At 36.5% G+C, this 72,089-nt stretch overlaps 1 protein-coding gene across 1 annotated transcript; it reads left to right on the plus strand.

Annotated features, from left to right (window-relative positions):
* The first annotated feature begins 23,575 nt into the window (after positions 1 to 23,575).
* LOC128200685 (uncharacterized) lies at positions 23,576 to 38,287 on the plus strand. The gene is made up of 6 exons (XM_052894901.1): positions 23,576 to 23,694; positions 34,544 to 34,563; positions 34,890 to 35,272; positions 35,402 to 35,699; positions 35,805 to 36,034; positions 36,344 to 38,287. The coding sequence occupies exons 1-6, from the start codon at positions 23,576 to 23,578 to the stop codon at positions 38,285 to 38,287; spliced, it is 2,994 nt and encodes a 997-aa protein (XP_052750861.1).
* The last annotated feature ends 33,802 nt before the right edge of the window (positions 38,288 to 72,089 follow it).

Consider the following 72,089-nt stretch of genomic DNA (forward strand, 5'->3'; position numbering starts at 1 on the left):
GGGCAGAAACGTACCTCTTAAAACATATCTAAAGCCTAACTGCGATTGCCAATCTGCCTGCCAAGCGTGACAACTACTGGCAAAACCCCCCAAGATGGAAGCTTATGTTCAGCAGTGGACAGTTAAAGGCTGATATGATGATGATGATGATTTACATTTTATAAACTGTAATTATTTCAGATGTATCGCTTCAAAGATTTTAGAGTTAATGGTTTTTGTTGTTCATATTTTTGATCGTAGCTAAAAAAGTACATAGCATAAAAATAAAAAAAAAAACAGTATAAAAATTACAAATGAATTCATCCCACTTGGATTGTTATCCCACTTGGATTATTAGTTCTATTTTGAAATGTTAAGAATCCACCTTGGATCTCTTAGTAAAAAATAAAATGTTTTTTCAATAGTTCGATTGCAATATGTATGGGTCAACAATATATGTCCAAATTTTAAATCGACAGCATTAGTAGTTTCTAAGATATAGCGCTATAACGGACGGACAGATAGATAGACAAATATGCACCATAAGGATTCCTTTGTAACTTTTTGGTATGGAACCATAAAAATCAAACGAGAACCTTCTTTTGAAAGTCACTTAAAACTTATTGAATTAAATCAAGCTATACTCAGACATCAGATTAACATAAGGAATCGGCAAGAAATAATATTTCCTGCTCAAAAATTTATCATTCTGTCAATCTGAAGCAAGTTTAATATTTTATGACTAAGTGAAACGGTCGAGCAAGTGTTGAGTGCAGTAGGACAAATGTATTTTTAATGCGTCCCGACTGGCGAGCTCAGAATGACGTCCACACTGGCCTTAATTGATTGAGAATAATTATAAAAGTATACTAATTGTTATTAAATTGACTTAATTTAATAAATATTGCATTTGTAATTTGTCTTATAAAAGAAAATAATGCCCCCGATATCATTTGTTACTTGAAGATTTGTTCACAAAGAATATTTATATTGTATTTCAATATTAAACTCGTCTTTTGTGCATAAGATACACGTAAGATCTCGCAGATGGGCAGTCGCAAGGTTTTATTCCGAATTCAAATGTTATAAGTCTTGCTAAAGTTATATTGTTCGCTTTATGACTTTAGCGAGACGTGTGTACTCATAAGCATAGTTAAAACATAATTGTGTTTTATATTTTATGCAAATAAAGATTTATTATTATTTTTAAATTTTACCAAAATTCTCATCTCCCCTCTTAAGGAGAGGAGATGGCAACTAACCCCCGGCAGAAGCACAGTCGGCCGGGGTTCAGGGCCCCAGGGAGAGAAACCGGCGTACAATGCGGGCAGAATCTAAGAACCGCTTTCTGCATCTTTCCCGGGAGTGAGCCGCCTCGGAATCCCAACCGTCTGAGATGTTGTTCCAGACTGGTTGGGATAAGACCGTTCACCGACATAACGATTGGGATGATTTCGGTAGATGTCACCCCCCACATTTCGGTCACCTCGTGAGCCAGGTCGAGATATTTTCTCTTCTTCTCGGTTTCGGCTTTTCATGCGGTATGGTGACATAACCCTCGAAAGTGCCGGTGTTATCAGGTTTGTTCGCAAGAACAGTCCTGTCCGTGATGATGGATCGGTTACTTATAGTACGGCAACCTCTCATTCGCGAGGCCGTACTTCAGAGCTAGCTCTTGATGGAGTATTTTGGCTACCTGGTTGTGCCTGTGCAAGTACTCTGTGTTGGCAAGAATAGAATAGAATAGAATAGAATAGAATAGAATAGAATAGAATAGAAATCATTTATTCAAATAAACTTACATTGAAGCACTTTTGAAAAGTCATTAAATTTTTTTTAATTTACCGCTGAACAACCCGAAAGCACATGTCTGAGTGACTCTCCGGGATGGCGTCATGCTCGACAGATGTCCTCAGTGCCATCCTTCAGAATGTGCTTTCGGTAATTGTTCGTCTTAACCACCTGATCCTGTATTGCACAGACAAAACCCTCGGTCTCTCCGAAGAGATCACCGAACTGTAGCCAGTGCACGGAGGTCTTCGTGTTTACGTACGGCCCGTGAAGGGCTTTGAAGAACCTTCCGTGCAACTCCTTCTCTTTCCATACGGCCTCCCGCTGAGAGGTACCCAAAACTTCGGGTTTTCGCCAGTTCTCTTTAGCCAGAGAAAGAGGGGTGAATCCTTTGTCACATTCTATGACCTCTCTATGCAAACCCTCGTCTCTTTTCTCCAGAAAATATGTCCTGAGGCTGTCAATCTCGCGGTTGTGCATGGTCTTAACGCTTAACAAGCCTCGACCACCAGCTTTCCGCGGGATATACAGCCTCATGACTGACGATTTCGGGTGATGCATTCTATGGAGGGTCATAGTTGTGCGGACTTTCCGATCCAGGGCTTCGAGTTCGGTTTGAGACCATCTGAGCACGCCAAAAGTGTAAAGGAGTACGGGTATGACCCAGCCGTTATAAGCTCGGATTTTATTGGCGCCCGACAAAGAACTTTTCAGTACTCTTGTAAGGCGCGCAAAAAATTCCTCGCGGACTGACTGTTTCATATCCGTCTCCTTCACACCGATGTTTTGTGACATGCCCAGATACCGGTATGTTTCAGCCTCGGAGAGGGTTTTAATATTATAGGGATCTGTGGCGATCCCTTCAGTTTGAGTGACCCGTCCCCTCTGCACATGGAGGACCGCGCACTTGTCTATTCCGAGCGCCATCCTAATAGAGCTGCTATCTAGCTAGCAGTTTCAAGTCATCCATGTACAGAAGGTGAGACACTCGTGTACCTCCTCTCCGATACTGAAATCCAGTCCCCGAATTCTCCAGTAAAGTACTGAGTGGATTCAGGGACAGGCAAAACCAAAGTGGACTCAAACAATCGCCCTGGAATATTCCCCTCTTTATCTCTATCCGGTCAGCGGTATCCGTCAATCGCTCGCCCTGGATAGTCAGGATCGTCGTCCACTGCCCCATGCATGCCTCCAAGAACACTCGAACTGTATCGTCGATCTTGTACAGCTCGAGTATCCTCCGGAGCCATGAATGGGGCACGGAATCGAACGCCTTTTTATAATCTATCCAGGCGGCGGAGAAATTCCGACGGTTCCGCTTGACCACGTGGCCAGCGACAGCATCAATGAGGAGCAATTATTTTGTTGAGCGCTAGATAGGATCTTATTCTCGTATACATGACGAGAGATCTTAGCGCTCAGAACGGATGTTAACGTCTTATATATTGTCGTAAGACAAGTGATGGGGCGATATTTAGATGGATCCGCAGTATCGTCCGTCTTAGGAGCTAAATGAGTGATCCCGGTTGTAAGGAAGTTCGGGAGCGTCCTGTTTTCGAGGGCACTCTGGAATTGCACGGCTAAGGTCGCATGGCTGGCCGAGAACGCCTTTAACCAGTAGTGCTGCAATCCGTCGATCCCCGGACTTTTCCAGTTCGGAGCCCGACGGATCGCGGCAACCACGTCTTCCTCCGTAAGGGCAATGGCGTTCATCGGCGTTATTCGAGCACATGCTTCCTCAACATCGTGCATCCATGCGCCCTCCTCATGTTCCACAGGTTCAGACCACAGCTGTCTCCAGAAGGCGACGAAATTGGCTGTTTCGGGTCTTTGTCCTGTGGGCTGTAGTTTTGGGCGCTCCAAGTTCCTATAAAACTTCCGTTGATCACTCATAAAGAGGCGATTCTGTTGATACCTCTCAACCCTCTCAGAGTACCGTCGGAGTCGCTTCCCCCATGCAGCGATCTTCTGCTTCAGTTCATCTATGCGCTCCTTAAGTTTGTGCCCGAAGTCCGGCTGGAACAGACGTACACCTGTCCCAGCAAAGGCCTCTTTTACGGAGCGCATAATTCTCGGGCGTGTGTTGCCCTCCCTGAAGCAGAGCAGTCTACCAATGAGGACTCTGGCCTGGGCGATCCGTCGTTCAATCCTTCTTTTCCAGGCTGGTTTCATATTATCCCTTTGGATATTACGTCCAGCCCGGGGCATTTTTGCGCCGGTATATCGGCATACTGCCAACGCAGCGCCAAACAGGATTGAACTCGTCTCTTCCAGGTCACCGCTGCCCTCAAGGTACTGAGGCAGCAGTCCATTTGTGGCCTCAATGGCATCCCGCGTCGCCACATTTGGATATATCCGGGGAAGCTTCGGTCTCTCTTCGAGGGAGTTCTTCGGATCTCTAGAATCGCCTCCTCTAGTATGCTCCTCATATGCTCTATATCCTGGGAAGTTGTTCCGTCCGCATCCGCTTCTGAAAGCGTTTCGGCAACCACCTCTACGCTAGGTAGCACGTCTGAGATGGGTTGCTCTACGGTCGCGGAGTTTGCTTCTGGAACAACTTCACTTCGCAATCGTTCGAGTTCGGTCGCGCTAAACATACCAGAGCGCTGTATGTACCGAACTCTGTCGGCTAGGTTCTGTTCCGAGACGGTTAGATCCGGTAAAAGACGCAGAAACTCGCGGTGCATTACTGCCCGGTATCCTGTTCTGCCTGTTTCTGTCCCTGTAGCCCTGAAGAACGCACGCATGAGGTCCTCATTCATGCCTCTTGTCCACCTCATGCGACGTGTACCACCAGTGGCGGGCACCGATTGCTGGGCCTGTGACGAAAGCTGATGTCGATGGCGAGGGGTCGGACCGGCCAGGTGGTGGGGCCGGTCGGCTGGCTCGCATTCTGCCGCGCCTACCGCCAGTTGTAGACGCGCCCCGGCGACCCCCGGGCAGCGACCCTATACTCTCTCCGTTATTATTATTCGCCATCTTTATTTTTGCCATTGCCCCTTTAGCCGCGTAGGTTTTATTTATACGCGTGACCGCCTTCCACGTGAGCTAGATGGTGAGCTCGGACGCGGGGTTGGACTTTGGAAGGCTTATTATTATTATTATTATTATCCAATTTTTACACAAATTCTCTTGTCTCCTCTTAGGGAGAGGAGATGGCAACTAACCCCCGGCAGAAGTACAGTCGGCCGGGGTTCAGGACTCCAGGGAGAGAAACCGGCGTATAATGCGGACAGAATCTAAGAGCACCGCCTTCTGCATCTTTCTCGGGAGTGAGCCGCCTCGGAATCCCAACTATCTGAGATGTTGTTCCAGATTGGTTGGGATAAGACCGTTCACCGACAAAACGATTGGAATGATTTCGGTGGACGTCACCCCCCACATTTCGGTCACGACGTGAGCCAGGTCGAGATTTTTTCTCTTTTTCTCGGTTTCGGCTATTATTATTATTAATAAATATTTTACTAAACTAGGTGTTATCTTGTGGAAGTCCATCTTACTGGTCATTCGATTAGAATTATTTTGTTCAATTCCGCTACCATTAGTATATGTGTGATTAATTGTGGAAAATAATGTCTAATACGGAAGGTTGCAGAACTTTTAGTTAGATATAATTATAGAAGCTTGCAACCATTTTTTTTATACAACTTAGAATGGCAAACAAGCTGACGGCCCGCCTGATGGAAAGTGGTAAGCGTCGCCTATAGACATGAGCAGTACCATGCACATAACAGAGTATACAGTTTTGCCTATTATACCCCCTCCTCATGCGTTGCCATTCCTGTGGAGTCAGGTGTTATTCCTCTGTACCCAGTAAATTCACGTCATATCCCACCCTTCAAACCGAAACACAGCCATGCAGACACAGCTTGTTCACGTTTGAAACACGAATGGGACAGAGGTACCCAAGCAATCGACTTTTGTACAAAGTCTCCCTCTGGTAAGGCTGGCGGTTCACCACCGCAGCAACAGTTAAGGTATACTTTATATAAAAGGATATACTTTTTTATTAGTCCGATAAAATGTTATCAAAATCGATTCAACAGTTTAGTTTGGTAAATAAAAAGAACTAGTTTTGCCACAATTGAAGTGTTTTTTGTGGAGCAAATTCGTAAATTATTATAACAATATTAATATTACAAATTAACATTAGATACAAGGTAAATCTTAAAATAATAAATGTTATAATTAAAATAACAATATAAGTAGCCTGAGAAAGTAATGGACTAACTACATATTAAGACATGAAAGCGTTAGTGAATCACGTACGACAGTGTGGAGCAGTTACCGCAGTACTATACCTTTATAGAATCATGCAATGTATAAAGCAATTAACTTCCAGCTAATACCTACAAGCGCCTTCAATTACATTTAACCAGAATAATATACGATTCAATTTGGCTTCTCCAATATGACGTTAAACTTGTTTACACGAGTCGTCTCGTTACGTCTACTTATTCCATGCCTATTCACAAAATTATTCAAATGTTTTTTCTCATTTTTAAGGAATTTCCAAAAAGAATATTTAGATTGTTTATCTGCAACAATTTTTAATTTTCTCATCGCATAATTACATTTCTGTTTCGCCAAAGGTTGACTGTGAGAGAATGCTATATAGTATTAAGTCCGCTTTTTATACCAAACATTTTTTTTAAATGTGCTCAATAAATAATAAATAAAACATGCTTTGTGTGTACGTAAAATATCTTTTCTTATGAACCAAGGTGGGCTGTCAGCTTGTTTGCCATTCTAAGTTGTATAAAAAAAAACCTACTATTTAGTTTGCCTACATTTCACCGAACACATTTGAATCCAACTACTCCATGCCTACCTCGCTTTCGAATTATAATTTTCATGTATATAATTAAAGTCTGTTATTGGCTGTATTTATAAGAGACTTAGCATGTAAGATATGTTTTCAAGAGCTGTGATTTTTGTGATAAATAAATAAATCAATAAATTCCACAGGAAGCAAGCCCAACGCCATGTTTGTCATTAGTAATTACTGTCACAAGAGAGTTAATTAGAAAGTTATTAGTGTCGGAGAAATTAAAATTTGAGCTCATAAACTGAGATTTTAAGACAGTTATTATTGCGTTACAAAGTTCCTACAGATTTTTTCCGCGACACCATTCGTTTTCACCCGTTATTTTCCGTCTCCGTAAGAATTTAAAAATTCCCTAGTATTATGCTTTTTTATGCAACTTAGAATGGCAAACAAGCTGACGCCCCACCTGATGAAAATCGCGTTACCGACTCACCTAGCTATCTACATACATTTAGCTACCTACAGACATGAACACTACAATGGCAATAAAATACATATATAATACAATATCGCCCATGATAGTCTTCATGCGTTGCCATTCCTAAGGTATTATTTCTCTGTACACTGTAAATTCACTGTCATATCGCACCCTTCAAACCGAAACACAACTGCTGTAATGTAAACACAACTGCTTCCCGATAGAAATATAAACGGGGCGGAGGTACCCAACCAAACGACTTTGTACAACACCTTCGCAAAACAGAAGGATCTGGAGTTTACACAATTATGTAAGAGACTCCTACAAAAGAATTGAAATTTTCAGATTTGCAGTTTTTATTGGTCATATAGTCATACCGCTCCTGGACATAGGCCTCCCCCATAGTCTGATATAAGGAACGGTCTTGAGCCACCTGCATCCACTGACTCCCTGCAATGTATTTGAGATCATCACTTCGTTTAAGTGGAGTCATCCTACATTGCGTTTGCCCGTACGGGGTCGCCACTCAAGAACCTTTCATCCCCATCAGTTGTCGGTTCTTCGAGCTATGTGACCAGTCCATTGCCACTTCAGCTTGCTTTTCCTTCGGGCTATATCGGTTATTTTGGTTCTTTTGCGGATATTCTCAAGGAGATTCCGAGCATAGTCTGCTGAGTAATTTGATGCTTTTGTATATTTTTGCTTCTACTTTTGCTTTTTGGATGAAAAGATGGCCGAGATGGATTCATCGGTAGACCCTCGGTCGAAGTTGGACTTCCCTATTCGGACAACTTGTACCAGATATACATACTCGTCGAGAACTTCGAGCGTAGTGTTCTCAATCGGAATCAGTATAGGTGTGACATGGACGTTAGACATGATTTAAGTCTTGTCCATGTACATCTTAAGATCTATCTGTTGACAAATACCATTGAAGTCATTAAGCATAGTATTCAGATCCTCCAGGGATTCCGTCATGATTACCATGTCATCGGCAAATCGAAGGTGAGTGATGTATTCGCCATTGATGATTATACCATATCTTTTCCAGTCCAAAAATTTGAAAACATTATCCAATGCAGCTGTCAAGAGTTTCGGAAATATGACGTCACCCTGTCCTACACCTTTCTACACTGGGAAGGGTTTCGTACTCTGGTTCTGTTCTCGGATAGACATCGTAGCCTTACTGTACATACACTTTACCACTTCGATAGACCTATAATCAATCTGGCATCTCTGGAGGGATCGTAGTACCGTCTATGTCTCGAAACGAATCAAAGGCTTTCTCATATCTTGTTTCATAAGTATAGTTTCTTTAATATGGAAACGTATAACTAAACATGTTGTGATTTTACAGTAAACAGCTTCATGGTTTGCGTGCGTGTATGTTCATTGTGGAAACGAACAAGGGGCGTGCCCCATACATCATACTGCCCAATCTCGCCGATAGCTTCTGACACTTTAATACGCATCGACAAACAAACCCCACCCCGGTTGTATTTCCGACATCACTCTGATGACACCGAGTGCATACTTGTACAAAAATAACCACCTAGTATAAAAACGATAACGACGAATGGCAGTCCTCCACCGTGCGTTTTTCAATGCACTTTCTTCCACGCACAACCACTCTTTAGAATCAATTTCCAGCAGCAGTATTTCCGAACCGATATGACAACGTAACCTTCAAGAAGAGAGCATATTCCTTTTTAAAAAGCCGGCAACACACCTGCAATGCCGCTGGTGTTGTGCGTGATCATGGGCGGCGGTAGCCACTTATCATCAGGTGAGCCGCATGCTCGTTTGCCCCTGTGTTGTAAAAAAAAACAATAAGTAGAGTAAAAATGAAATACTTTGTTTAATATTTTGGAGCTGCAGTGCTCTTATTATGTAAACGAATGATTACTTTCCATTTGCAGTAAATAAGCAGTATGAACAATACCATATTTCTGTAACGTATGTATATATTTGTAAATATATGTACATTAAAACATGATAATACAATATACGAGTGTAATATATTGATATAATTAAACAATGGAAAATTAATTTATTTATTGATTAATTTAAATAGTTTAAAATAATAGAATAAAAAAATAATAGATTACAATAAGGTAAGTTCGAGTGAATTGGGCGTATTTTTTTTTTCAAACAAGGCTACAATTAATTTTTAGCCAAATTAATAAAATTTACGCTTGTTATCCAATCTTTTATTAACCATCTTTGGTTCTACAGATAGTGGTAATGTATACTAATATTATTAAACGGGAAAGATTTGATTCTTTCTTTGTTTGTCACTCACAAACTCAAAAACTACCCAATCGATTATTAATATTATTTCACCAAAACTATATTATCAGTGGGTAATATGAGTCGTCATAATATTTTTGATTCTATCTATTCATGCAAAATCGAGTCGGAACGCTATTAATAATACACTAGAATTTTAGTAATGAACGTAATAAAAAGAAAGTAAGTTTTAATTAGGCATAAATTGAATACGATAAATTGTGTACTTACTTTTCAACCGAATTCCAAAAACGGAGGTTCGCATTTCGATTGTATTTTTTATATTTGCTATCGCATGGATAAGAGTCTACAGCATGGGGTTCTTCATAAGGGGGGTAAAGAGGTTTCTTCAGGGTTGGCAACGCGCGCGTAATACCCCTGGTAATGCAGGCGTTCATAGGCTACGGTAACCGCTTACAATCAGGTGGGCCGCATGCTTGTATGCCACCTCAGTGGTAAAAAAAAACCGCCAGTTATAAATCGATTTGGATTTTTTATACTGAAAGGATATACTTACAGATTGGTTTCATAGAATATCGGCAATATATCAATATCGGCTCAGTAATTTAGTTTGTAAATCAAAATAATTGTTTTTTTTTTATGGAACAATCTTATTGTTTTTTTTCTTTTTGTTTTATACAACTTAGAATGGCAAACAAGCTGACGGCCCACCTAATGGAAAGTGGTAACCGTCGCCTATAGACATGAGCAGTACCATGGACATAACAGAGTATACTGTTTCGCCCATGATAACCCCCATGCGTTGCCATTCCTGAGGACTCAGGTGTTATTCCTCTGTACCCTATAAATTCACGCCATATCCCACCCATCAAACCAAAACAAACACAACTGCTTTACGGTTGAAACACGAATGGGACAGAGGTACCCAAGCAAACGACTTTTGTACAAAGTCTCCCTCTTTTTTCCTACACAATTAACAACATTGGATCGATTATTTGGAAACGACGTCATTATCCTAGTGTAAGATTTCGAATTATTTCGACTATCCGTTTTAGATGACTGGCCATTATATCTTGAATGGCCTAATTTTATCGCTTCCATATTTCATACGAAAAGATAAAATAGAAATAATTCAGTTATTAACAAAACAAAATTTTGCAATATCGACATTAGTATATTGCATCTTCCACAACCGTATAGCAACAGCTGCAGAACTCGATTTAGCAACAAGATTTCGACTACGGCGAGCACATCGGGTCTGTTTTCAATAGCGATACCAAAATAACAATAGAATTAATAAAATGGAGAGCTTCATTGTTCTATTTTACATTTAAATTGGAATTGGTGCAATGAGAAAGAGAAACGATCCCTTAAACATTTTGTGGATGAAATTTGAGTGTTCCCGGAAGAAAGGCTTTTGTTGCAATAATCTGCTCAAAAAAGGAGAATACACTTTTTTTATGCTACTTAGAATAGCTAACGGCCTACCTGATGAATAGTGGTAACCGTCGCCTATAGACATGAACAGTATCATAGGTCTAACAGAGTACACTGTTTCACCCATGATACCCCCATGCATTACCATTCCTGAGGACTCGAGTGTTATTCCTCTGTACCCTCTAAATTCACTGCCATATCCCACTCTTTAAACCGAAATAGAGCCATGCAAACACAACTGCTTCACGGTAGAAACACGGATGGGACAGAGGTGCTCAAGCAAACGATTTTTGTATAAAGTCTCCCTCTGGTAAATATGATAAAGTCTATAATTTCGCCTGCATGGACTACAGACTTGTTACGCAGAGATATCACGGTCGTGTAATCTGCTCGAATGACACATAGTCACGTCACGAACGACATTCATCAGGATTTCCTTATTTGCGGAAACGTTCTATAAAAAGTGGAACGCGCCGCGAAAGGGAATAAAAACAATTTTGTATTACAATAAAATTGTATTTATAGATTTTTTCGGCGTTTATTTTCTGCTTATCTTTGAAAATTCTATTTCCTCTCCTCAGTAGATATGATAGAGCTTGTTTGGCAGTCGGTGCGCCGCGTTTTATAGGTACGTATAACTCGTAGTAGTCGAGTTTTATTGACATTGAACGCATCAGTTTGTAAATTACTAATTAAAAATTAGAAATGTAATTAGAAATTACTTTACTCATTATTTTAGATATGTTTTCAGCAGTTACAATGTGATATTGTAACATTTTCACTTATTGAAATCAAGCCCCATGCCAATGGATTTTCAAATTCGCGTTTGAATTATTTAAAAATGATTTTCTTTTGTTCAGTGCTTTGGAATACACTTACAGCCGCAGTTCCACCATCATAATGAAGGTCTTCGTGTATAAAACAGGCGCCTTGGAAACTGTTGCCATTAGAGGGCGACATCTTCACACGTGTAATAATAGTAGTGGTTTTTTTTTTATTTTATTTTTATACAACTTAGAATGGCAAACAAGCTGACGGCCCACCTGATGGAAAGTGGTAATTGTCGCCTATAGAGATGAGCTGTACCATGGTCAAAATAGAGTATACTGTTTTGCCCATGATACCCCCCATGCGTTGCCATTCCTGAGGACTCAGGTGTTATTCCTCTGTACCCAGTAAATTCACGCCATATCCCTTCAAACCGAAACACAGCCATGCAAACACAACTGCTTCACGGTTGAAACACGAATGGTACAGAGGTACCCAAGCAATCGACTAATGTATAAAGTCTCCCTAATGTCATTTGTTCACGATAATTATTATCCCTTTGTTGGCTATCCTCTTGTTACATTGATAGAGAGGTCTGTCTATTGAAAATTTTGCTTGATTAATTTATAAAACAGGTATTCATCAGTGAGTCTTAGTCCCGTTTGATATATGTGATAAGTTGCTTTATAAGGTGGCATTCATATCCTCGCGGAACTAATTGCTTAAAGGACGATAGAGTAGCTATGATGTTTTATAATAGTTAGTGAATTATTTATCTAATATAGAAGTAACTGGGGAGGAAGGGATTGTTAGCAATGGAGTTTGACAGCCGCATTGCTAGCAATATGCCCTATCAGGCCAACCTCCACGTGGTGGGGGGAAAGGGTTTGTTAGTAATGGCGACTGAGAATCCCATTGCTAGCAATATACCCAACTAGGTCGACCTCCTCGCGGATCGCCCTGGAAACTATCACGGTTAATTCCTGATGAATTTATCATGATGGGCTAACTGACCTGTTTTCATTCTCATTTATCACTCTTGATTGATGCTCCGCCAGCGTATCCCGTTAGCGCAGGCGGGGTTACCATACCATTTTTACCCATAAAAAAAAACCTCCACGTGGTTCCCTCTGGAAACCATCGTGAACAATTTTCGTTGAATTCGTCACTATGGGCTAACTAACCTGTTTCATCCTCATCTATCATCCTTCACTGGTGCCCCGCCAGTGTATACCGATGGCACGGGTGGGGTTACTATTTCATTACCACCTATAAAAAAAATATATAGAAGTAACTTGTTTCATATAGAACACAAATGTTTATACGGCAACATTATTATACTTTTTAAATTTAGTCTCGTTTGCTGCGTTCACTTGACTCTGTGTTGTTATATTTTAATTTTCGTATGATTATATTGTATGTCTATGGATTAAGATATGTATGTGTCGATAAATAGTCCATCATCGTCATCATACCAGCCTTTAACTGTCCACTACTGGAGATAAGCCTCCCCTTGGGGAGTTTTGTCAGTAGTTGCCACGCTTGGGAGGCGGATTGGCAACCGCAGTTAGGCTTTTAGAGTTGTTTTAAGAGGGACGCTGCTGTCCATCTCTCGTTTTCCCTTAGTCGCCTCTTAGGACACCTACGGGAATGGAAGGAGTGGCCCATTCTATGCCAGGACCGACACGGCGATAAATAGTTAAATAGAGTAAAATATTTACTCTTATCGTTTTAGTAATTCGTCCAGTTCCCCGCGAAACCTGTATTGGCGATTGGCCGATGCAAATTCTTTAAATTTTATTATATACTTTTTGTATACATTTTTATTTTTAGAATATTCTTATTTATAATTTAATTTTTATATTTTTTAACAAAGTCTGGTCTTTGCTTGCTTGGTTACTGTTAATACATTTTTTGTGTTAAAATCCGTGTCTACACCATTCCCCATCTCGTCCACCGCTTCGTAATAACCTGAAAAATGACCATTATATGAGTTTAATTACTTATTACAATTTTTAAATTACATATTAAGTATAAATATAATTTGTTAAGTCTGCATACATTTTTATAATTGGTAATGAACAAAAGATTCGTTCTAGAAGAGAATTCTCTTAGAAATATTTTGTATTAATTATGATTTACCCGGAAATACAGCGTGTTTGTACACATTATATTTTATTTATGTGAATTATATTAAACACAGCTACAGAATCGTCGACACAGCATATCATAATACACACGAACTCCTATATATCTTTAAGAGGCATATATGTATATATTTTACTGATGTAATTACAAACGCCTCCGCTTCAATTTGCTGGTGGGTGCTCGGAATCGTTTGATGTTGTATAGTGCGTTATAATTTGTACATGTAACCTCAAATCTGTATGTAGGTAATAAATAGGTTCTGCCTACATAGCCTATTCGTGCTTAAAGTGCTTCAGTATTGAAGCTTATTCATACTGACAGTTTAATAACTTCCTGGCTCGATATAATACATGAAGACTTTGTATAAAATTCGTTTGCTCAGGTACTTCATCCCATTTGAGTGTCTGCTGTGAAGCAATTATATTTGCATGGCTGTGTTTCGGTGTAAATGCATTACACCTTAGTCCCCAGGAATGGTCACCACTTCCCATCAGGCAGAATGTCAACAAGTTTTCCATTCTAATTTGTTTAGAAAAAAAAAAGAAAATGACTGCCGTATCGTATCGTCGATATAATTCGTATTCTTATTCCCGAATGGTGTAAATTCAAATTATATTGAAACAAAAATACTAGCACCGTTACATAATTTGTTATAAAATTGTTTTCAAAAACACAACAAAACAGTCAAAAACAATTTTATAACATAAAATTGTTTTCCACAATAACGTCGATTTCAGTTGTATTAAAACCTGTTATTTTGATTTAAAAACTGAACTGAATTTGATAAAAAAATTATGGGAGAAATCTTTTTTTCTTTTTTTTTTTTATACTACTTAGAATGGCAAACAAGTTGACGACCCACCTGATGGAAAGTGGTAACTGTCGCCTATAGACATGAGTAGTACCATGGACATAACAGAGTATACTGTTTCGCCCATGATACCTCCCATGCGTTGCCATTCCTAAGGACTCAGGTGTTATTTCTCTGTACCCAGTAAATTCACGCCAATCTGTAAGTATGTTTATCTTTTTATATATAAATATATATATATATATATATATATATATATATATATATATATATATTTTATATATAAAGATATATATATATATATATATATATATATATATATATATATATATATATATATATATATATATATATATATATATATATATATATATATATCCAAATCGGTTTAGAACTGACTTAGTTGTGAAGTAACGAACTTAAAAAAGACAACGGATTTATCAGAACCTACTTTTTTAAGTTGATTGAAAACCGATTTCACCTTTTCAAGATATTTTCAAATATTTCTTCGTCGTTCAATTTAAATAATAAAAAGGGTGAAATTGAAATTATTAGCATACTTTTAAGGGAGTGTTTTACCAGTTAATTTGAATATAATTCCTAAAGCAACAGGAGTTGTCAAGATTAAATTTGTCTTTTTTAGCCCCTGCTTGTTTCCTGAATTTTATCAGTTTTACTGACAGAATATTCCCTTAAATAAAAGTTAATATTTTCTGTTTCACACTCCTTTGAATGGTAAATAAAAGCTGACGGCTCGTCTGATGTAGAGTGGTAAACGTCACCACCTGCAAACAGGAACATCGTCGTGGATATTATAGAATACACTGTGATGCCCATGGGACCCTTCATGAACCTACATATCTGAAGCATAGTCCTCATGCTATACCTTCGTACTCTGCAATCTTACTATCATATCTTGCCATTTAAACCGAAACATAACTATAGAAGCACAGCGGCTTTACCGCAGAAACATGAATGGAACAGAGGTAACCAACATATCGATTTTTATCCAGTCTCCTACTGGTAAACTGTATTTTTTTTTAATGGATGATAATGGAATGGTAACTCCGTCTGCGGTGACGGTATATACTGACGGGGCACCAGTAAGGGATTATAGGCGAGAAGGAAAAGGCAGGTCAGTTAGCCCGTTGTGATGAATACAACTGGGATTCAGCACGACGGTTTCCAGGGGGGACCACGTGGAAGTCGACCTGACAGGGTATATTGCTAGCAACGGGATTAGTAGAACGTATTACTAAAAATTCCTTCTCCCCTCCCACGGTAAACTGTACATCATGATGGGTTAACTATCACGTCGTTTGATTTCTTCATTAATTAAACTAAATGTAAACATTGCATAGGAGGGGGGAAAGGGATTGTTAGTACTGGACACGGAGAATCCCATTGCTAGCAATATACCCGCCCAGGTCGACCTCCTCGCTGTTCTCCCTGGAAACTATCATGGTTAATTCCTGATGAATTCATCATGATGGGCTAACTGGCCTGTTTTCATCCTCATCTATCACCGCAGGCGGGGTTACCATACCATTTTCACCCATAAAAAAAAACATTGCATAGGAAAACATTTCCCTGTTTTTGGCAATCACATAATTTATTCAATTTTACGGTAATTGTATGCAACTTAGTATTTTGCATCGAATACAATTTGTTTTGTTTATTTATTTTACATTTTATTAGACTATTTATAAAATACAATCTGTTGTGATACCCGGATTTGTCTACAAATATGAATGTGTAGGCGAGATTATGCTCACACTAGTGGATATTTTTCATATTCATTTATTTTGATTTGTGTTGGGAATGAATCACGGCGGCTTAGGGCCACTGGACTGGCGGGCTGCCACTTTTTCGACCGCGATAGTACATCCGAGCGGCACTCACGTGTCGTGCCTGTGAAATTTTACACATTGCTGTTTTTGTTACATTAATTTGCCTGTAGTAATTTTTTTTTTTTATACAACTTAGAATGGCAAACAAACTGACGGCCCACCTGATATTTAGTTTAGTTTTACTGTTGTATTTTATAATACGAACATTTTAATGCAAGGACACCCGGATTGACTTACGCATATTTGTTAAGTATATTATTGGATTCTAATATGCCCGACAAAATATTGTTATGTGATTATCCTATTAGACATTATACTAGTAAGTATATTTATTTATTCGTCGTGTAGGTTCCGACATAGAATGGACCACCTCTTCCTTTCCCGAACTTAATGGTCGAAGGATGGACAGCAGCGTCCCTCCTCAAACATCACCAAAGGTTTGTCTATATAGTAATACCTTTGGTATTGCAGGCGTTCATAGGCTACGGTAACCACTTACCATCAGGTGGGCTGTATGCTTGTTTGCCACTTTAGCGGTATAAAAAAAGACGGGAAAGACATCTCATGATCGTTTCATCTGCATCATGAAGTGCATGATAATACGATCGCTTCAATGGCTGCATCATTAAGGACACGCCACGGATCGATAGTCATTTTTAATGATCCTAAAGAGACTTGTGTATACGAAATATATAATATTTTTAAAATAGGCAAAACATTGTGGACATAAGGAGATTGACAATTCGTCTGATATTTTATGACTATGTTATAACAATTAACCAGCTATTTCCGAACTGATTTTCATAATTCCTTTTTTAATCGGCATAGTGTACTGCTTTTTTTATTCTATATTAAATCTGTAACGATTGTTGTTTCTCTTTGCGAAGTAAAATACTGCTTGTTCCGAAGCACAATCTGAGATACGATTTCGAATTCTAAATTGAAATAGAATTTAGAATTAGAATTCTCAATGTCGTAATCTTTGGTGGTAATGTGTCTTATAAACATTTCATTAATGTAATATTTACGACTGGAGTCATTTCTTTTGTAAATGGACTTGTAATAGTTTTATTCTTGACAAATATGAATAACATGAATGTAATGGAAGATATAAACAAACGAAAAATTTTATTAATTATAAGACTATTTAATAATAAAAAATCAATTAGTTGAGAGAAATTTAACAAATTTGGTTCCATTTTCATTAAGTTGTATTGCAATAGACTATATCTAGTCATAAAGTTCATTATTCAATAAAACTTGTGCACCTTGCAGCCAGTTGTCGAGTGTGAGTCGTTATATCCCGACCGGTGTCATAAATCACGACTCGTCTTTACTAAGAATTCTAATGTATATTAAATCTGGATTCTTATACAGTTCTTTCCACAAGGAAAATTTTTAATGGATAAATAAAACAATATTTTATTGTTAAAATAATTTACAAAATATTTGTACAAAAAAAAAAAAGAAAGAAAGAACGATTGTTTTTATTGATTTGGGTATTACTTAAAAACAAGTACTGTTTTTGTATCTAAGTGTACCACTTAGACTGTCTACAATATTAAATTATTCCAGTTTATAATGTAAGCACTCAAAAATCGTATAAAACAAAGAAGAAAAGTAATACAGCACTTTGCTTATTGTTTATTAAGTTCAAGGTCCTACCAATTTAGTATATAAACTTTATTTCATGTATCCGTATTTATTATGGGTTCAAGCACAATATAAGATTATGAGCAATATATATTTTTTTATGCAATTTAGAATGGCAAACAAGCTGAGTACTCAGGTGTTATTCCTCTGTACCTTATAAATTCACTGCCATATCCCACCCTTCAAACCGAAACACAGCCATGCAAACACAACTGCTTCACGGCAGAAAAACGTATGGAAAAGAGGTGCCCAAGCGAATGACTTTTGTACAAAGTCTCCCTCTGGTGATAGGTATGATAAATCTGATAAAAGTCTGATATAATGGTTTAACATTTATAATAAGTGAGAACTAAGCAGCTAACTACAATAGTTTTAACATTTTTATTATGTAAATAAGAGTAAATTTAAACATAAAAATTGACGTAAACTCTTTTATAAATGTTAACGACAGATTTTAGAAAGATATTACATTACACGTGTACGCTAAACGCTAACGATAAATAATCGTCTGCCATCGACAGTTTGCAAGAAAAAATTAAATATAAAACAATATTGAAATTAATTTAATAATAAATATATATCGTAGATAGTACGTTATAATTAAATATTCAATATTAAAATGTTTCGTAGGTGGAAGAAGCTCTGATCCCAGTTATGATGCAAAGAGTCAGTGGATGCAATATTGCAAGTGGCTCAGATCGTATTTTATGATAGTCTACAGAGAGGTTTATGTTCAGTAGTCGAAAAAATAGCAAGAACGAAGAGAAACAACACCATGTTTACCAGAGGGAGACTGTACAAAAGTCGTTTGCTTGAGCACCTCCGTCCTATTCGTGTTTCAACCGTGACGCAGTTGTGTTTGCATGGCTGTGTTTCGGTTTGAAGGGTGGGATATGACAATGAATATACAGGGTACGACTATGTGTCATTCGAGCAGATTACACGACCGTGATATCTCTGCGTAACAAGTCTGTAATCCATGCAGGCGAAATCATAAACTTTATCATATTTACCAGAGGGAGACTCTGTACAAAAGTCGTTTGCTTGGGCAGCTCTATCCCATACGTGTTTCTATCGTGAAGCAGTTGTGCTTTCATGGCTGTGTTTCGGTTTAAAGAGTGGGACATGGCAGTGAATTTACAGGGTATAGAGGAATAACGCCTGAGTCCTCAGGAATGGCAATGCAGAGGGAGTATTATGGGCGAAACAGTATACTCTGTTATGTCCTTGGTACTGCTTATGTCTATAGGCGACGGTTACCACTTTCCATCAGGTGGGCCGTCAGCTGTTTGTCTTTCTAAGTTGTATAAAAAAAAGTTAATAGTTACTGGAGCTACTGAAGACGGGATTTATAAATGGATGAATCATGCTACATATATTGTATTATTACTGTATTAAAATTGCAGGCACATATTAAAGTAAACTGAGGTTTAGCCCTAACAGTAAGTAGAGCTTGTAATACATTTACTTAGGTAAATAAATACTTATAGAAAACATCCAAAACAATACAAACAGATATATATCTTAATACAAATGTTTCAAATAATGCACATTGAAATCTTTTGAAGACATTTTGTAAAGTCAAGACGAGTAGTGAATTACGTCCAACTAAAGAAACTTGTTCAGTGCAGTGTTCATTGTACCAGCAGGTTTAAATTTAGATTAACGAGATAAGAAGATTTAAACAAATAGTTGATTAGGTAAGTAATAAGCTTACCGTGGACCGACGAGGCCAATACCTTAATCTCACGACTGCTATGTATCTCGAGTGTGGGCTTTATAAAAATTTAATCAACGCTGGCTTTACACAGCGTGAAGAAGACGAAAAGTTGGTATAAAGTGTGGTAATATTAAGAGGTCGACACCATGTGTGTTGGGACATCTGTCACACCGAAGCGTAAGAATATATTTTATATAATAAATGTCAACATACATATATAACGGAAAATTAACTGACTGTATGGTTTCGGTATAGGATAGGCCACCACTTCCTTTCCAGTGGGTGTCGTAAGAGGCGACTAAGAGAGGGCAAGGGATAGGCAGAAAATGTCCCTCTTAAAATATCTCCAAAGCCCAACTGCGGTTGCCAAGCGTGGCAACTACTGGTAAAACTCTCCTATGGGGAAGGCTTATGTCCAGTAATGGACAGTTAAAGGTTGACATGACAATAGTATGATAACGAAGTCACCGTATTGTCATTTCCGACAATTGTTTCGGCTTCATCTGGAAGTCTTCTTCAAGGCACAGACGGCGTTTTGCGTCACAGCCTCTTGCCTCGAACTGCGGGCCGCAGCCGAGTTCACGGTGAGTTCGTAAATTTTCCTTCTTATATATATTTACCGCCACCAAGACCGCCACTCGTCCAGTTGGTTGGGATAAAATTTTGGTTTATGGCGGGTTGTACGATGGTGAAAATCAGCAGCAGGTATCAATTCGAACAATTCCTCAGAGCACTCCCCATAATAAATTCGGTAGAAGATGCACAGAGATGTAACATCTCTACGTAGTTTCAGTGGGTCGAGTCGGACAGTAAGGCGCTGACTATCAATAATCCGAGCCGTGGCCTGACTTGAGCTTCTTACAATTTTATATATAATATACACATTGTAAAAAAATTAACATAAGTTAAAAATAATAAATAAGCAAGAATACCTTGTGTTATCAGGAACCGACAATGGATATCTTGGGGCACAACCCAGGATACCAAGACCAGAGCTAAATCAGAAAAATCTTTTAATATATTGGTCCGGCCATGAATCGAATCCAGGACTTCATTTACGCAAAGCAACGTTACCACCATCGGGCTACGAAGGCCGTCAACACTTAGTTCGCTTGCTTTACACCGAACTGAGCAGACATGATTTTACTTATAGACATTGTAAATTGACATTATGAAAGCCTTTTAGCGCCGGCGATGTAAAATAATGTTCGATAACAAAATTTGCTTTTTTGTTCTCGTTTTAAGTGCCTTCCATAAAGAGGAGGCTCTGAATTGATCTGAATTTTTTTTATGTAAATATTATGTGATTATGTTGCCAATTTTTACTTTCAGACTGGCCGTATGTTTGTTTACCATCATAGTAGTATAAACAGAGTTTTGTTTTACTACATAGTTTGTAAAAATTAAAAGATATACTGTTTGCAAGTCTAGGTTTATAGTTAGATTATTCTAGTGGATATTGAAGTGTAAACTACGTTGCGGGCGCAGCGTGAAGTGGAACTAGCAACTCTTGCCAGAAGTGATACTTAGTTTCCGGACAATCGCTGCCAGTTTGTATTAAAATGTCTTCCCAACTCGTGCGGTAGGCAAAGCGTTTTGTAGTGTTCTTGGTTTAAAATATTAAAACTCTTGACGCGTGAAACAAGTTGGGTTAACGCAGATTCTTAATAAATTTATGGCTGAATAAAAATACATTGATATTACTCAAATAAATAAATAATTATGCTTCCGCCTGCAATCGTTATTTAATAAGTATTCGTTGACATTTTAGACTAACGTTAAAAGAAGATATTTTATTACAATTCAGTTTTAATACTTTTCATGTACATATATTACGTTATATTTTTACCACTTTTGAATTGAATTTGCTAATTATTTTCAGTTTACTTCCGTATTCGATTCATATTAATTATATTACGTTTGAAGATGTTTGTGGTGAAGGAAAATTTTCGTATTGACGTACCGTTTTGCTTTTAATTTAAGTTATAAAAAAATGACTATTAAAAAATGCTTAATATTAAGTTAACTTAAATAAAAATTATTTACTAAAATTATTTATTTAAATTTCTAGAAAATTCACATCTAGGGGAGATGTGAATTTTCTAATCTCTTAAGAAGAGGAGATTAGAAAATTCACATCTCCCATCTTCCCGATCACAGAATTTCTTAAGAAGAGGAGATGGCAAACTAACCCCCGGCAGAAGCACAGTCGGCCGGGGTTCAGGGCCCCAGGGAGAGAAACCGGCGTACAATGCTGGCAGTATCTAAGAGCACCGCTTTCTGCATCTTTCCCGGGAGTGAGCCGCCTCGGAATCCCAACCGTCTGAGATGTTGTTCCTTTTATTATTATTATTGAAATAGTTTGTCACCAAGTGTCTAGAGTTACTGAGGTCATACATATTATTCCACCTACCACATTAGATGTTACGTGCATTTACAAAAATTATAATTGCCTACAGTGTGTTGGAGTTTAAGCAATTGTAAAATGCAGGTAAACATAAATAAATAAATATAGGTGCAATTCGTTTTAAGAAGGACGCTGCTGCCCATCCCTCGAGCTCCCTTAGCCTTAGCCTATTCTACGCCGGGACCACACGGCAATATCTTAGTTCGTTTAATAAATTTAATGATTTATTTATAATATTTGTTGTTGTTTTTTTTATGAGAATTTATTTGTTAGTAGTTTATCCACGACTTTGTTAGCGAGATGGGGTTTTTCATTCAAATTCTTCCTTTTTTTTATATTTTCCATACACAAATTGTTTGGTTTCTCATAATAAATTATTTGTGTCACTTACTTATTTTGTTTAATATATAAATATAGTTTATTATTACATTATTACATGTGATAAGATAAGATAAAGATATATTTATTTAACAAAGTATGTTTGTATTGGCACAGAATTTATCATTGCTTCCTACACTAGGCTGAGCCTAATGTAGGAAGCAATGATAAATTAAGCAATGATAAATAAAAAAAGGACATGTATCATATGTATCATGTATCATAGAAATAATAGAATTTCACCGTGCCTCCGATCAAACTGTTTATAATTACTCCTCTCCATCCAAAGATTGCCTGGAAGAGATCGCTCTTAGCGATAAGGTCGCCCATTGTTTTCTCATTGTGATTATTTCTTGTAATTGTTTATATTTATAATAAGTTTACTATTGTAATCTTTTGGAGGAAACAATAAAGAGTATCTATCTAACTATAGTTGTTTACTTTGTTCGCACAACTAGGACAGGACTATTGTTATAAAAAAGACGAGTTTTTTTATTGATAAGACGATTATGTACCTATTATATTCGGACCTCACAATAGACCTTTCAAACAAATAATGGCTGTTGTCTATTTTTACATTTATTTTCCTCTGCATTCATCTCGAATTCTCCGCCGGATTTTATCTCCGAGTTAAATATAAATATGAAATGAGTAGTTCATATAAATTTGGTATTACAAGGCTCTTTTTTCATGCAACTTAAAATGGAAAACAAGACGACATATTTCTTTCTTTTCATTTAAGAATCCTCTTGTAGGTGAAATTAAATCATGCATTTTCTTCCAGCCAGTTTTATCCTAGATCATATCTTTAACCTCCCTATACGACATGACACCTAGTGTTTCCTTTATCTCACCCATGTTGTTATTCCACGGTCTTTTCCTTCTTTTTCCTTTTTCCCTTTTCTCTTGCCCTCTATTTTTTCTTACTTATTTTTTCTCTTTATAAAATTGTCATTTCGAATAAGGTGGCCCAGTATTTTGCCTCTTACAGGCTGTGTTCGGAAAATTCAAAAATATTTTTTTGTACGGCCGAAGTTTAATCCAGGTCTTTATTTAATACACAAACAATGGTACCGATGGCTACAAATTAATTGGCGGATTAAAAAATAATTACAATATAAAAACGGAACGATTAAAATGGAGCGCTTGCTCTGCCGTCCAAGTGGGTTCCAATTAAAACTTGTCAGAATCATAGAAGGCTCGCCTGTTTACGAGCCAACTGATCCCCATTTAGCAGCCGTCGCGGCACCAGTACGGTTAGCAGGGTTACCATTTAGAAATTAGAATATTTCTCACAAAAAAAACCGATTACATAATGAGTAAGGCAATTTATTTTTAAAAAATGTAATGTGATAATTAAAAAAAAATATTCTAAATATGCGAATATAATTTAATATGGATAAGTTTTATAAAATCTGTCAAAATCTGGATATATCTGGACTGATCCGGATTGGATGGCAACCCTGTGCTAGTGTAAAGTATTGTGTTGGAAGCGTGGAAGGGCATCAAATTATCGAGTTTCTTGCCATATTTCTCAGCTTATACAACAATCCAAAGTGTTGTAAATTCTAATCGCTGACCCATTTGGAGTCATTGTAAAATATATTGAGTACATAAATAAGTATAATTGAATCTGATATCGATTATATTTGGCTGTTGTTCACGAATAATAATGATAGAAAAAATCTTATTTATTTTTTGTATATAGGAACTCGATATTTCATGTCATCATAATTTTTTTTTCTTTTTATACAACTTAGAATGGCAAACAAGCTGACGGCCCACCTGATGGAAAGTGGTGACCGTCGACATGAGCAGTACCATGGACATAACAGAGTATATTGTTTTGCCTATGATACCCCCCATGTGTTGCCATTCCTAAGGACTCAGGTGTTATTCCTCTGTACCCAGTAAATTCACGCCATATCCCACCCTTCAAACCGAAACACAGCCATGCAAACACAACTGCTTCACGGTTGAAACACGAATGGGACAGAGGTACCCAAGCAATTGTCTTTTGTACAAAGTGGTAAGCCATTTCAGCCATTACCCGTCCACTGCTGGACATAAGCCTCCCTCATAGACTGCCATAAAGAACGGTCCTGAGCCTGCATTCACTGACTCACTGCAACGCATTTAAGGTCGTCACTTCATGTAGTGGGGGGCGAGCTATATGACCAGCCCATTGCCACGATATTTTATGTGCTTAGTAAAAATTTAAATACTAGTTGAAAATTAACAGTACAAAAACTGGTGCACCTAGAAACATGATAGAATATAGGAGTTACTTGTTTGACACAAGTAAACGTAACGGGATTTTTGTGAATATTACGCCACGGTTTAGACCGGCATATCAAGATGCCCATGTTATTCCACATGTGTTTTTTTTATAAAAGTTCATGTTTGCTCTGTACATAATAGTTAATAGGGGAAATTTTATTGGTAAATAATTATTTACTATGTAATATTTTATCTGTTATTTTATCTATACTGTTTGTTTCCCAAATAAGAATACCTACAATAAAATAAATCAAAACATATTATAGTTCTTATACTTATGTGTGTTAATATTGAACTATCGTTAAACTAAAGCATAATTAAACCTTTACGAGTTTTGTTGTAAAATTGTAAAATACAACTAAAGTTGTACGAGCTTTGTTGTAAAATTGTAAAATACAACTGAAGTTGTACGAGCTTTGTTGTAAAATTGTAAAATGCTTTGTTGTATCACAGTTTTGTTCGGTTATAGATAAATTTTATTTTAACAAATAAAACAAAATTAAATCAGTATCAAAAAGTAGATAAACGTTGACGGGAAAATGTTTTTTCCTTTCGTATCGAATAATGAAAACAAATTTTCGCAACATGATTTTAACTTTTTGTTATTATTCTCATGAATTTATATTAACAGGAACAAAAGTTTTGCACTGTTTAGAAATACATGTGTTTACGTGAATGAATTTTGAAATTTTCGTAGCTCGCTTAATTTAAAACATTAAAAAAATAGTGACATATCCATCGAAATAACATTATTATTAGATATTTTTTTTTATACGATGCAATTTTATGGAATGACAAGCAATCTGATGGCCCACATGATGGAAAGTGTTAACCGTAGCCTGTAGATATGAACAGCATATGCCTTGCCATCCTTGGGGACTATGGTGTTATACTTCCGTATCCTGCAATTTCACTGCCATATATTGGTTTAAAAGACCTACCCTTCAAACTGACATACAGTCGTAACAGAGCAATGCAAGCATAGCTGCGTCACCGCAGGAATACGAATGTGACAGAGGTACCCATGTAAACGGCTTTTGTCCAAAGTCTATCTCTCTAGTTACAAATCCTATCAATTGCAGAAATTATTTTCGAAATCACTTCAGAATTGGCAAATACATCTCATAATATGCACTTAAAAATTCATAGTAATGTAAAACCCTTTTTTAAAATATTTTGAAAAAAAGTATCAAAGTTCACTCGTTCACAGCTCGAAAAACCGACATCCGATGGGGAAGAAAGGTATTTGAGTTGACGAGCTCGTACGAACAAACGTAGTGTAGGACGACCACTCACTAGATGTAGTGACGACCTCAAATGCATTGCAGGGAGTTAGTGGATGCAAGTAGCTCAGGACTGTTACTTATGGCGGTCTATGAGGAAGACCTATGTCCAACAGTGGACAGATAATGGCTGAAATGAATGAATGAATGACCACCATTTAACTAGAGCAACATTGCAACAAATTTTTACGTTAGTTCACTGCCGACTCCTTCTTTATCCATTAAAAATCATCTACTCTTTCATGTATATAACATATTGTTCAAATACTGTAATTGGATTACACACAAATTGGCCAATAGAGAGCATACACAATTAGTCTCGTGTAGACTTACTACGCTGGCAATAGAGGTTGCCAAAACGACGCCAGTACAATCGGCCATTGTGGGACGAGGCCCGGAGCGAGGCCTATCCGATGCGACATTTAGCGCACTTAAACCACTCTCGTTTAAGGCACTTGGCACTACAAATAGATCGTTATGTCATTGTCCCTAAACCAGTCATAAATGTTAATTAATTAAAAAAATCTCTTATCATTATGAGAGTATAACAGAGTTGTAGCTTTATTAAGTGTTATGAAGAATTACGCTAATATTTACAATTAGTAATTATATTAAATTAAAAAAGTTACTCTCTTCCAGTACAAATATATAAAAGTCAATGATAGAATATCTTCAAGAGAAACCTAAACCTGTATTTTAAGTGATGACTTTATTAAAGAAAGAAACTTTAATTTACAGAAATATGCGACTACATCCACACAGGGGTTCAAAAAATATTAAAATTATAATAACGAAACTACACACAAAATATTTATATATAAATAAAGAATATAAAATAAAAAAAAAAAACGAAAAAAAGCAATTTAAAAAAATAACAGGTTCATCCAAAATGAGTGTGTGCGTTTGACGTCTGCCTTTCTTTTGTTTTTAATTATAATTTTTATTCTTTTAATTTTTACCCATTCAATATTTTAAGAATGGATTCTTTTTATCTCTGAGGGTATATGAGGTGACACTTTATTATCCTACTCAGTCGCCACATAGACAATGGAAGTCATATAAAATAATGTTATTCATTTGGCATCGCCCGGACCCGAAAGTAGATGCTAAGTAATAAAGAAAACGACAGTAAAAAGCGACCGCAAACTTTTTAACGAGCTAACTTAGATAGCCATGCACCGCGTGCACACAGAATTATAACTCATCTGCCGCATCTACATTATATTGACAACCTTATTAAGTGCAAGTTACATTACTAAAGAGGGCCCATACTAAAGTATCTGGACTTTTTTTATACAACAGAATGGCAAACAAGCTGACGGCCCACCTGATGGAAAGTGGTAACCGTCGCCTATAGACATGAGCAGTACCATGGACATAACAGAGTATACTTTTTCGCCCATGATACACCCCTCCCCCCAAGCCATTCCTGAGGACTCAGGTGTTATTCTTCTGTACCCTGTAAATTCACGCCATATCCCACACTTCAAACCGAAACACAGTTTCATTCTCATCTATCACTCTTCACTGGTGCTTCGCCAGCGTATACCGTTAGAGCAGGCGGGGTTACCATTCCATTTTCACCCATCAAAAAACCGTAACATAGCCATGCAAACACAACTGCTTCACGGTTGAAACACGAATGGGACAGAGGTACTCAAGCAAACGACTTTTGTACAAAGTCTCTTTCTGGTCTATCTAAGTATTTAGTAGTATATATAGGAAACAAAGTTGTTTAATGTTTGTCGAAATGGTTCCCGTTCAGCGTCACGCTGTGTGCAGCATCAAACAGCGCTGATTTTAATTTTCCACTGACAAATATATTTTTTAAACGATTTCCAGAAGAAGGTCAAATAGACAAGTAGAGAGTAAAAAAACGTTGGAGATCCAAACCTCCACCGAGTATAGGAGTAGTAGTCAAACTCTCAATGTACATAGTTCCCTGGATTCTCAATTCCAAAATGGGAGTTTTTTTAATGGGTGAAAATGGAATGGTATACCCGCTTGCGCTATCGGTATACACTGGCGGAGCACCATTGATAGATGACTGATGAGAATAAAAGCAGGTCAGTTAGCCCATCCTGACGAATTCAATTAGAATTAGCCACGATAGTTTCCAGGGGGAACCACGTGGAGATCGACCTGACAGGGTATATTGTTAGTAATGGGGCTTTTTGACCCCATTACTAACAATCCCTTTCCCCCACCAAGCCATATTATCACTGCTTAGTTTAGCAACTCACTCCTTTGGTAAACGTAGACTTGGCAAGGTTACGATAATGTCCCGTTTAGTATTCAGCTAGGTGGCCGGCATTAGTTACGTAGCAGCTACCATTTGAGAGAGATACGCAGTTAAGTCTAACCATCCTTTCCGATTTTTTTACTGTGTAATATTGTGGACTATTTATATATGTAAGAAAGTAAAGCGGCCATGACGTTCGACTTTTTTTTGTGGATGAAAATGGAATGGTAACCCCGCCTGCGCTAACGGAATACGCTGGCGGAGCACCAGTGAAGGGTAATCGATGAGAATGAAAACAGGCCAGTTAGCCTATCATGATGAATTCATCAGGAATTAACTATGATAGTTTCTAGGGGGAAGCACGAGGAGGTCGACCTGGTTGGGTATATTGCTAGCAATGGAATTTTTATTCTCCATTACTAACAACCCCTTTCCACCCCATGATGGTCGACTAGTCAAGTTTTCTCGACTAAAATATACGTGCGAGTATGTTAATCATTATTATATTAAAATCCAGCTAATAATATGAATATATATAATGATATATTTATATTATTAGTTGGATTTTAATATAATAATGATTTGTTACTTAATTATGTAAGTAGGACTGAACAGATTTGAATGAAATTTAGCGCATAGATAGATCATATTCTTCTTTAATACACAGAGTACTTTAATTCTGTATAATATACAAATACGTATAAAATTATATTGAAAACTAGCTTTTGCCCGAAACTTCGTTAGCGTGGATTTTAGAAGTTTTGCTTTTTCGGGTTTGAATTTTTAAATTTTCTTTCTTATTGCTTATTTATGTTTTATAAAGAACCTATTTGCAAAAATTCAAAATTCTAGATTCAGCCGTTTCGAAATATGTGTTTATATGCGAGTCAGTCAGTTAGTTATACAGCATCCTTATTTGTATAAATATAAAGATTAAGTTTCTGGTTAATTTTCAAATACAGTAAATATAAAAAAATCGAGAGAAAAAATACTGGGATACCATGTTTAACCTAAGATACACGCAAGTTACAACAGTTGTTAAAAAAATGCCTGCAATTATCATGTCACAGTAATGAAAATTCTTTAAAAATAACAAAAAAAATATATATATTGCTTGAAACAAAATGAGTTTATTTGCATAAAACAGTTTAAAATTATTACAAGCCACGTGGTATTGTTTTGGTATCTGTTTAATTGCCTTAAAGGATGAAGGCATGCAAATATTTTACATTTTATATAAAAAACCAGTAAACAAAATTATAATTACATTATTTAATTTGACCTTACATATTAAAAGTCTAGATTATAGTACATTGTATCATTTATACATATATCTACACATAACAACTAATACTTAAACAACTAATGCTTAAATATTTTAAATAAAAACATTAAGCAACTTTTTGTGTGTTTCTTTTAAATATCCATTTGTTGCGTACATTTCAATATACAATTCTAACAATTGTTAATATTCAGCATCTACCAAAATTGAAACACGTTCATTTTACTATTTATATAGTACGCCTTTATTTATAGTTGCTTCTCGTATATATGTATTTAACAATTTCCAAACATTATTATTCCGTGGCGGTCTCTAAAAACGTATAAAATAAAAGGATGTGATCCAATTAAGTTTTATATTGTCCGCCATAAAAACTGTTTCAGTTTTATTTTCAATCGTATGCGCTCCTCAAAGCACGTAGAGTGTTTTATGAAACCAGATTTCTATTAGGTTATACGTTCAAATGAAATGTTTCAGTCTACCAAACAATTTTCCGTAGCGCGTGCTTTCCACGAGCGAACTTTATTCAGTACTTCACGTGACTAATGCGTCAGATCGCTTTATTAACGTGCTTTTGATTACCTTTGGTCATTTGAAAATTACCTCTTCAAGCTTTTATTCATAATTAAATTTAGTAAGAAAGTAGTTTATTTTATTTATTATTTATTTATTAAAGTCAATTTCAGCAAAATAAAAATTAATATTAATCAGAACTGAAAAAATATTGATATATATATATATATATATCGTTATATAAGTAAGTTTACTATGTACGTCTATCATTAATTACTAGTAACGCATTCGAGTATTTTGTCACTTCCCTATGGTTGACTGGGAGAGAATGCTTTTAGCATTAAGTCCGCCATGTACACATATATGTATTAATAAATAAATAAGAAAGAAGGAAAGAGATAAATCTATAAAAATTGCACCAGATTCCTATACACTGGCTGTCGATATAAATCACAAACAAATATCTCACAATATTATTAAATTAATGATGGAAGCTGATATTGAGTGATATTTATATTGGGGCAAGTAAAGGGTCGGAGATGAGCGAGAGGAAACACGCCTGTGAGATGCTCCGATGCTATTAAGATATCAGCTGTCAGGAGCATCCATAAGACTAATTTTAGTACGAAATAGACGGAAAGTGTTCCTCGTTGTCCGTCGTACGGTATTATGCGTGATTGCGATCGTATATATGAAAGACAAGAAAGAAAGAAAACGGGCAAGAAATTCAGCTGTTGCTTTTTTCTAGAAATTTAAGTATATAAATAATGAATTTGTGTGAATACAAACTATTAAGCAGTATCAGATCATAAAATTTTAAAATATATAGTATATAAATAAAATAAATCGGTTACAGTGAACAGAGCAGACCAGTCCTTAGAGGCAGCACCCGTTCACGAGTATGAACTAGCCATCATTGGGCTCGACTATATTTTAGGGAATTCAATAACCCAGCCCATTATGCCACCACCTGTCTGGACATTTTAGTGACTTACTCAAGGCCTCCGTCACGTCATAAAAAAGGAAGGATATTAAATAATTTCACCGAAATCAAACAGGAAAATATACGTTAAATCGCCATTTCATGTCAAACATTTTTTTTATACAACTTAGAATGGCATACAAGGTAACGGTCCACGTGATGGAAAGTGGTAACCGTCGCCTATAGACATGAGCAGTACCATGGACATAACAGAGTATACTGTTTCGCCCATGATACACCTCATGCGTTGCCATTCCTGAGGACTCAGGTGTTATTCCTCTGTACCCAGTAAATTCACGCCATATCCCACCCTTCAAACCGAAACACAGCCATGCAAACACAGCTGCTTCACGGTTGAAACACAATTGGGACAGAGGTACCCAAGCAATCGATTTTTGTACAAAGTCTCCCTCTGATAAGTGAAAGTGTACATTATATGTAACAGAGGGAGACTTTGTACAAAAGTCGTTTGCTTGGGCACCTCTGTCATTCATGTTTCTACCGTGAAGCAGTTGTGTGGCGTGTTTGGGTTTGAAGGGTGGGACGTGGCAGTGAATTTACAGGGTACAGAGGAATAACATCTGAGTCCTCAGAAATGGCAACGCACGGAGGGTATCATGGGCAAAACAGTATACTCTGTTATGTCCTTGGTACTGCTCATGTCTATAGGCGACGGTTACCACTTTCTATTAGGTGGGCCGTCAGCCTGTTTGTCATTCGAAGTTGCATAAAAAAGACATAAATTAACTATACTTCTTCCTTGTTAGGTAACAAGCTAAACTAAATTCTTACACCATTACTACTATACGAATGTCAGTCGAAAGGTTTTGGACTATCACTAGTCCATAAGTTGATACGAAGCGAACGTAAACTAGGTAATTTCATCAGGAGTTAGTGTACCGACGCGACGTCGTTAGCTGGCGGCGGATTTGTTTAACTTCTTTTATTCACTTTTAGGACTTTACGGCAAGGTAGATAAATATAAAACTTTATCTATATTTACTGTTGTCCACTTCAGTTCTTACTATTTCATGGTATAAAATTTATATCAATTCTGGCAGGTCAACTCGTGAGTTATAGCTGTTATTACAAAGGCAAGATTCAATTTAAGATAAAATATAAAGATGAATGGCAAGTAATAAATATGTTGACAGTTTACCATCAGATGGGCTGTATGTTTGTTTGCCACCTTTGTGGTATAAAAAGAAATAGTTTATCTTATTTAGAACTAAAATAAGTAAACTGAGTCTAGTAAACTGAGCGAAATCTGTAAAAAGTGTGGCCCTGGTTTATTGGTTATTTTCTATAAATATTCGGGGATTTGTAAGCAATTTACAAAAGGATAAAAAAATCCGACATGCCTTTTATTTCGTTTCATACATTATGCGATTTTAACAAATTTAAATTTAATGACACGTTTTATGGTGCAAAAATAAAAGCTAGAATTGAATCATAGCACTTATTGTTGTTATAGTTGTGTTTGCATGGCTGTGTTTCGGTTTGAAGGGTGGGATATGGCGTGAATTTACTGGGTATAGAGGAATAACACCTGAGTTCTCAGGAATGGCAACGCATGGGGGGTATCATGGGCGAAACAGTATAGTCTGTTATGTCCTTGGTACTGCTCATGTCTATAGGCGACGGTTACCATTTTCCAATAGATGGGCCGTCTGCTTGTTTGCCATTTTAAGTTGTATAAAAAAAAATATATGAAATACTTCGAATTTAATTTTATATTCATGTGAAAATAAATTATCAAAAAGAAACAAATATTTGGACATAAATAAAATACATAATGTATATATATATAATGCAAGATTTTACAATACAATCTACATCTACACTGATATTATAAAGAGGAAAGATTTATATTTTTGTGTGTATGTACGTTTGTAATGAATAAACTCAAAAACTACTTGGCCATTAGAAAGCTACATTCACCCTGAGTAATATAGGCTATATTTATTGCTAGAAAAGATTAAGGATCCTTACTAAAACTTTAGTAACGTAACTCAAGGTGTAAAAAATGCTATAAAATATCTTTCGTCGCGTGCGCTGCGGAAACTATTGGTGATAGAACAAAAGTATGTTCTACAATATTGAAGAATATATCAATAACTACAAAAAACTACGCGATGCTATATGTCCAACTATTATCGTTATGTCACAATAACCACTTTTTAAAATGTTGTAAAATGTCGTCTACCCCTGCGAAGCCGGGACGGGCCGCTAGTAAAATATATTTTTAAGAAAAATAATGTCTAGTAACTTTAGATAAGAGGCATTGTTCTGATCTAATCAGCCTTCGCAGACAAAACTGCATTCATTGACACCAAATATAAATAAAAAACGAAGCAAATTGCGAGCAAAACAAAGCTGGATCTATAATAGAATCTAAGAAGCGTCGGCGGGTAGGAGCGGGCCGAGGGTGCTTGAGCGTACATCGCAGTGGATAATAGCGATCGAGAGGCTTCAGCTTGTGCACACTGTGGCCACTAAACTAGCTAAGGTTTAACATATCAGCCTTTAACTGTCCACTGCTGGACATAAGCCTCCCCTGGGGGGGAGGGTTGCTAGTAGTTGCCACGCTTGGCAGGCGGAATGGCAACCGCAGTTAGGCTTTACAGATATTTTAAGAGGGACCCTGCTCCCTTTCCCTCGCCCTCCCTTAGTCGCCTCTTACGACACTCACGGGTGGGCTATTCTATGCCGGGACCACACGGCCAAGTTACATTATATATTAGTAAATTAGTACAATGATATCTAATATCAGATGGAGACTTTGTACAAAAGTCGATTGCTTGGGTACCTCTGTCCCATTCGTGATTCAAACGTAAAGGAGTTGTTTGCATGGCTGTGTTTCGGTTTGACGGGTGGGATATGGCGTGAATTTACAAGATACGGAGGAATAATAACTGAGTCCTCAGGAATGGCAACGCATGGGGGGTATCATGGGCGAAACAGTATACTCTGTTATGTCTATGGTACTGTTCATGCCTATAGGCGACGGTTACCACTTTCCATCAGGTGGGCCGTCAGTTTGTTTGCTATTCTAAGTTGTATAAAAAACTTGTGTAGTTTTAAAGAAAGAATGCATATTATTTGGATTTGTATATTTAATAAATAATTATCAATAGTAACTATATTAATTAATTAACAGTAATAAATTTTTTGTGTTGTGTGTGAACTATCTAGGTTGTCTGTAAGAGATTGCTTTTAGCGATAAGGCCGCCTTTTGTATACCATCATGGTTAATTCCTGTCGAATTCATCATGGTGGGCCAACTGACTTGCATTCATTCTGACGTATCATCTTCCACCTATAGAGTAGTCTATGGTTGTCAAACAGTAAATATCACTTTGTAATTCGTCCGTCAAAATAATAAAATATCATTAGTTATCGAGTGCTTTTACATGAACCGCCGAAATAAACATAAACATCAAGTGACACCGAACACCGAGGTAAATAGACACGTTGAAATAATAATTAGAAACAATTAAAATATCATCATTTTGTAATCCAGCTTTTTGAGGTTAGAAGAAAGTGAGTCATCCATCAAGACATTGATATTCCACGCAAGTGTCAATAAACGTCAGCGCACAGGTTATCAACAACGTCAAATACACGTCAGTGTTGCCATTCGAAAAATAAAAAAAAAATGGAGGGACAATTCAAATTACTTTTTGACCAAATGAAAATAGAAATGGAAAAACAAACAAACGTTATATTCGAAAAAATGGACGAAAAACTGGAACCATTGATAAAAGAGAACAAACTTTTAAAAAATAAAATAGAAATATTAGAAAAGAAGATAGAATATTTTGAAAAAGAAAAAAAGAGAAATAACATTCTGTTTTTTGGTTTGGAAGAAAAAGGGGATTCTTCTTTGGAATTGCTCCGGAGGATCCAGGCAATTTTCGAGGCAGATTTGAAAATTGCCTTGAGCGCTGCTGATGTATCAAAAATTCACCGTATCGGTCCTAACAAAGAGAATAAAATAAGGCCGGTTCTCATTAGTTTTACAAACAACTGGAAGAGAAGTGAGATATTGAAGATGAAGAAAAACCTTAAAGACGGGTATGTCACTGAAGATTTTCCTAAAGAAGTGTTAGAAAAAAGAAGAGAATTAAAGCCAAAACTAATAGAAGAACGTGCAAATGGGAACACAGCATACATCAAATACGATCAGCTGGTAGTAAGGGAAATAAACCCAAACAAAGAAAAAAGGAAAAGAGACCAATCATCTTCGCCGGTAAACCAACATCAGGCCAAAAAAACAGTAATTAATAATTTTATGATGAAGGAAAATAGAAAGAACGCATTTGATCTGTTGAGACAAAGATCAAACTCAATTTCTAATATTCCAAACCATTCCAAGTAGCAACTAAAAACTAGCAACCAGAGACAGAACAACCCCAATCCGGCTGGTCCCCGTGGGGTTCGACGATCACTACCCCCCCAAAGAAATGCATTCCTATATAAAAATAGAAACTACAACAAGATACACATTGCAACTTTAAATGTTAGAACGCTTATGTCGGACAGCAGACTAGAAGAATTGGAAGAAGCCATAACACGAATAAAATGGGATATCATTGGTCTTTGTGAAGTAAGAAGAATAGGAGAAGAGATTAGAGAATACGAAAAATACATTTTCTATTTTTATGGTAAACAAAAAGGTATATACGGAATGGGATTCCTAGTAAATAAATACTTAAAAGATAAAATAATAAGTTTCCAAGGAATATCAGATAGAATTGCCTTACTCAATATATATCTAACAGAATCTAAACAACATTGGTCGATTATTCAAGTACATGCACCAGGAGAGAAAGATACAAAAATTGCGAAAGATAAATTTTACAGGGATATGACTGACTTGATGCAAAACAAGAAAAAGAACATAATCATCATGGGAGATTTCAATGCTAAAGTTGGTAGCAAATCAAACAAAGATGAATTTGTTTTAGGAGATTACAGCAGTGGCGACAGAAACGATAATGGACAAAGACTCGTAGACTTTTCTTTTGCTCACAATCTTAAAATAATGAACAGTTTCTTCAAAAAACGTAAATCGAGAAAGTGGACATGGCTAGCACCAAACGGCAGAGATAAAAATGAAATTGACTTCATACTTACAAATGAAAAACATATATTTGAAAATATTGAAGTACTAAATAAACTAAATTTTAATACGGATCATAGAATGGTAAGAGGAGTTATAAAATGCATAAATAACAAATCAAGAAAATATATTATAAACTCAACCATGAATAAGACAAGAACATCGCCAATACCACCAAACGTTTTATTTGATTTACAGAATGCATTAAAGAAAGCCAAAGAGGAAACAAAAACATTACAAGAAAAGTATAATTTTTTGGAAAGGGAATTGCTAAACATAAATAAATTGAGTACTAAAACAGAGAAGATAAATAAGTTAGGAGAAGAAACGTTACAATTAATGAAAGAGAGAAATAAAATGTTACACCGACGAAAAGATAACAAACAAAATATCGCAACTATTAGTAAACAAATTCAAGAATCGATACGAAAACATAGAAAAGCTGAAAGAATCAATGTATTAAATGAACAAATAGAAACAACAGGCGGAATTAGGAAAGGTCTAAAACAGCTAAAAGAATATACTCAATGGATACCCAACATGAAAACTAAAAATAAGAAGAAAAACGAGAAACTGACGACAAAGAGATTATCCATAGCAAAAGCAGTGACAGAATTCTATAAGGAATTATACACAGATCCAGACAGAACAAAGCTAACAGAAGAAGAGAAAGAAATTTGCAAAGAAGAAATACCTTGTATATTGGAATCAGAAGTTATAAAGGCTATAAAATCACAAACAAGTGGGAAAGCTCCTGGAGATGATAAAATATCTAATGAAGTATTAAAACAGACTCTACCTGCGATATCCAAGTATGTGACCCATCTATTTAATGAAGTAATAGTATCTGAAAAAATACCCACTCAATGGACGAAATCAACCATTATCCTATTACATAAAAAGGGAGACAAAAATGAAATAAATAATTACAGACCGATAAGCCTTATGTCCAATTTGTACAAAGCGTTTTCTAAAATCATACTCGGGCGAATATCAAAACACCTTGAAGAAAACCAACCGAGAGAACAAGCGGGATTTCGCGCCGATTATTCTACTATCGACCATATCCATGTGGTGAAACAAGTTATCGAAAAACTAAACGAATACGGACAACTGTATTATATGGCATTCGTCGATTATAATAAGGCTTTCGATTCACTGAGTCATACCTACATTTGGAAAACACTAGAAAATCAAGGCGTAGAAAGTAAATACATAAGAATTATAAAAGAGATATACAGAAACATTACAGCAACAGTCCAACTTGAACAACAAGGTGAGGAGTTTAGAGTTCAAAAAGGAGTAAGGCAAGGCGATCCACTTTCCCCAAAACTTTTTATAGCCGTACTAGAAGATGTATTTAGGAATTTAGACTGGGAACATTTTGGAATTAATATTAATGGAGTAAACCTAAATAACTTAAGATTTGCCGATGATATTGTGATTTTTGCAACGAAACCAGGGATACTACAGAATATGCTCCAACAATTAGATTTAGAAAGCAAGAAAGCAGGTTTATCTATGAATCCAACGAAAACTAAAGTAATGACGAATACTGAAAGGGTCAATATAAGAATAGGACAAGAAGTTATAGAATATGTAGATGAATATATATATTTGGGGCAACAAATTTCGATAAAAGACCAGTATTCTAAAGAAATAGATAGAAGAATAAGTAACACTTGGAAACGGTACTGGTCTTTAAATGAAATAGTTAAAAATGAAGAAATTCCTATGGCAATAAAAAGCAAACTATATAACACATGTATTCTACCATGTCTTACATATGGATGTCAAACTTGGCCTGCTAAGAACAAAGATAACCAAAAACTTGTAGTTTGTCAACGCAACATGGAACGAAGTATGTTAAACATCAGACTAAGAGATCGATGGACAACTTCAAAAATAAGAAAAAGAACAAAGATCAATGACGTGTTACAAAAAATAAGAAAACTTAAATGGAATTGGACTGGACATATAATGAGAACCAACAAAGAAAAATGGACGAAGGATATAATAGAATGGTATCCTAGAAATGGGAAAAGACAACGAGGAGGACAAATCAAAAGATGGGAGGACGATTTACCTAAAGGATGGAGAAAGTCAGCTAGGGATAGAGAGAACTGGAAGCAATTGGAGTAAGCCTATGTCGACAGACAACCTGACCAACATAATGGTTGCTAGAAAGCTACCTTAGTAATAAGTAGTATATAAGTTAAAGTAAAATGTCAGAGAATAAAGGCTTTATTATTATTATTATTATTATTATCATCTTCCACTGGTGCCTCATCGGTGTATACTAATAACGCGGACGGTGTTGCCATTCCATTATCATTTATTAAAAAAAAATCAGTCCACAAAACGCCGTTCTCGTGGCCGTAGTGAAATGACGACACAGTAGTCGAGTGGGCGCGCCGTCCGACTAGAGTCTTCATCCCGCTAATCTCGGAATGCAAACCGTATTAACTTTTATTGCTAACACTGTCTGCCTCACACACTGTACAACCACTAGTTTATGCATCTCAACAGCAAAGATACACTTAGTTCAAGCTACCGAAATAAGCTGCGATAAATTGTGCGCTCAGTTGATCCTCTCCAAATATCCTTTGGAGTCAACTTACAACATACGAACCCTTTCACACGTCACGTGTTGTTTGTAGCTGCTTAACCGATTGCTTCAGAGGAGGGTAATGTCCTTAATTTGTTTATTTGTCTAGTTAGCATACTTATTTCTGTAGATAACTAAAAATTTTATAACTATGTGTTTTACGTAAACATGTGAGCAGTGTTTATATATTTTTGTGTATTTGTGTAGGTGTTTATTGTAAATGTTGATAATTAATTGATTATATAACAATTTATAAAAAAATATTTTTCATACCACGGAGGTGACAAATAAGCATACGGCCCACCTGATGGTTCGGGTTACCGTAACCTATGGACGTCTGTAATATCAGGGTTGTCACGCACGCGTTGTTGACCCTGAAAAAACCGGTTTAACCTTTTGAAGAACACCATGCCGTAGCATCTTAGAAAAGCCTCGTCAGGGAATTCATTCCGTAACCTGAGTGTTCGTGGGAGAAAACATCTTTGAAACTTCGTTTTGTGAGTTTGTAAAGTTGTTGAATAAGTGTCTCCATAGACAGTAACTTAAATAACTGATATATAACTTGGTTTTACATGCGATCTCACAACTTGTTGTCGTGTAAGGACTATTTCGCGAGACTTAGGATTTCTTTTTCATTTTCTATATTTTTTAATGGGATATTGACTGACCAGTATAGTATATAGCTGTATTATATATTTTCATCTATGAAATATATTAATAATAATAATAAATGGATTTATTTTCTCTTCACAATTCATTACAGTGAAATACAATGAGTCATGCTTATATTAAAGTAAACAAATTATAAATATAATTGTGAGAGACCGGTGCCTGAGATAGGTATAAGAATGCCTGTGTTACAGGTCACCAGGGGCTCACTCCGCAGGGTTACTTACTAAGCACTTGTAATAAATATAATTTATAGGAAGTATTACGGAGCGGTGGATTGTGATGAGGTGATGAAATGATGTATACACGGAATTTAGTAGCGAAATAAATGTATTAAACAGCAAGCAAGGAACAGAACAATGTGATATATGTAAAAAAATATTAAATTGAAATTACAAATAATAAGAACATTCTAAAAGTAAATGTATATAAAAAAAAGTATAATAATGTCTAAGGAGTTTGCATCGGCCGGTCGCCAATAGGAAGAGATAATTAATTATAATTTAATAATATTATTATAAATAGAAACTGATATATGAAATTTAATGGCATTTGCATGAGAAGTTAAGGAGTTAACAAACTCAGCTTCTCGTTTATTACAAGCAGTAAGGATTAGTTGAAGTAATGTAAATATATTAAGAGAAAAATACGCCATCAAAAATATATAATATATCGATATTTGTAATAACTGTAAGCAGTAAACATTGTTAAATATATGAGCTGTAACAGTACAAAGATATAAATGGTATTAAACAATTCTCTCGTGTAGACACACTAAGACGCGCTGTCTACATTTGTTTTTAGTAGATAGTCAATAAATTATTCTGTAAAATAGTACTACCATTATTTTTATTTGTCTACATTGCAACAGCTATATTCTTTTAAAGTTATTTTATCTGCATTCGCAGTTTAGTAAATAAAGGATGATAATTCTAATAATAACAATAGCTCGAAGAATCAACCGATAGGGAAGGAAGGTTTTTCAGTGGCGACCTCGTCAAACGCAGTGTCGGACGACCTTGTACTAGATGGAGTGACGACGTCGATAGCATTGCAGGGAGTCAGTGGATGCAGGTGGCTCAGCGCTGCTCCTTATGGCAGTCTGTGGGAAGGCCTATGTCCAGCAGTGGACAGATAATTGCTGAAATGATGTCGAATCATAATACTAATTACACTAGCAATTCGCCCGGGCTTCGCACGAGTAAATAGAAAATAATATATGTATGTATAGCACATGTTACTCTGTGATAATATAGTTTATATAGAGAGCTAGTAAAAGAATTTTTAAAGTTAGTTCAGAGAGTTTTTGAGTTTATCCATTACATATAAACAGAAAATCAAATGTCTAATGTTACATTCCTCTTTGTAATATTCAATAATAATAATCAAGGTAATGTAGTATACATTTTTTTTTTACAACACAGGGGGCAAACGAGCATGCGGCTCACCTGATGGTAAGTGACTACCGCCGCCCATGATCACCCACAACACCAGCGGCATTGCAGGTGTGCTGCCGGCCTTTTAAAAAGGAATATACTCTTTTCTTGGTCGGCAATGCGCGCGTGGTATTGCAGGTGTTCATAGGCTAACCACTTACCATCAGTTGGGTCGTATGCATGTTTGCCACCTCAGTGGTATAAAAAAAAATCACCAAAAGACTGCGGTTGCCAACCCGTCTGCTAAGCGTGACAACCACTGGTAAAAACCTCCTTATGGGGAAGGTTGCGTTCAACAGAGGACAATTAACATCTGATTTAACAAATACCTTATTACTAATATAACAGTTAGTGCTCCAGTAAGAGTTTATATGTATCTATATCTACACTAATATTACAAAGAGGAAAGATTTGTATTTTTATGTGTATGTATGTTTGTAATGAAAAAACACAAAAACTACTTTGCCGATTTCGAAAATTCTTTCACCATTAGAAAGCTACATTCACCCTGAGTAACATAGGCTATATTTATTGCTAGAAAAGATTAAGAATCCTTACTAAAACATTAGTAACATAACTCAAGGTGTAGAAAATGCTATTAAAAATATCTTTTGTCGCGTGCGCTGCGGAAACTATTAGTGATAGAACAAAAGTATGTTCTACAATATTGAAGAAAATATCAATAACTAAAAAAACTTCGTGATACTCTATGTCCAACTATTATCGTTATGTCACAATAACCACTTTTTAAAATGTTTTAAAAATGTCCACCCGTGCGAAGCCGGGACGGGCCACTAGTATAATATATAATACATTTTATTTATACAACTTAGAATGGCAAACAAACTGACGGCCCTCCTGATGGAAAGTGGCAACCGTCGTCTATAGACATGAGCAGTACCATGGACATAACAGAGTATACTGTTTCGCCAATGATACCCCCCATGTGTTGCCATTCCTGAGGACTCAGGATGTTATTCCTCTGTATCCAGTAAATTCACGCCATATCCCACCTTTCAAACCGAAACACAGCCATGCAAACACAACTGCTTCACGGTTGAAACACGAATGGGACAGAGGTACTCAAGCAATCGACTTTTGTACAAAGTCTCCCTCTGGTATATAGATAGATAGATAGATACATTACAAAATATAAATCATATTGTTCGCAATTATATAAATTGGCTTCTGCCAACTCATATGATTGAACAACAATATCCATTTCGGACATCATAGCTTGAAGATGGAATACTCACAATCGGTTACACATGATTGTTGCATCAACGCTGGCGTACTCGGAACATTCATAGCAGTTCAACAGCACGGAATTATGATATTCTTGATAGTGTTCTCGTTATAGGATGCAATCAATTATTATCGAAGCTCCATTGCAATAATACGATTCTTTGACTTATTTATATTTTCTTATGCAATTTAGAATGGTAAACAAGCTGACAGTCCACCTGATGGAAAGTAAGAAATAAGGACAGTTATTTATTTACTAATTCATTTGTATATGTATGTACATCGTGGATTTAATGCTAAAAGCATTGTCTCCCAGTCAACCATAGGGAAGTGTCAGAATACTCGAATGCGGTACTAGTAATTATTGATATACATACATACTAAAATTACATATATAAACGAATAAATATATATAAATAATAAATATAATTACACATATATAAAATATACTTTATTATACTCGAACGTGAGAATAATATATAGCACTTAAATTTGGTAAACAGTACAGAATAGAGATTATATTGATTCAATTAGACTTGTGTATAAGCTCTTTTAAAACGTTATATTTTATTATTATACTGCTAATTTCGGTATTTTGTTATTTTTTAATAATTTAAATATTCTAAATACACTATCAGGACTTAACGCGACGCGGTCCCAGGTACCTACACACCTGATTTTGCCCACGCGGGCAATTAAAATCAGGTTAATTTATGTTTACGTCCAAAAGCCGGCGATAAAAATTAGATACGTAGATATTCGTACTATAATATTTACCTGCAATCGTGAAGCGTTAAGTCTCTTTATATATCTTTTGTTTACACAATTTTCCGAGTTGAGTAAAATATCTTATCTATAAGGATCCGAGTCCCTTGCATTAAAGAAAGATAATTCCTTTATGTTCCTTATAGTGATGGTCTTGAGACTCCTTTCATAATAAGGAAATATCATGTTCCAACAATGGGACTATCTGCCAGACATTATTATTATCTGGAATTAAAAAATAAGGGAGCGTATAAAGCAGTTGCGTATCCAAAAAAAAAACTTCTCCGCAAAGGAATAGTAATTCCAATCATGCTAAAGGGCACCGTGAATCATGTGATATTTCATAAATCAGTTTGTTATTTTAATTTACAATGAAAAATTGTGCCACTTTTCCAAAGGGAGACTTTGTACAAAAGTTGATTGCTTGGGTACCTCTGTCCCATTCGTGTTTCAACCGTGAAGCAGATGTGTTTGCATGGTTGTGTTTCGGTTTGAAGGGTGGGATATGGCAGTGAATTTATAGGGTACAGAGGTATAACACCTGAGTCCTTAGGAATGACAACGCATGGGGGGTATCATGGGCGAAACAGTATACTCTGTTATGTCCATGGTACTGCGCATGTCCATAGGCGACGGTTACCACTTTCCATCAGGTGGGGCGTCAGCTTGTTTGCCATTCTAAGTTGTAAAAAAAAACATTACTTGTCAAAAGTTAAATGTTGAAGAAAAGTCACAATCATTTATATATGTATATTATTTTGTGTTACTTATGCATGCCATTTTTTAGAGAGGTCAAATTCAAAGAGAAGTAACAGTATTCAGTGTTTTGAGGCGACTAAGGGGATTTAATAGTCGAGGGATGGCCAGCAGCGTTCCTCTTAAAACATCAACAAAAGCCTAACTGCGGTTGCCAACCTACTATGCATGGTAACTATTGAGAAAACCCCCAAGGGGGAGTCCTATGTTCAATAGTAAACAATTAACGTCTGATATGTTGATGTTTGAGCTGCTAAGGTACTATTATAATATTATTATTTCAGCCATTAATTGTCCACTGTTGGATATAAGCCTTCCCCATAACGGGATTTTTACCAGTAGTTGCCATGCTTTGCAGGAGGGTTTTTTTTAATGAGTGATAATGGAATGGTTACCACACCTACGCTATCGGTATACGCTGGGGTACCAGTGAGTGATGATAGATGAGGATGAAAGCAGGTCAGTTAGCCCATCGTGACGAATTCCACCAGAACCACGATGGAATTAACCGCGTGGAGGTCGACCTGATAGGGTATATTACTAGCAATGGGTTCATTAGACCCCATTATTAACAATCCCTTCCCCCCTTTGCAGGAGGGTTGACAACCGCAATTAGGCTTTTAGAGATGTTTTAAGAGAGACGCTGCCGCCCATTCCTCGCCCTCCCTTAGTCGCCTCTCACGACAACCACGGGAAAGGAAGGGGTGGCCCATTCTATACCAGGATACACACGGCGAAGATGTTAAGGTACTAAGAAACAATAAACAAACGAACTAACTTTTACATTCACAGTATTATTCAGGATTAAATATAGAAGAAAAAAGATAGGTATATTAACTTGTCCATCGGCAGGACAGGCACTGACGCGCCGGATTCCCGGGGCTGTTTACCAGTTGCAACAATGGACGGCTCCAGCGTTCGGGACATTAATCTAACGAGGTGTCAGGTCGACAAGTAGCTGCCACTTGCACTTCCTTGGATCGATTCCGAGGCGAGGGCGAGGGCGCTGTAGTAGCGGGATTCGACGTCTGTTTGGATGCGTCTCGCATGTCTACATTCTAAAATAATCTAATAAAATGTCTAAAGATGGTTTTGATGAAACACACTGCGGACTTTTTTATAAACTTGTTAGCGACAGCACCACGAGTAAAACAGTATACCTATTCTATATCCTTATATTCATAATGCCCAATATACAGTTTTTTTTTATTGAACTTAGAATGGCAAATAGCTAACGGTCCACCTGATGGAAAGTGGTAACAGTCGCCTATAGACATGAGCAGTACCACGGACATAACAGAGTATACTGTTTCGCCCATGATACCTCCCCATGCGTTGCCATTCCTGAGACATCAGGGGTTATTCCTCCGTACCTAGTAAATTCACGCCATATCCTACCATTTAAACCGAAACACAGCCATGAAAACATAACTACTTTACGGTAGAAACACGAATGAGACAGAGGTGCCCAAGCAAACGACTTTTGTACAAAATCTCCCTCTGGTAAATAATCTTCTAATAGCATTTTCAAATCTAAAAAAAAATTAAATTGTACATATTTTTATATAAAATGAATGGGAAACCATAAAAATTAATACAACGAGATCCATCTTCCGTTTTCCGCCTGCCAGCGGCTTAACTTTTAATTAAACGGTGGTTATATTGTTGCGGCTACACCGCGCACTGTGACCGTGTCCCACCGGTCCCCCGCCGGGCCACATCTTCCCCACACTAGCAACTGTCCACGACTGAGATGCTCGCAATAGTGCAATAACTGTCACAGTTACATTCTAGTTATATTAATATAACTTACAAGTGTTCTTCTAAATGCAATTAACTAAGTGATAAGTCTATTAGGTAAATATTTATCTAAATACCTGTTCAATGTATTAACATGTACTTTTATTGTTTTCTTTTTGGGTAGTAAAATCTTAAAATTATGAACGTTTTAGTTTTAACCGCAAGAGTTTATTTAATATCGCGTGTAAATTTTAATGAAAATTTGAACATTAAGTTACTGTGTGTGTTGTCACTAATCTAATTCTTAATACCGGGGGGAAAGGGATTGTTAGTAATGGAGACTGAGAATCCCATTGCTAGCAATATATCCAACCAGGTCGACCTCCTAGCGGTTCCCTCTGGAAACTATCATGGTTAATTCCTGATGAATTAATCATGATGGGCTAACTGGCCTGTTTTCATTCTTATCGATCACCCTTCACTGATGCTCCGCCAGCGTATCCCGTTAGCGCAGGCGGGGTTACCATTCCATTTTCACCCATAAAAAAAAATCCTAATACCGTATTACAAAAAGTCTGTCGACAATTATTATATTACCAAATTCTATCTATAAAAGTATGAATGGCATACACTAAAAGCGTAGATTGCAAATAGTGGTAGACAGTTTGACGTTTCATATTTAAAACAGTGCATACATTTTTGTTGGCATAGCTAAATTATATTTCAAAATAGACCACTAATAAATTAGTTTATTTAATTAATTAATAAATTAATTTAATTATTATTACCAGCAGTTTACGTCTGATTAAACTCCAACACAGTACAGTACCAGAGGGAGACTTTGTACAAAAGTCGATTGATTGGGTACCTTTGTCCCATTCGTGTTTCAACCGTGAAGCAGTTGTGTTTGCATGGCTGTGTTTCGGTTTGAAGAGTGGGATATGGCGTGAATTTACTGGGTACAGAGGAACAACACCTGAGTCCTCAGGAATGGCAACGCATGGGGGGTATTATGAGCGAAACAGTATACTCTGTTATTTCAATGGTACTGCTCGTGTTTATAGGCGACGGTTATCACTTTCCATCAGGTGGGCCGTCAGCTTGTTTGCCATTCTAAGTTGTTAAAAAAAAAGGCTATTATAATTTTTCTACATGTCATTTATTTGTAGTTATTTACAATATTTAATGATTATAATTCATTATAAAAGTATTAGATTATCACATATAATATATTGTTTTATATGTGTTTTATATCTATGTTTGTACACTACTTATTTTGTCCATACACAACTTGATTTGTTTTGTGAATTCTATTTAATCCTATATTTAAATAAATACCTATATTTTTGTTGTAAATGAACTATATCATATTTACTATTAATTTTTATTTGTTATCATTTAATATTTTCTTAATAATTCTTTAAAAATTTTAATTTATTAATCTATATATTCTGCTGTGCTATTAATATTATAAATGTGAAAGTTCGTAAGGATGGATGGAGAGATTGTTCAAGATTAGACATTATAGTTGTTTTAATAAAAGTTAAATTTTTCGCACTTGCAATATTAGAACCATAGATATAGACCGTTTAACCGCTAGAAGGTCAAACATTCAAGTTTTGTTAACGGATAGAACTACACGCACTTTTGTATTTATTTTAATTTATTATAAAACTTGAGGCACGGACAAGCATTTCATTTCAACCAAAAGCTTCTCACCTTCAAGCGCAAACATACGTGTTTTGGACCTTCGTTGCCGAATAATAATACGAAAAGTACGAGTCAGCGACCATTGGACTCATCGTATGCCAATTCATCGCACAAGTTTTGGACTACGAGAAGTGAGAAGACATCTAGTAAGGATCGAGGTTAAGGCGTCGGAGGAGCAGCAGCAGACAGCAATCGTCCATAAGCGCATTCCGGAACGGTCTGCCATCCTCCCTAACCCCATCTCCTTCGCTTCAATTGTGTCACACCGTGCCTTTAGTCACGTTACAGTTCTTGTGTTTAGCAATAAGAAGCAGCTTTGTGTCGCAGCTAGCACAGGCTGATCTTACAGACCAAGAATCAAACGTAAGTACCTTCATAATTTGCCAAAATGAGTATAAATGAGGCTAGTGTTAAAATAAATCGTTCCCCTAATAGGCTAGTCGCTAATAATGAAAACGATAATGAATTGCTAAAGGATCTAGTCAAGACGCGTGGCATATTAAAAAGCAGGCTTACTAAATTTTCTAATGCCGTTAGTGATATTACCCTCGAACAATTAACTAATCAAAAATGCGCCGATGTAAAATTACGCATGCAAGGTGTTACGAGCTTATTTACAGAGTTTAGCGATGTTCAAACAAAAATCGAAAAAATTGTACGAGATTCAGATTTAGATTCGCAGCTGACGCAACGAGAATTGTTTGAAGATTGCTATTATCATGCACTAGCTCAAGCTGAATGTTTGCTCAAATCGGTAGAGGTCACTAGCGCGTCCAGTAAGGGTAGTAATAGGGCGTCACAGTCTATAAAACTTCCGACCATCTCCCTACCTGTATATGATGGAACGTATGAGCATTGGATCGAATACAGAGACATTTTTCTATCTCTAGTACACAATTCCGATGAAATTAGCGATATTCAGAAATTCCACTACCTAAAATCGTCACTAAAGGGAAGCGCGGAGTTAGTTATCGATTCCTTAGAATTCTCTGCTAGTAACTATGTGGTAGCATGGGAACTACTTCTCAACAGATATAACAATAGCAGTCTGTTGGTGCATAACCACGTTAAGGCCTTATTCACTATTCAAAAACTTTCTAAGGAATCACCACATGCACTCAGAAAACTGACAGATATTATTCTTAGAAATTTACGCGCATTAAAAATATTAGGTGAGCCTACTGAGTACTGGGATACGTTAATTATATTTATTATAACGTCTAAGTTAGATGAAACCACCGAACGTGAATGGGAACAATTTAAATGCACCACACGAAAATATATTAATGATAATTCTTCACTGAAGGTAGATGATTTACTTATGTTCCTCAGAGACAGGGCTGACATGTTGGAAACATTGCTAGTTTCACACAGGGTTAACAGTGACGTTAAAACTCAAAACGCGACTTCACAACAATCGTCATATTATCCGTTACATAAAAAATCACAACATAAAGTGCACTGCAATGTTTCCACCAATAAGTCACAGCAAGGTCGAATCACGTCTACTAAGAAATCGTGTTTAATGTGTAACGCTGATCATCCACTTTATTCATGTCAAACATTTTTGGACACTAACTTAGACGCTAAACTGCAATTTATAACCGCAAATAAATTATGTGAGAACTGTTTACGTCCAGGGCATTCAGTTAGTATGTGCAAATTTGGACCTTGCAGACTGTGTTTTAAAAACACAACACGCTTATTCATAATAACGTGACTGATCGAGTAGCGGTCGTATCAATGCATCTAGCCGACAACGAAACCCCGGGTTCTAGTCAAATGACCCCCGCGACCGTCGCACCGCCCGCGCCGTCCATCCCCGCGCAAATTCATTCGTCTCGAGTAAACAGTGCACACATAGATAATTCTAATTTAATTCACAAACAATCTACTATGCGACCCGTTATATTGTCTACAGCTATAGTCGAGATAGCCGATAGGTACAATAAGTTTCACTTAGCACGCGCGCTTCTCGACTGTGGTAGTCAACATTGTTTTATTTCTAAACCACTATGCGATTTAATTAATATAAACTTAATACAGTCCACTTGCGAAATTCGAGGTGTCGGCAACACAGTAACAACGTCATCACAGATATGTGATATCGAGATCAAATCACGCATTGAAAATTACTCCGCACGCATTAAATGTTTTGTGTTGCCGCACATTACATCTACGCTACCTACTGCTATGTATAGTCAACGCGCGCAGTCGTTTATGATACCTGACTATATACAGCTGGCTGATCCACAATATTATGAATCTCAAAATATTGATATTTTAATAGGCGCAGACTTATTTTGGGACTTATTATGCGAGGGTAAAATGAGATTACCCAATGGACCCTTTTTACAAAATACAAGGTTAGGTTGGATTATTTCAGGGCCTATTGAGTTTAACACGCACAATATCAATACGTCTGTCCAATGTAACTTCACTCAATCTATTGACACTCAGTTACGACGGTTTTGGGAGTTAGAAGAGGTGCCTAAAACTAGTGACATACAGACTGACGAAGAACGCTCTTGTGAGGAAGCTTTCATTCGTACTACCACGCGCAATAGTGACGGAAGGTTTTGCGTCAGCTTGCCACTGAAACAGTCGCCATCTGTTTTGGGTGAATCTTTGTCACAAGCTGAACGTCGTTTTTTGGCACTAGAGAGGCAATTAGAACGTAATTCTAACTATAAAAAAATATATTTTAAATTTATACACGAATACATCGAATTAGATCATATGACGCGAGTAACTTTATATGGAACCCCACACTTCTTTTTACCTCATCACGGCGTGTATCGTGAGCACAGCAGCACAACAAAACTTCGCGTGGTGTTCGATGCAAGTGCCGCCACCAGTAGTGGAGTGTCTTTAAATGACATTCAACAAATCGGACCTCCAGTGCAGGGTGATTTAGTTGACATTTTGCTTCGTTTCAGACAACATAGGTACACTGCTTGTGCAGACGTCGAAAAGATGTACAGGCAGTGTCTCCTAAACGAATTACAACGCGATCTCCAGTTGATTGTGTGGCGTGACAATCCATCTGAACCGTTAGGTATTTATCAATTAAACACGGTAACGTATGGGACAGCCTCCGCACCGTTTCTTATTGTTAGGTGTCTAAAGCAGCTGGCACTCGAATGCAAGGTCTCAGAAGAAGGACTCTTCTATTTAGTACAAAAAACTTTTGTACAAAATAGAACGGCAGAAATATATGAGTTGGGGAAGGAACTTCCATGGCGTCATGTCAGAGAGAAGGAAAACCCAGCTGATCTGATCTCGCGCGGTATTCAGATGGAGGATCTCTCATCTTCTACTTTATGGTGGGAAGGCCCATCTTTTCTTCGTTACACTAACTTCAGTTGCAATAATGTATCATTAAATTCATTTGACTCTCAGCAACTATTGCCTGAGCTGAAATCCAGTGTGACACATTCCTACGCTACTGATCAAGACTGCGAACGTACATTATTTCCATTTGTTAGATTTTCTCAATATAGTCGCATGAGACGAACTGTCGCATATATACAACGTTTTATCCATAATACGCGCAATAAAAATACTCAACGGTCAGGTACTCTCACTGTCGATGAATTGAGGGAATCTGATATAACTTTGGCTCGACTGTCTCAACTAGAATCGTTTCCAGATGAGTATAGGTTACTCACAAATAATAGTACTCTAGTTAATAAGCATAATTTGTCTAAATTAAATTTATTTATTGATAAAAATAAACTAATTCGTGTTGGTGGTCGGATTGTAAATTCTCCCGACTTTAATTTTGATAAAAAACATCCGATTTTAATTTCATCTAAACATATTTTCTCCCTACTACTATTCAGACACGAACACAAGCAGTTGTTGCACGCAGCTCCACAGGCGCTTCTTTATAACTTACGTGAAACGTGGTGGCCAATTGGCGGTAGAAACTTAGCAAGGAAGGTTGTTTATGATTGCATTATTTGTAAACGCTTGAGAGGTATGACCCCTACTCCCCTTATGGGAGATTTACCAAAGGAACGCTTAACTTCGGGCTTTCCTTTTATGCGTTCTGGGGTGGACTACGCCGGACCAATGCTCATACTTAATCGTAAGGGTAAAGGTGCTAGGACGACAAATGCTATGTGTGCTTATTTATTTGTTTTGTAACGCGCGCTGTACATTTAGAACTCGTCAGTGACTTGTCAACAGATGCATATTTATTAGCGTTAAAGAGATTTATATCTAGGCGTGGCAATCCATGTGAGATTTTTTCTGATAATGGTAGAAATTTTGTTGGATTGATGAATGACTTTAAACATTTTTTAGCTAATTGTTCGTCACAGATTATAGAATATGCCACGGCTCAGAATATTCAATTCACATTCATACCGCCTTATGCGCCTCATTTTGGCGGATTATGGGAAGCTGGAATTCGGTCCTGTAAGAATATTTTACGTCGTATAGTAGGAAACGCGCACTTAACCTACGAGGAGTTCAGTACAGTGTTGACACAAATTGAAGCGGTCCTGAACTCCCGTCCTTTAAGCCCTATGTCCTCAGATCCACAAGATTTGTCGCCTCTTAGTCCAGGCCATTTTCTGGTGGGACGTCCACTTACTGTGCCTGCTAGTGATGACTTCACTGAGACGCCTGTTCATCGACTGACACGTTATCAACGAGTTGAGCAGATTCGACAGCAATTTTGGTCCCGTTGGGCGAAGGAATACGTGTCAGAACTTCAAATAAGGACTAAAGGAAGGAAGAACACACTTGAACTGCAGCCTGATATGCTAGTAGTTATTAAGGACGACAACCTACCGCCGCTAAAATGGCATCTCGGTCGAATAGTGAAGATCTTCCCTGGCAAAGACGGCATCACTAGAGTAGCCGATATTCGCACATCGTCAGGTGTCGTGAGACGCGCTTACAGCAAGATATGTCCCTTACTTGATGACTAATTCTAGTTTTGAAGTTTTAAAATTGAAAGCTGAAGCTTTCAAGGCCGGGGGCATGTTCAAGATTAGACATTATAGTTGTTTTAATAAAAGTTAAATTTTTCGCACTTGCAATATTAGAACCATAGATATAGACCGTTTAACCGCTAGAAGGTCAAACATTCAAGTTTTGTTAACGGATAGAACTACACGCACTTTTGTATTTATTTTAATTTATTATAAAACTTGAGGCACGGACAAGCATTTCATTTCAACCAAAAGCTTCTCACCTTCAAGCGCAAACAGAGATATTTATTGCTCTTTCAAGCAGAAATTATCGAACGGTTTTTATTGAAATTTGGAACACGAGTAGGTTATATCTAATTTTGTTTATAGCTAGATAAATAGATAGATACCTTTTATTGTTTCCTCCATAACATTACAATAGCAAACTTACCATAAATACAATCAATTACAAGAAAATATTACAATACACAAACATATAGGTTACTTTATGTTTCGATTCACGTGGACGAAGTCAAGAAATACAAAAAAAAAGTAAAAAGTAAAGTAAAAATGTATTTATTACCAAAGTGTGTTTTTATAAACACAAACTTTATCATTGATTCCTACACTAGGCTGAGCGTATCCTGCAGGTAACGGGAATCGTGTTGCCAAATACATGCTTTTAGAAATTAATAAAGGCTCTCTATAAGTTTCAAGTTTCGTGCTCAATAGGGTAAAACTGTATAAAGCTCAAGTGAGGCCACACATGGAATACTGTTCTCACCTGTGGACAGGAGCGGCCCAGTACCAACTCCATCCGTTAGACCGCAAAGTCGGGCAGCTCGAATTGTTGACGATCGGCGTCTTACTGTCCGACTCGACCCACTGAAACTGCGTAGAGATGTTGCATCTCTATGCATCTTCTACCGAATTCATCATGGGGAGTGTTCTGAGGAATTGTTCGGATTGATACCTGCTGCTGATTTTCATCATCGTACAACCCGCCATAAACTAAAATTTCATCCCGACCATCTGGACGAGTGGCGGTCCTCCACCGTGCGTTTTTCAAGGCACTTTCTCCCATGCACAACCACTCTTTGTAATCAACTTCTAGCAGCAGTATTTCCGAACCGATACGACAACATAACCTTCAAGAAAAGAGCATATACCTTTTTAAAAAGCCAGCAGCACACCTGCAATGCCGTAGGTGTTGTGGGTGACCATGGGCGGCGGTAGCCACTTACCATCAGGTAAGCCGAATGCTCGTTTGCCCCCTGTGTCGTAAAAAAAAAGTTTATATCTAAATGTAGTTAGTACCGTTAGTATCTAAATATCCCAGACAATTGAATGTTATTATTGTATTATATATTTTTTAATATCGAACCAAGTTACAATAGGTGAATACACATCATAATATAAATATTTATTTGAATAGAATAGAAGCGATATATTCCACTTAGTATTTTAAGTCTCGATAATAAAATATCCATATAAAGGGGGAACCGATGAACAGCGCCACTCTGTATGGCGTAACAAAACCTCCATTAGGTACATGAACATGATTTATGTATGAACGTACATCTAACTAGAAATATCTGTCGGTGGAAGGCACGCCACAATGATTCAATAGTGCCTACAATAACAACCATATATTCATCTAGATATAATATTAGCGTAATTTAGTAGTCTGTTAGCATATGTAATGGATTCAAAAATCTATTAGAATTCATTGTACAATTTCTTGTTTTAGATTGTAGTTTTTAAGACCGCGATTCTAAAGGTTTAAATTAATATGGCTATTAACTTTCAAAAAAATGGTAGCTAAACAATTAGTAACCTCCTCCCTCTCTCAGGAATTTAGTAATGCGTGCACATAATTAGTAAGTTATAAAATACATGTGTATATTTAAATATCTTTTTTTTTTGTCTGTATTGTATAATTTGTACCGGTGATGTGGTTGTGTCAATGTTGTTTATAATTTAACTTAATTAATAGATATAATGGTCAGCTCCACGTCTCGTCAATATTTGCATGTATATATACTTTCTCTCTTTATATAGCAATCTGTAGGTAACGTTGTTGGTAGTACTATTAATCACATTTAAATGTAATCTTATTATAATTATATATTGTATTACTGTTTGTTAACATTAATAAAATAAAAAATGTTCCCTGCCGGGTAGAAAGAGGCGATTTTCAGATTTTAATTTTTATAATAAACTTTTTTATCTACTTTTATAATTGATCAATGTTACACGCCATTTTCGGAGACTTGATTCTTTTTCAGAATACGGTTTACCTGATCATTATAGGCTAGGTTAGGTTTATTTATTTATTTGAGATTAAATGGGAAACAGATGTTATAGATATATATGTATGTATTAAATATATGTAATCACAGGAAGCCTATTGAAGCCTAAAAAAGAAACACATATAGTTAATGAAAATTGACATTAGGTATAGTCTAGACATTAGTGGGTACAATATTTGATTTTCTTTTTTTTTCTTAATTATACATGCATATTATTATATATAATATTATTTACATTTTTAAAATAACTGAATGAATAATTTGAATTTTGTATTTCCACTTTCGCAATGCACCTACCTCTGATTCGCCAACCATTTTTCGTCAACCTTTCATCTAATACTCTTTCCACATTCTTGAACTAGTATCTACCAGAGGGAGACTTTGTACAAAAGTCGATTGTTTGGGTACCTCTGTCCCATTTGTGTTTCAACCGTGAAGCAGCTGTGTTTACATGGCTGTGTGAATTTACTGGGTACAGAGGAATAACACCTGAGTCCTCAGGAATGGCAACGCATGGGAGGTATCATGGGCGAAATAGTATACTCTGTTATGTCCATGGTATTGCTCATGTCTATAGGCGACGGTTACCACTTTTCATCAGGTGGACTGTCAACTTGTTTGCCATTCTAAGTTGTATAAAAAAAAAAAAAACTAGCAATTTGTTTTTATATTAATCTCTAGTAGGACTTTTAATTTTAGTATTTTTTATAAGAGGAGAAATTTTTGAAAAAAATATTACTATGTTATCAAAAAGCGAGATACGTTTGTTTAGGAAAATGAAAAAACAACGAATAAAAGGTTATCCTCATTATCAAATTCTGAATCAAGTTTTCAGTGCTTTTGAACTAAGATATTAAAATTATTTTCAGCTTAAATAAACTATGTACGTTTAAATCTTTGGTGTAAAGTGTAACATCAAATAGTTTAATAGGTATAAATGAGGTATTAGATGCGCTTTAAATATGACAGTACTGTACAAACTTTGACGCCAAAATAAAACAAATATTTATAAAAAAAAAACTTACTTTAAAGTTTTCTATAATTCGTCACGCCATATTGATGACCCTGTAAAATCTATTGGCACATACATACATATGCATTAAATATATATTTCAGTACCTTTGAACTATTTCACCTTAGTTTCGTGCAAGGGGCCACTGCCCCGACCCAGACTGATTAATAATGTACCTACGCTATTGGACAATAATGCATATACTTTTATAGCTTTCCAGGGAAATAAATCTCTACTTTTTAGAAGTTACAATGTAGAAGTCGATACGGACATTTGCCGGTTTCTTTAATACTTATTGTCTGATTTCAATCAGCATTAACCGAGGGGAACTTTTTAACTACAAAGACGTCTGCGTCACTTTTGTTTTACCTCTAATTCGGCCACTAAGCATTTTGTTTGTATAACTTGTTTTATTTTAAGAGAAAATAATAATGGCATTGACATTATTGGGTATTGTGATATGATTTTCGTGTTACCAATAAGGGTAAGGGGTGAGGCGTATTTGTCGTAACAGATATAAATCACAATTATTCGAAGATAACAGATAACAGTTGTTCTTGCGATGTCAACAGTTATAACTGTTAAAAAATATCATTTATAATTCACCATATTTAAGTTATTCAATAACTGTCAACAATCAACATTTTCAGTAGGTATTCGTTAACAGCCGGCTACTAACATAGCTTGAAATAACAGAACGGCCAATAAACAATGTAACAACTATTCTTGTCTTTATCTTTTGTATAATATTGTCATAAGCTAAAACGAGACACACCTAGTATTTATTTGAAATAAACCAAAATAATAGTAGGTCATTTCATACGAAGAAATCTTCTTTGAAAAGCGAATTCTTAAATAGATCGTGTTATTTGTTATTTCGTTGATTAAACTAGCTCACTCATACCCATTTGATTTACTGTTGCTAAAACGAGATGCGACTAGTATTATACTTAAACTCATATTTGTATCTTATTTCCTTGCTAATGGGCCGTGGTTGAAAAAAATAACACCAGTTGTTTAATAACAGGTATTAGTACCTGTTATTATTGCGTAACAGTTACAGTAATAACAGATGTTATGTTTAACCTGTTATAAGCCACGTCTAATAAAAGTTGATAACAAAATATGAGTGGTTCCTTTGGACTAGGTACCTTGCAGTTGTAAGCGTCCCAAACTAACACAAACAGCCAAGATCATGAATAAAAATGTATGTACTGAGCAAAAATTGATACGTACGGTCATCAGAAAGGATCGAATTGACTATCGGAAAGTAAGTAAATGAGTTAAACAGTAGCACTACCAAGATCGTCATTGGTTAAGTAAACTTACTGTAGACGAATTATACGAAACCAGAGGGAGACTTTGTACAAAAGTCGATTGCTTGGGTACCTCTATCCTATTCGTGTTTATACCGTGAAGCAGTTGTGTTTGCATGGCTGTGTTTCGGTTTGAAGGGTGGGATATGGCGTTAATTTATAGGGTACAGAGGAATAACATTTGAGTCCTCAGAAATGGCAACGCATGGGGCGTATCATGAGCGAAACAGTATACTCTGTTATGTCCATGGTACTGCTCACGTCTATATGCGACGGTTACCACTTTCCATCAGGTGGGCCATCAGCTTATTTGCCATTCTAAGTTGTATAAAAAAAATGAAAAGTCTTAAAACAAAGCAATCAAATGATTGTTAAATAACCGTAAAAATACGACAGAAGGCAACACAGTGCTCGTCTCTCGTGCCGGCCGGCAGATCTCTGCTCGTGTCGACCACCCGCGTAATGTGATTACGTTGGATTATAAATTCCTTTACTACGTCTCCCGCAGCGAAAGCTTTTGTGCTCTGATCTCAGCCATTTTTCATAAAAATGAGTGCGTAGCCTTCGGAAACAAAGTAGGCGGACGAGTGCCCCCTGATAAAGAAGTACGCGAAATTAATGATGGCGATAAAAACTTTTTTTTCGGTAGTTAAGTAACAATAAATGCCGAATACATATTAGGAATCACAAGTAGTCTCAAGCGTAGCGATTTGTTGGCGTTAACGAGCTATCAAAGCTTGTCAATTGACTTGAAAAAGGACAAAGTTCTCAATATCATTATGTATTTTATTTTTCTCAGTTTCTTTGATTACTGTTTTGTCCATGATGCCCCCCCATCCGTTGTCATTCCTGAGGACTTGGGTGTTATTTCTCTGTACCTCGTAAATTCACTTCAATCCCCACCCTTTAAACAGAAATACAGCCGTGTAAACACAACTGTTTCACGGTAGAAACACGAATTGGACAGAGGTGCCCAAGCAAATAACTTTTGTACAGTCTTCATACATACATACATACATATATACACACACACACACACACACACACACACACACACACACACACACACACACACACACATATATATATATATATATATATATATTAGTTTAATAATAATTATATTTGTTACTTAGTTATACATTTTACTGGAGTAAACGAAGCTTTCATATTAAATAAATTGATTAAGCTGTTAAAAATAAACATATTGTTAGCAGCTAATTAATGTATGTATTTATTTACATGTATCAACAAAATTTTATTAACTTGTAATAGAATTTTGTCGATTCACGTAGCGCCGGGGTATTTAAAATACATTATAATAACATTAATAAGGTAAATTAATTGGCTTGTCATCACGCGACGAGCTCCTTTGTAACGTGCTGATGTGTAGTCTAATGGAGGTAATGGGAATTTCATTATTTATTCAGTTTGCGCGTAATTGTAATGTAATCTAATTTCTACTGTCAAGCATGGCTGTGTTACGGTTTGAAGTGTGGGGTATGGTAGTCAAATTAGGGGATTTTTAGATTATTATTATTATTATTTCAGCCGTTAACTGTACACAGATGGATATGAGCCTTCCCCATAAAGGATGTTTTGTCTGTAGTTGTCACGCTTGGCAAGCGGGTTGGCAACCGTTGCACTTGTTTAAAGAGTTTTTTGTTTAACTATGTATACATATATATTTTACCAGAGGGAGACTTTGTACAAAAGTCGTTTGCTTGGACACCTCTGTCCCATTCGTGTTTTAACCCTAAAGCAGTTGTGTTTACATGGCTGTGTTTCGGTTAGAAGCGTGGAATATGGCAGTGAATTTACAGGGTATACAAGAATAACACCTGAGTCCTCAGAACTAGCAACGCATGGGGGGTATCATGAGCGAAACAGTATACTCTGTTATGTTCATGATACTGCTCATGTCTATAGGCGACGGTTACCACTTTCCATCAGGTGGGCCGTCAGCTTGCATGTCATTCAAAGTTGTATAAAAAAAAACATATGTATATAGATTATGTAAAATCGAAAATTATAAAGTCGTTTACAGAACAAAACGTCGCGCGTGTTCCGTAGAACATTCATCAAGCCACTCGACGGGAAAAAGCAGTAGTTGTATTGTCCTATTGTAACAAATGTATGATTGATGAATTGATAAAAGCAGCGATGTTCGCGCATGTCGAACTGTATCGTAACATCATCAGGGCTGATGTATGGCGGCGGAAGGCAGGCGGCCTGACATCAATCACTTCTATACTCGGCCGAGCGACGCTATTCACCGACGTAAATGACAAATCTGCATACTTATACTTGGTATCTTAGACGCGTAAAGTTCTTGAACCTTCCAAACATTGATTTAGGATTACACCGGGTTCATCTTTTTTTTTTTAAACTTGGTCTATTAGACATCCCTTACTATTTGATACAGTTTACGAAGTGTTTTTTTATAATAACCAGATAATGTTCTGTTCGAAGTGTAGTTTCGTAAGCTTGAGGAAAAATTAAACAAAGAAAATTTTGCTTGAAAGAGTTATTGGCGTGTGGTTTCAGCATATAATGGGTCATCCCTCGACTAAGGGGATTTAATGACTGAGGAACGGGTAGTACCATCCCTTTTAAAACATCGTGAAAAATCAAATTGTGGTTGCCAACCCGTCTGCCAAGCGTGGCAACTACTGGTAAAATCTCGCTAATGGTAAAGTGCCATAAGGAACGGCTCCGTTTCTTATAACAGTCTATAAGGGATGCCTATATTAAGCAGTGGACAGATAACGGAAGACGGGGGGGCGGGGAAGGGATTGTTAGTTATGGGGACTAAGAATCCCATTGTTAACAATATACCCAGCCAGGTCGACTTCCTCGCGGTTCTCCCTGGAAACTATCATGGTTACCTGATGAATACCTGATGAAGAGAGAGAAAAGAGAGAGATTTTTAATTCTTTTTGGCAGTTAAAAAATAACTTTATATTAATTAAGTAAATTTGTCTAACCTAAATCACGTTATTTAACAGGTGTGACCATTAAGCATTAAGATCTGCGATCTGTTATATTTTACACTCAGACGGTACGTAAGTGTCACAGTAATAACTCATCTTGGGCTTTTATTGTACGCGACGGAGGCAGGCCAGTCGACGGTGATAACGCATTACTGAACTGTAACGCCGCAGTCGGCTGACATATGGCTCATAGATTGCGCTTCCTAATAGCTTTACACACTGAACGAATGTGATTGCAGTCTATCTAATGCGATGTATATGTGGGTTTTATTGTCATTTTTCCTTTATATCTTCTACTTCTTTTTTTTTAGTTTGGAGGTAGATTATCTGCTATAGACAGGCCTGGCTTCAGCCTACCTGGTGCCCTTGAGCTAGTTTTAAACACGCATATTCTGATGATAAATATAAAAGGTTACCATGCTTCATTGAGATGATTGTGATACAAGCCTAAGTAATGCCAGATCGAAATTTGGGAGGGGGGAAAGGGATTGTTAGTAATGGGGTCTAATTGACTCATTGCTAGCAATACATTCTATCAGGTCGACCTCCACGTGGTTCCCCCTGGAAACCATGATGATTAATTCTAGTGGAATTCGTCATGATGGGCTTACTGACCTGCTCTCACTGGTGCCCCGCCAGCATATACCGATAGCGTAGGCGGGATTTTTCATTACATTATCATCCATTAAAAAAAATTCTAAATCTTGACTACCAAAAAAAAAATAACGGAGTGTGTAGTGATAATTAAGATCATCGAAGATCCGTAGTGTTTGTAGTAACCACTGATCTTCCACTGACGTCTCTCTTAGATCTTAGTCCTGGATTATTCTCCCCCCAACCCTAAAGCTATTAGTATTAACAGACATTTGATTCTTTGGAATATTTTCGAAGGATTTTTTTATGCAACTTAGAATGGCAAACAAGCTGACGGCCCATCTGATGGAAAGTGGTAACTATCGCCTATAGACATGAGCAGTACCATGAACGTAACAGAGTATACTGTTTCGCCCATGATACACCCGATGCGTTGCCATTCTTGAGCACTCAGGTGTTATTCCTCTGTAGCCTGTAAATTCGTAAAATAAATTATTTATTTAATATGGTCAATTAGTATGAACATTTTTAGCAAAATAAAAATTCTTTTATTGTATTACAAGTAAGTGTAGTTTTTTTTTCAATGGATCATCCATTTTTTTTTATGGGTGAAAATGGAATGTGAACCCCGCGTGCGCTAACGGTATACGCTGGCGGGGCACCAGTGAAGGATGATAAGTGAGAATAAAAAGGTAGGTCAGTTAACCCACCGTCACGAATTAAACGATGAATTAGTCATGATAGTTTCCAGGGCAAACCGCGTGGAGGTCGACCTGATAGGGCATATTGCTAGCAAAGAGGCTATTAAACCCCATTATTAACAATCCCTTCCCTGCCACATAGCCTTGGATATCAGGTGTAATCATCACGATGGTTTCCAGGGGGGACCACGTGGAGGTCGGCCCAACAGGGTATATTGCTAGCAATGAGGCTGGTAGTCCACATTACTAACAATCCCTTCCCCCCATTAAGTGTAGTTTGGTGATGTTTAACTTCCAGATCTTACCGACTCCGAGCATAGCCCTCTCCATAGCTCGCTGAGTAATTTATAACATCACTTATGTCATGTCTCCATAAGTTGGTGAATAATCACATTGATTGCCCACCTCTACTGGAGAAACTTGAATACAATGTACCTACTAGAGTGCCGCGGCATCCTTGCAATCTATTTAAAAATGCAGCTTGCAGAACAAACTTGGGCCGCGAATCACCTATCGTCCGCATAACGCGTCTGTATAACGATATCGTAAAAACCAAGCCTGAACTTGATATTCATAACGATAGTCGCTCATGGCTAAATTAAAATGTTGATGTACCTCGCCATTGCATTGTATTTATTTATAATTTAAAATAATTACATTACAATTTCCATTATTTATATTATGTTATTATTTATATTGTTAATATCTTTACTCATATAATGACATTTAATAATTTAATTCTATTTTAATGTTTATCAAACACAAGGCATGCTGTGGTTGCCTATAAATGTAAGAACAGTTAGATCTAATCCACCAGTGTATTGCACTGAAATGTTTAGCTGTATCTTATGTTGGTGATCCTATAAATAAATAAATAAGGTGATAAAATTTGTTGAATGGAATACGGCCAGAATACGAGTACAACCTGATTGTGTTCGAAACTAGGCTACCAGTATTTTGTTCAATCAAAACTTCCACCACGTGCACCTTGAAACTTTAGTAATAAATGATAACTTTATATAATTCAGTATTATAATAAATAGACTTTGTGAATTTATTATAAGTTTTTTTGTTTCTTTTCGGCGAAACAGATAAGGTAAGTTGTTCAAGCATGTTCAGTATTCACGTCCCGGCTCAAAGTGATACGCCTTTTTATTTTGTTTTTTTTTTCTTTCGAGTTATCGTAACAGTCTTTGTGGGTTCGTTAGTCAAAAGGCACAGTTCTGTATGTTTTCAGAATTATATTCTATTAATTTTTTTTTTTATATAAATATTAACAGATGCTCCATCTTGTATGTTAACTTAATTTTGTTACTAATCTTGTCAATGTGTGCATTCTATTTTTATATGAACTTATTTATTTATGTTTACTAACAATTGTTTCCACAAGATTATGTAGATAGATAGATAGATAATTTATTTGCATTACTTACAGCACACAAATTACAATATACATATACAAAAAAAAGCGAGATAACATAAATGATAAAAAAAAAAAATACACAAAGCTAAATACGATTTTCGTTTGTGAGTGTGCCATAGCAATATAAATAATTTTTAAACAATTATGGAGAAGTTAGTGTAACTATTATTTTATACATATTTATTAATACTAACAATTAGTATGGAGGAAAAAAAAAACTTTATAAAGCATACTATTATTAATTCATCCAGATTTAGAAATCTGAATTTTTTTTATACCACTGAGGTGGCAACAAGCATACGGCCCACCTGATGGTAAGTGGTTACCGTAGCCTATGAACACCTGCAATACCAGAGGTATAACGCGCGCGTTGCCGACCCTGAAGAAACCTCTTTACCCCCCTTTTGAAGAACCCCATGCTGTAGTCTCTTGGGAAAATCTCGGCAGGGAGCTCAAATTATACGAGTATATTGCTATTATTGTGGGCCATCGACTTAAAGAAAAAATGTATCATTAGTAACATCTAGGTAGTTAGTAGGTCCTATATTTAATAGGAATTACTAACTAGAAATACTACTTAGTAAATAATCATACAAAAAGCAATGTCAAATATAAATACAACCAATAAAATAAATATCATATATTTTTTAAGCAACTTAGAATGGCAAACAAGCTTACGGCCCACCTGATAGAAAGTGGTAACCGTCGCCTATAGACATGAGCAGTACCATGGACATAACAGAGTATACTACTTCGCCCATGATTCTTCCTCATAAGTTGCCTTTCCTGAGCACTCAGGTGTTATTCTTCTGTATCCTGTAATACAAGTGCTTCCTGGCAGAAACACGAACAAGACAGAGGTATCCAAGCTAAAGACTTTTGTACAAAGTCTTCCTGTGGTAAAAAGAAGAAATATTTTTGAGTTACTGCCTATCAAGGTTAAGTAAGCTACAACTTGTTATAACAATGTAATTCTTAACAAATTTCGTTCAGAGCAAGCGAAGAGTTAAAATAAATTCCAATTTTAAGAATGTTATTTTTAATTCGTTAACTTTGACCGATGTGGGCGCTTTGAATCTTTAAAGTTCGAGAAAGGGTTCGAAGTTTAAGTCCCGTTTTCTTAATAATTAATCGGAGAAATGGACGCTATTTTATCATTCCCTTTTGTATATTGCTAGCGGACCCGAAAAACCTAGTCCTAATAAAATTCCAATGATTTCTATATTTAAAACTTTACCTATTCATTCATAAAAACTAAAATATACCTATTTTAATTTAATAATTAAAATAAGTATATTTTAGTTTTTTAATTTAAAAAATACTCTAATGAGTAATTTTTAAATTAATAACTACCGGTTTAACTTACGTTACATACCAGAAGAGTTCCGAAAGCCGTCTTTCTTATCTGTGACGATGCCGCAAGCGAATACAGCTCGTGATCGCATCACAGACGCTCATGGCTAAGGATCACGAACTGATTTTGAAACTAGTTCAAACTAGTTACTGGTTTTTCGATCTAAATACACGTAAGTTAAACTAGTTTTGGAAAAGGGATTATTAGCAATAGAATTTGACAGCCCCATTGCTAGCAATATGCCCTATTAGGTCGAACTCCACGTGGTTCTCCCTGGAAACCATCGTGAACAATTCTTGTTGAATTAGTCACGATGGGTACCAGCCGGCGGGGCACCAGTGAATAGGTGAGGATGAAGCAGGTCAGATACTGCTTTATCCTCACCTATCATCCTTCACTGGTGCCCCGCCGGTATATATACCGATAGCGCAGGTGGGGTTACCATTCCATTATGACCCATTAAAAATAGTTAAACTGGTAGTTATTAAATTAAAATATAAAGTGCTTACGAAATTTTTATCAATAAAATTAGAATCATTTGTCTGCCCAATTGAACATTTTCAGGGAAAGAACAAGAAAAAAAAATTAAATCAATTAAAGATTGTGTCCACAAAAAAACAACGTCAATCGTGGCAAAACCCGTTATTTTGATCTAAAAACCAAACTACTGTACCAAATGTGATAAAATTTCTATGATGATGAGAGTAGTCTCTAAGTATATTCTTTCAGATACAAAAAATCCATATCGTTTTAGAACTGACGGAGTTATAATTTTTTTTTTAACAATTTTGAATGGCAACCATGCTGACGGCCCACCTGATGGAAAGTGGTAACCGTTGCCTATAGACATGAGCAGTACCATGGACATAACAGAGTATACTGTTTTGCCCATGATACCCCCCATACTAGGTGACAAACATAAAAAAAAAACATACGAATAAAAGCTTCCTTCTTTTTTTAGCTTGTTAAAAAGACGTGCTTTTTTAGCTAGTAATTTTATCTGGTGAACCAAATGTAATAAGTCACATATTTGCCTATGATAGTCCTAGCACGATATAGATATCAAAATACGAAAATCCTTCGTATGATACAGACATAAATTTCATGGAACCTTTCCTTATCACACGTTTCCCCATCTTCAAATTCTCGAACTTTCCAAATCTCTACAGGTTTATAACTTTTTAAACGTATCCTGATCGGGTATCGGATATAACAGTAAATCTTGTTTGAGCATCGAAAGATGTGTAGAATCCGAAATGAAAACTATACATCTGATGAAATCTGGTGAAAATTATGCTATGTATAAGGAACATGAAGGTTTGATGAAGGTCTGATAGTTATGTTGATATTTCTATTGATCATGGACTTGGACCCATTCGTGTTTCTACCGTGAAGCAGTTATGTTTGCATGGCTGTGTTTTCGTATGAAGGTTGAAACAAACAAGCTGACGGTACATCTGATGGAAAGTGATAACCGTCGCCTATAGACACGAGCAATACCATGGACATAACAGAGTATACTGTTTCGCCATGATACCCCCCATGCGTTGCCATTCCTGAGGACTCAGGTGTTATTCCTCTGTACCCAGTAAATTCACGCCATATCCTACCGTTCAAACCGAAACACAGCCATGCAAACACAACTACTTCACAGTTGAAACACGAATGAACGGTTGAAATTCGTGTCGTCGTGAATGTCGGTTATTTTGGTTCTTTTGCGGATATCCTCGTTTCGGATTCTATCACGCATAGAAACTCCGAGCATAGCCCTTTCCATAGCCCGCGGAGTAATTTATAACATTACAAGTATTCATACATAATTCAGAATAGATGAAAACTATCTAATCTATTGCCCTCTTGAGTCATTTAATTTGAATCAATATACTGTAAGCTAATACGACTCCGAATTTGAGGGTAACTACCACGAGCGCAATATACGCGAGCACATTCCCTTAATACAGCACACACCCAGTATAAAGGGACCCAGGGGAAATGCAAGGTAATACCGTGGAAAAAACGACCATAATAACTTGTAGTAAATCATAATGCTCAACGTTATTGCTCTGCGGCTATGTATAGTGGATGGGGATATACCGCAAAAGGTTTCCGACAATGCGCGAATGTATTCACCAACTGCTCAATACGTCTGTAGTATATTTTTCAAAATTAGGTGCTGAAATTTGCTGCAATGCAAGAGAATTTTGGCATAGAATGGGCTACTTTCTTATCCTGTGGGAGTCGCGAGAGGCGAATGAGGGAACTTATTGGTCGAGGGATGGACAGCAGTGTTTTTTTTTATACAACGTAGAATGGCAAACAAGCTGACGGCCCACCTGATTGAAAGTGGTAACCGTCGCCTATAGACATGAGCAGTACCATGGACATAACAGAGTATACTGTTTCGCCCATGATATCCCCCATGCGTTGTGTTCCTCTTAAAACATCATAGAAACTGAACTGTGGTTGCCAACCCGTCTGCCAGGCATGGCAACTACTGGCAAAATCTCTCTTATGGAGGAGAACTATGACCAGCAGTGAACAGTTAATGGTTGATATAAATGTGGAAGATTACGCCACTAGTTGATTAGTACTATTTTGTTTAACTTTGCCTGTTAGTATGCGTGTGATTGCAGACATTTGAGGATTGACTAGAAGAGGCTCTACGGCGATGGCTCGATATCCGAGGCACAAGATTGTCAAAAAATATTGATAATTCATTAATCATCACTACACCAAATCCTTTTCCATTCAGGCAGTGCGTCTATGAAACTCGCTACCACCGTCTATACGGAGCGTCCACTCCTTAGCTTCGTTTAAAGGACAAGTCAAATCATATCTTCTTTCACTGTAGTTACTTTTTTCCATTCTTCTGTATTTTTTGACTGAATTCGTCATATTTCCTTGTTTGTGCTATGTATGTATGTATTAAATGTGTATGTTTATGTATTATTATATATACATATATAAATAAATGTGTATGGTAGTAAAAAAATGTATTAAAGAATAGGGAATAAAGTATTTGTACAGATACGGTTTAAATAATGTGTTTTCACATTAAAATGGTTAGTTCAAGATGTAATTAATTTATTGTCATTCTACAATATAGCACTTAAAGTCATTATAATTCAGACGAAACTCAATTGGGGGCAGCTGCCAAGACAGAACCGGAATGAGTGTCGTAATAATGGAAAAAAAATTAAGTATAAAGTTATGTGGCTGTGTTGCCAACAACATTGGTATGGGGGAGGGATTGTTAATAATGGAGACTAAGAGTATCATTGCTAGCAATATATCCAACCAGGTCGACGTGGTCTCGCTGGAAACCATTGTGCTGAATTCTAAGTGTATTTATCACGATAGGTTAACTGACCTGTCTTTCATCCTCAACTAACATTCCTCACGTATATATATATATATATATATATATATATGTATATAGTAGTGCGTCTTCTACGTTTTGCCTTTTTTTCCTAATGTGCTCTACCCAAAGGTTGTCTGGACTCTTCCAGCCATTGCCTAGCGATAAGGTCGCCTTTTGTATCACTTCTCATTAAATTTACTATATTTAATATTTTTAATTAGTGCTATACACGTAAAGTGTAAATAATTAAATGTACTAATGTCTATCCAATCAATTATGTTTGTTGCGATCGAAATATACCGATGTATTGTTATGAATTGTGTAAAAATAGAATGTCTAGACACCGGGGTCTTATATTGTCAACTTGTCCTATGATAAATTATTATTTATTTTATTTTATTCATATCAATAGTTAAAAATACATGTACTCTTCAACAAAAACATTTTATAATAAATACTTGACCAGTTTTGCTGTTTAGGTTATTTTCAAATGATGTTTTCAATAGATATTTATTGTAGGTTATTTTAAATTTTACACTAGTTTTATCCATGCAAATATTTAAAGTGATGGCTGAAAATTAATAGAAATAACTGGATGTGGGCGTAGAATGTAGTGGAAAAAAATATACACTAAAATACCAGGTTGTTTATTAAAAATGTATTGTTGGCGACATAGATTGTTTTGTTAAGTAGGGTAATTTATTATTTATTTAATGTGTTCCGTTTTATCTTAATAATTACTGTTTATGTTTAGTAAATACAAATAATTTGTATAATTAAACGATATGTTAAAAAATGTATATGAAAATACATAGTACAATGTTAATAGGGAATTAAATTGACAAGTTTATTATACTCGTATTAAGAAGATGCGTTAACGAATTGCATTATAGGTTATTAACATCACTTCTCAATATTTTATTTTAACTTTTATACATGGAAACAGTTTTTTTTTTCAAGTTAATCGTACAAATCTGTCTCTGTGCATCTTCTACCGAATTTATCATGAGGAGTGTTCTGGGGAATTGTTCGGATTGATACCTGCTGCTGATTTTCACCACCGTACAACCCGCCATAAACTAAAATTTCATCCCAACCATCTGGATGAGTGGCGGTCCTCCACCGTGCGTTTTTCAAGGCACTTTCTCCCACGCACAACCACTCTTTCGAATTAACTTCCAGCTGTAGTATTTCCGAACCGATACGACAACATAACCTTCAAGAAAAGAGCATATTCCTTTTTAAAAGGCCGGCAACACACCTGCAATGCCGTTAGTGTTATAGGTGATCATGGGCGGCGGTAGTCACACACCACCAGGTGAACCGCATGCTCGTTTGCCCCCTGTGTTGTAAAAAAAATGTCAAATTTATTTTCTAATTATATCTTAATAATTTAAAAAAAATCATTATTCTAATTTGTGAGCAGTTTTAGTTCGAACTATATATGTCGATATGAAGACGAGACATACGGGACTTAGAGAATTTTAATTAGTCACTTCTAATAGGATTGGTCGTATCTTAGAAACGAACATGACTTAGTAATTTGGTAATCGACGTATGTTTCAATGCGTCACTATTCGAGCCTGAGTGGTTCGCAGACGCAAGATAATTAATGGCGATGACTACGCGGGAATTTGACGAAACAAAGCTTGTTTTATAGTTATACTCTGTAAGATTTAAAAAGTTTCCCCGACTTAAGTAGTACGGAATAAAAAAGTTAAGGATAGCTGGGCTATTAAGTATAGAAACAAATGCATATCTATAAGGCAATAGGGGGTTGACGGCGGCGTCGCGTCGTCGGTAGCTCGAGGCAATGTAGGGTATAATTCGTCTATTAGTTTAGCAGAATAGACAAGTGTTGGAAGCTAATGCAATTGCTGTTCAAACTGTTCAAAATAAATTTACTTAATAAAAATGTATTTGGCACAATGGTCGGGTACCTAAACCCTGTCGATTGTAGTAGTATAAAAAATAATTATGAAAAACTTATTCACAGCGTTAAAAATAAAATTAAGGCATAAAATATAAGGAATTGTGAATTAAATTTCGGAAAACCTAATATGATTGTACAATGGATTGTGCTCAGAGGAATTGTTCAATATGATGCCCACAGCCATTCAGCCAGAGTTCATCCTCATGTCCCACAGCCTCAATGGTCGCGTACTGCGCGGTTTCAGAGATGTTTCCTCCCACGAACACTCAGGTTGTGGAATGAGCTCCCTGCCGAGGTTTTCCCAAGAGACTACAGCATGGGGTTCTTCAAACGGGGGGTAAAGAGGTTTCTTCAGGGTCGGCAACGCACGCGAAATACCTCTGGTATTGCAAGTGTTCATAGGCTACGGTAACTACTTACCATCAGGTGAGCCGTATGCTTGTTTGCCATCTCAGTGGTATAAAAAAAAATGAAAAATAAAAAAAAGGAGTGAATTTTCATAAACATTTTTCTTTAATTATTCTAAGCAGAATGGTCTAAACGGAGAGAATGTTTGTACGTTGTTAAAATTGTTAAATGATATCAAACGACAAATGACGTTTTGTTATGGAAAATGTACATTGTTTTTATTTTTCAACGCAAACTGTTAATATGGCGACATTTTGATAAACTATATTTCTATATTTATTCTAAATTCCTGTATAAACTATTTATATAAAGTTTAGTGCAGACATTGTTTTCAAACAATGATGATGATGATGATGAAATACAATAACTAAACGATGGAAAACAATAAAAAGCAATGCTCGTCATGTCAGTTGCTAATTTAAACCATTAAGCATTATTACCACCAGAGGGAGACTTTGTACAAAACTCGTTTGTTTGGGCACCTCTGTTCCATTCGTGTTTTTACCGTGAAGCAGTTGTATTTACATGGCTGTGTTTCGGTTTGAAGCGTGGAATATGGCAGTGAATTTACAGGGTATACAAGAATAACACCTGTGACCTTAGAGAAACAGTATACTCTGTTATGTCCATGGTACAGCTCATGTCTATAGGCGATGGATACCACTTTCCATCAAGTGGACCGTCAGCTTGTTTGCCATTCTAAGCTCCATAAAAAAAGTATCTGCAGCCCTTTTGAAAGTTTAGAGAAAAAGTACAAAAATTCAAATATAAAATAAATAAAAAAAAAGGAATATAATATTAATAAAAAAAAAAGACCGGATAATCAAGTTGACAGCAACAACCAGCTTCTATTAATTGCTACAAGGCTACACCTCTAGGTTATTTCAGCTACGGTCGGCTCGCAGTGTTTAGAGCATAACTCTGTATTAAAGCGATAATTACCGTCATATCTCTGGTAATGGTGGCGCGGGCCTTGTGTGCTGTCAAAACATATTTTGTTTATGTTGAGTGGCACATATTTTGCTGATACGCAGTTTAAGCGCAGAGTAATAAACGATATAGAGCCCATGCGACATATAAACGGTCCGCTGTAGGTACACTCACATGTATGCGCGTGATCTCACATTGATAATTTCGTGTACGAACGTTTCGTAGGTAACGGTTCGTGAACAAGACTCTTAATAATAAATTTACCAATACTACAGCTATTGTAGAAATCTAAGACAGACTAAAGGGAGACTGCTTAAAATACGAGTATATCTGCATTGTATAGTTATGTTTTGATTTTGAGGGTAGAATATGGTAGTGAACAGGGGTTTTTTTTGGTGCATGAAATGGTAACCCCGCCTGCGCTAATGGGATATGCTGACGGAGCACCAGTGAAGGGTGATCGATGAGAATGAAAACAGGCCAGTTAGCCCATCATGATGAATTCATCAGGAATTAACCATGGTAGTTTCCAGGGGGAACCACGAGGAGGTCGACCTAGTTGGGTATATTGCTAGCAATGGGATTTTTAGTCTCCATTACTAACAAACCCTTTCGCCCCGTAGTGAACAGGGTATGGAGGCATAACATCGTAGTCCTTAGAAAAGCAACGCATATGGTATAATTATCATAGCATATTCTGTAACGTCTATGATACTGTTCATGTCTATAATCGATGGTTACCACTTTCCTTTAGGTGGGCTGTCAACTTGTTCGCCATTCTAAGTATCAGAAAATAATGTACAATTATAACCCAGTAGTATAATTACTGGTTGGTATATTGGTTGGATAGTTCATACAATTATACGTGTGGTTCTAGCATAGAATGTGCTAACACCTTTCCCGTGGGTGTCGTAAAAGGCGACTAATAGAATTTAATAGTGGAGGATTGGGTAGCAGCGTCCCTCTTAAAACATCTCTAAAGAATAACTGCGGTTGCCAAACCGCCAGCCAAGTGTGGCAACTACTGAACTAATGAACTGTCAGTTTTCTCATATTGGGTTTGCTGGAAGAAATCTCTATTGGAGATAAGCTCGCCTTTGTGCACTATTATGTTTGTTTTTACATTTTAATAACCTTTTGTGTACAATAAAGAATAAAGAATAAACTCCCCTTATGGGAAGTCTATATTTAGCAGTGGACAGTTAATGGCTAATTAATAAAATAAAGCCATAATACATGTCAATAACATAGTAGCTGTAGAATCATTGCCGTCACTAAAGGTACTAGTTATTGGGTAATAGTAACAGAAATAAAAGAAAGTCGGCATGAAAAGAAAACGTCAATGAAGCAGTCGTTACAGTGGCGAAGTCCTTCAGCGCTGGCTGCAAATATTTCCTGTACAGTAATATAACATTCTCTTAGATTTATATTTGATGACCTTAGTAGTACGGTGATTTACTGCCTCATCTTACGTTCACCGGTTCGATCCTCGTACAATTACAATATTTGTATTCAATGATATCAAAAAAGTAACAGTTGAGTTAATTTATAAAATTTCATGATGATTGTTTGAGCTATTATAGAGTTAAGAGGTAACAAACAAAGCTACCATGTATTACATCTCCCATATTTAGAACTAACAAAATTTTTCATCGTGCCTCCTACCAAACTGTTTATAATTACTCCTCTCCATCCAAAGGTTGCCTGGAAGAGATCGCTCTTAGCGATAAGGTCGCCCATTGTTTTCTCATTG

The sequence above is a fragment of the Galleria mellonella genome, unplaced genomic scaffold (assembly GCF_026898425.1).
Source record: "Galleria mellonella isolate WM207_F2 unplaced genomic scaffold, CSIRO_AGI_GalMel_v1 utg246, whole genome shotgun sequence".
In the NCBI taxonomy this organism is placed as follows: Eukaryota; Metazoa; Arthropoda; class Insecta; order Lepidoptera; family Pyralidae; genus Galleria; species Galleria mellonella.

Coding starts and splice junctions, on each gene's coding strand:
- LOC128200685 (XM_052894901.1), top strand. CDS start 23,576: ATGGAGCGCTTGCTCTGCCGTCCAAGTGGGTTCCAATTAAAACTTGTC. Junction 34,564..34,889: donor CTTTTTGAGGTTAGAAGAAA/GTGAGTCATCCA, acceptor TTGGTTTGGAAG/AAAAAGGGGATTCTTCTTTG. Junction 35,700..35,804: donor TTTTTATGGTAAACAAAAAG/GTATATACGGAA, acceptor TATATCTAACAG/AATCTAAACAACATTGGTCG.